The sequence below is a fragment of the Amborella trichopoda genome, chromosome 6, assembly GCF_054954075.1.
Source record: "Amborella trichopoda isolate Santa Cruz 75 chromosome 6, AtrichopodaSantaCruz75HAP2 v2.0, whole genome shotgun sequence".
In the NCBI taxonomy this organism is placed as follows: domain Eukaryota; kingdom Viridiplantae; phylum Streptophyta; class Magnoliopsida; order Amborellales; family Amborellaceae; genus Amborella; species Amborella trichopoda.
The window spans coordinates 3,179,533-3,250,069 of NC_142341.1; the positions used below are offsets into that span (position 1 = coordinate 3,179,533).

General features: G+C 31.9%; 1 protein-coding gene and 1 long non-coding RNA gene across 4 annotated transcripts in view; one reads left to right on the forward strand and one right to left on the reverse strand.

The window, feature by feature from the left end:
* Positions 1-49,477: 49,477 nt before the first annotated feature.
* On the forward strand, positions 49,478-50,885 carry LOC110007303 (uncharacterized). Its single transcript, XR_016058187.1, has 2 exons — positions 49,478-49,628; positions 50,365-50,885. It is a non-coding gene; the product is annotated as an uncharacterized LOC110007303 (long non-coding RNA).
* Positions 50,886-63,852: 12,967 nt separating this feature from the next.
* Positions 63,853-70,537, reverse strand: part of LOC18434481 (uncharacterized) — a 19,709-nt gene continuing 13,024 nt past the window's right edge. For 2 of the 3 annotated variants that reach the window (XR_016058189.1, XR_016058190.1), the window contains one exon: positions 65,044-65,342. Coding sequence is in view for 1 of the 3 variants with exons in the window: in XM_088870382.1 (XP_088726508.1) it covers positions 64,149-64,207 (59 nt within the window). In the remaining 2 variants the exon portion in view is untranslated. Of the gene's footprint in view, positions 64,208-65,043; positions 65,343-70,537 lie in introns of those variants that run through there. The other variant, XM_088870382.1, reaches the window with a different exon arrangement.

The window sequence follows — 70,537 nt, forward strand, 5'->3', positions numbered from 1 at the left end:
AGTGTTAGTGTTTTGTTGTGTTTCCAATCTAAAATCCCCGAAGATTGTCCATCCTTCATGCGCACCTGCACTGTCGTGCTCATCCCTACACTGTTGCTGTTGGGACTCGATATGTGAACAATATGGGTGGGATAGGGTGGCCTCAGAATCATCATCTCTCTCATTTTCTCGTTGAACAATATGGATTAAAAAAAAAAAAAACAAATTTTCAAAAAAATCGATCATGGATTTAAAAAAAAAATCACAAATTTTCAAAAAATTCTATCATGGATTACAAAAAAAAATTCGATCATGGATTAAAAAAAAAAAATCACAAATTTTCAAAAAATTCTATCATGGATTACAAAAAAAAATTCGATCATGGATTAAAAAAAAAAAATCACAAATTTTCAAAAAATTCAATCATGGATTGCAAAAAATCCGATCATGGATTACATAAAATTCGATCATGGATTACATAAAATTCGATCATGGATTACAAAAAAAAACAAAAAAAAAAAAAAACAAAAAATTCAATAGTGGATTACAAAAAAAGAAAAAAACAATTCGATCATGGATTACAAAAAATTCAATCATGGATTACAAAAAACTCTATCATGGGTTACAAAAAAAGAAAAAAACAAAAAATTCGATCATGGATTAAAAAAAAAAAAACAAACCTTTCGATCATGGATTACAAAAAAAAAACAAACATTTCGATCATGTATTACAAAACATTCGATCATGGATTACAAAAAATTCTATCATGGTTTACAAAAAAAAAACAAAAAACAAAAAATTCGATCATGGATTACAAGAAAAAAAAACAAACATTTCGATCATGGATTACAAAAAATTCGATCATGGATTACAAAAAATTCTATCATGGGTTACAAAAAAAAAAAAAAAACAAAAAATTTGATCATGGATTACAAAAAAAGACAAAACAATTTGATCATGGATTACAAAAAAATCGATCAAGTATTACAAAAAAATCTATCATGGATTATAAAATAAAATAAAAAAAAAAAAAAAAAAATTAATAATAATAATAATAATAATTTTGGTACGGGACTCGCAGATTCACTGTACGGACTCGCCGATTCCGTATAGTGAATCGGCGAGTCATTGTACAGAATTGTCCGGTTCTCTCTAGAACCGAACGATTCCCGTTTTTTTCGTCGATTCGATCCGTCCATGGCGATTCCGAGTCGAACCGGGCGAGTCCGATTCGACTCGGCGTTTTTTTAAACACTGTTTAGAACATATGTGTCCATTATTTGGATTGTATGCATGAAAAATATGCCTCTCATAAAATCAGAAACTTTATTGTATCCGAAAAGGGTTTGGGGTTTGGGGTCGTTTTTTTGGGCAGACCTCAACCTGCTCCATAAAATACAACTTCGCAAAACCTTTTTGGTCCTATGGTTCACTTTAAATCTCTATAAATATTAGTTCCACCTCTTTTTGGTGCAATTGACATTTCCACAGAAAAGGGTTTAAAATGTGGAAATTTATCTCCACATAGATATACAAAACCTGCCCCCTCCCTGTACAAAAAGCAAAGAGGCCGTTTCCATGGAAATAGCTCCTAGAGACCATTTTGTTGAATATGACGATATCCAAAATCACTCATATAAAGAAATCCCATATTATGTGGGATTGAAACTGACAGTATTAAGATTCTTAAAAGATCTAAAAATCCAAAGATATTACGACATTTCGATAGATCTCTTGGTTTCTTGAGAGCTCTATTTGAGTCATTATATGAGAAATATTACTTCATCTAGAGAGAGACTGACTTTTGTCAAAAGTTAAAAATGTAACTTTATTGCAAAATCTATGATGCTCAACTCGGTTTTGTCAAAGGTTAAAAATGTAACTCTATATTCTAAAATCTATGAGGTAACTTTCATTGGTATAGTGGATATTAGTTTATCATGTCAGTGGATGTAGCATTCATCGAGTGAACCATGTAAATCTTTGTGTTTTTGTAGTGATACGGATCTTTATGAAATCCAACTTTTGAGATTCTTGTTTTGGCATATAAGAGTGTTACATTCCAAAGAACCAAATGGGCCCTAAAACCAATGTTGACCCGGTGCATCTGCAAACACATAAAAACATATGATCCATAAAACATCTACAAGATAAACTATTCTAATATTGAAGATCTATGATTTTCAAAATGATCAATTTATAGTTTTTCTAGCAAGATGTGAGTTGGGTGTTTATAAAGCAACGGGCTTATGAAGTAATTTCCTTAAATATTTTTGCGTCTTTTAGCCAAGGATTATTAGGGAAGATTTTTTTTTTAGCTTTGGCGCACTTTTGAACTGCCCCAAATACCGAAAAATAATATTAAGTGTAGGGCAGTTTGAAATATGAGTCAAAATATGGAACATAAAGTAATACCACAAATTTTTTACTTATGTAGTCCGCTTGTAAATTTTATTTTCTTCACACGTAGGCTTGAGCATATCGATACAATATTATATTATTAAGCCAGAGTTAAAGGGTGGACTCGTATCGAGAAAATAACAAAGAATGGCTATAGTGATTGCATAATACATTTTCTATCTAAAGGACACTAATGCTATAGAGATTTTTTTTAAGAAAGAGTGGTTTAAGGAAAGAAAGAGAGAGGATGCATGTTATTGTTTTTGTTTATCAAATATCCCTTTTCTTTTTTTTTTAGGAACTTTTGGTAAAATCAAAATCATTTATATCAGCAGGTCTATATTAATTTAGGTGAGATTTAGAAAGAGGTTAAAAGCTTGAGATACGCAATCTCTCTCTCCTTAAATCTTGGAGAAATATTGGTCCTATAGTAGGAACCTTTTATTAACATACACTTTCTTTCTTTCTCCATAAATTCCTGATTTTATGGGAATTTGGATACTCTTACACAAACAAACTCTATATAAACCCATTACTGCTGGCTGTATAACTTGTCTCGAGCGTGCATTTTTGTCAGAACTGGAGAGAGAGATGGCGGCCTTCTTCCTCAAGCTTTTCTGTGCCGTTGTGGTGGTCCATTGCATTTTCACGCAAGGTTCTCTCTCCTCAAAAACGTTATTTTGTTAATAATGCTGATTCAACGAAGAGAACTCAAAATTAGGATGACTCTATAGGGTTTTTTTTTTTTTTGGGTAGGTGAAGCTTTTACCGAAGGACCATTTTGTTGTTCCTTTATTTTAAAGAGTTCCATTACATCAATTTCTTTAAGGTTTTTTAAAATGCCCATGAAATCTAAATAGTTTGCTTGTCTTTGATTCTATCTGTTGGCTTGAATCAGTTCCTTACTGACTTTACTAGAAGAAACTTTTGTTTTGATGTACATTGAACACTCGGAGTCTCTCTCGATGTATATTGAACTCTCTGTTATCTCTTGATGTATATTGAATTTTCTCTCTGTTTTTATTTATATCTATATACGTTATTAGGCATTAACTTTATATTGAATTTTGTCTATCTATATCTATATACATTATTAGGCCAAAGTTATTTATATTTATATACATTATTTACCTTATTAGGCCTTAACTGTACATTGAATTTTCTCTATCTATATCTATATACATTATTAGGCCAAAGTTATTTATATTTATATACATTATTTACCTTATTAGGCCTTAACTGTATATTGAATTCTCTCTCTTTATCTATATCTATATACATTATTAGGCCCCCTTGACTGTATATTTAAATCTCTCTCTTTATCTATATCTATTATACATTATTAGGCCGCATTAACTGTATATTAAATTCCCACTCTTTATCTATATAGCCAAAGTTGAGCGGTGAAAACTTGACCCTCATTAATAAAGGGCTATGATACATTGTTGACGAAAATAATAAAGGGTTAGGATACATTCTTGACGAAAATAATAAAAGGCCTAATTCTATAGAGATTGTAGAATACATTCTTTATAAAAATAATAAAAGGCCTAATTCCATAGAGACTGTAGGATACATTTTTCACTTTAGGGTAGAGAGAGACAAAATTTTCTATAAAAATTTATAAAAGGAAGAGAGAGAGAGATTTCCATATCTTATTTAGAAAGAGGATATTTTTTTTTATCCTAACTCTTTCCTAAAAATTTATCGGTGAAGAGTAGAGAAATAAGAATCTCCAATAGGAATCTCTACCGTTTTCTAATATTTTGTGCGTGAAGCGTATATATATTAAGAGGAGAGAGAGAGAGAGGAAGAGTAGATATTTTAGGGAAACAGAGATTGTTTCCATGTCTTCATTTGATAAATAAGAAATTTTTCTTTTTATTTTTTTCTCAAATTTCTTAAAATGGGTACCTATCCCCAACTCAAATTCAAGAGAGAGAAAGACATGCAAACATATCTAAGAGAGATAGTAGAGATTTTAGGAAGAGAGAGTAGAGATTTTTGGAAGAGAGATATTTGTTTTCATATTTTAATTTGAGAACTAGGAGATATTAAAGTAGAAGTTTTAGGAAGAGAGAGAGAAATAGAGAATCCATATTTTAATTTGAGAAATAGAAAATCTTTTCTTTCTCTATTTTTTGGTTCAAAATTAAAAGAGAAATATATATATATATATATATATATATATATATATATATATATATATATATATATATATATATATATATATATATAATTGTTTCCATATCTAAGAGGATTCTCATCCATGACCATGATAATCTCTCTCAATGCATACACGCCACTCTCTCTCTCTCATTAGTTAGGGTTTTGATATTATTGAAGTTAGAAAACGTGGACATGCCCAATCCATTTGCTCGTATAAATTATATTAGCTTCTACATATCTTTTGTTATCTTTCGCCCAAGCCATTTGCTCATATAAATTATATTAGCTTCTACCTATCTTTTGTTATCTTTCTCTCTCTTTACCACGCAGGTCTTCCTTACTCTCAATCTGGTACATGTTTTTTGTTTTTTCTTTGGTATCAATATTTATGGTAATTTAGTTATTAGTGTTTTATCCATGTTGCATGATTCATTAGTTTTAGTGCGATTTTATATTATATTTTTCAATAATTTTAGTTATGGATTGAAGCAAGTGAGAGTCTATATTTACAAAAATTTAAATATAAGTATTTATGACGATTTTTTAAAAATATTTTCCAAAAGGATAAAAAAATATAAAAAAAACATATTGCAAATAAATTTTTTATTTTTTGGGATTTTTTGTATTTTAATTTTTTTTAATATCCCTTGGTTGGGCCAAAATATTTTTCAATCTTAACCAAAATGATAGAAAACATAAAAAGAAAATACGAAAAATATATTTCTTATTTTTTTAAGGGATTTTTTATATTTTTAAAATTTTATTTAATATCCTCGAGTAGCTTTTCGATACAGGAATAAAAAATAATCATTTCTTAAATAAAACTATTGATAAAACTATTGACAAAAAATTGTCTTTTCTTTAGTAGTAATAAAATAATGAAAGAGAATTTTTATTTTTTTCATTGGTTGCCATAATATTTAATAAAACTATTGATAAAACCACTGGCCAATTAATTTATAATGGTCCATCATGCATCCATAAAATTATGCATGCATAGTATTTTATTTTATTTTGTTATTATAATGCATTTCCATAAAATCAAATAACCTATGTTCATTTTTATGTAATGCAATATTTATTGACTTGAGGGGAATTGGTGGCATGAATATATACTATTTTTTTTTTTTTTTATATTATCGTCATGCATGTTGCACTTCCATGAAATCAACTAATATATGTTCACGATTATTTGTGTAATGTTTATCTACGATAATAATTACTTTTCTCTATTGTCAAAAACTGTTAAAAGATTGTCTTAATATAAAAAATCACTATTCTGATAATTATATTTTTATATATTCATATAAATACCTGGCAAAATATGTTAGGCCTCAAGACATGTCATATTTGTCGCGTACATTCTACACATATTCAAAATTTGTAATGATATTATGTAATAGGAAATAGATCATAACTTTAGAAATCACTCATATCTTGATTTACTAAATTAGTGTTAAATTCATATTCAAAATTTATAGTACCTATGTAGTATAGGCGTAACCCTAGAAACCACTCATAGTTAGCAAGTCGCCGATTTAATCTGTGACTTTTTCAATAGATCGGTAATAATACACCGATCGTTTCAGGAAGAAGTTCAAAACTCGACTTTTTCTTTGAAAAAATCGTTTCAAAAAATATTTCCTATTAATATACTTTGCTTTTTATTTGTATTTGGAAAGATCAATATCTTTTTCCTTTGTTTATGAAATTTCTATTCTCCTGAAACTTTCTATGGTTCTCTGCTATGGATATGGTGCGTATTTTTTTGGGTGGTTATGGGTAGACCATAGTAAGCAAGTTTCTCTGGTTCTCCGCTATGGATATGGTGCGTATTTTTTTGGGTGGTTTGGTTAGACCATAGTAAGCAAGTTTCTCTGGTTCTCCGCTATGGATATGGTGCGAGTTTTTTTGGGTAGTTATGGGTAGACCATAGTAAGCAAGTATGGGGTAGACAATTTCTTTCTAGAAAGATGAAAATTGAATTCACTTACCCAATACTCATCTTGACGAATAGAATAGATAATCATCTTATGATTTAGAAATATATCACATTGACTATTTGAAATTTATATTTATAGGAAGGTCATTTTTATACTGAGTAATATATATAGAGTGAAAGCATTACTCCTCACTACTACTAATTTTTTCTAGATATATATATATATATATATATATATATATATATATATATATATATATATATATATATATATATATATATATATATATATATATATATATATATATATATATATATAAATTTTTTTTTGAGCCTAGTCCGATATATTCGCGATTTTTTTACCTGAAGTATTTTTGTCGATCCATATTTTTTACTCGATTTTTTATCCGACTTTTTAAAATAAAAACGATTAGTTCCCGATTTCATGGCCGAACCGATTTATTGATAATCCCCGACTTGCTAATGTATATTCAACTCTCTCTCTCAGGTGATGGTGAATATGGATTTAGACCTATTATAGTCTATGGTCCTTGGTTCTTTGGATTGTTTTTGAGCCTAGTCCGATATATTCGCGATTTTTTTACCTGAAGTATTTTTGTCGATCCATATTTTTTACTCGATTTTTTATCCGACTTTTTAAAATAAAAACGATTAGTTCCCGATTTCATGGCGAACCGATTTATTGATAATCCCCGACTTGCTAATGTATATTCAACTCTCTCTCTCAGGTGATGGTGAATATGGATTTAGACCTATTATAGTCTATGGTCCTTGGTTCTTTGGATTGGTAGTTTTTTCATTTAGACATTGTTTAAATATCGTGTCCGATCGGAAGATCGGTGTGTTGGATCAGAGAATCAGCCGAATCAGCAAATTTTGTCCAAAATTTTTTATTAAAAAAAATAACTATAAATTTCTAAAAATAGTTTTCATTGAGTTTCTAAAAAGAATTAAGGATGGTGCATTATAGTGTTGAGCATATATGCTCCACAAACGAAAAAGTTTAGAGATTGTAATTGAGAGTGTGTGTGTGTTTTTCAATATTTATGATCATAGTAACATTGTGCTCATAGGAGTATTCATCGGCCATTTGACTGATTAACGGTGATGGAGCAATTATATGAAACACGATTAAATCAGTGACATATTTGGTGGGACCCATTCACGGCCCAACCTAATGATGGGCTGCAGATGATCCGTCCATCACCTCCCAAATTGCAATGCAATAGTGATGACCATACTGTTACCATGATCATACGAGACATTATAATCTAGTGGTTTTATACTTTGCATCCTTTACGACTAAGTCCTTACCAAACCACAATATATTGACTCTCTAAATTGTCTCATTGATTACTTGTCCATAGGAGATGCTGGTCCGTATGATTCTCCATGCAAGACCACGGACATAGCGATCACCCAAAAGATAGATGGTGTGGTCGAGGGAGATATACTACGATTCGAGGCGACCATCAATAACACCTGCTACTGCCCGCAAGAGAAGGTGATGGTTTATTGTAAGGGTTTCAATACCAAGGACTACCCTGACCCAGTCGTCCTTGAAATGTTGGACCCAGGGACTTGCGTCATAAATCAAGGCTTACCCGTCTATTTTAATAAACCACTAAAGTTTACATATACATGGATGAGCCCCTCACATTTCCCTCTCATGAGTTCCCATGTACTTTGCCCTTAGGCCATTTATATTGTTGATGTATTTTTCTTTTGGCCTTGTATGCACGATCCAAATGGCCAATGGACAAATGAGGGTGCTGGTCCATTTAAAATCGGTCTGACTTCTAGTCAAGCCTCTTGGACAGTGATTTTAAATAATAAAGATAATAATTTTAAATATAAAAATATATTACAAGAAGTTCTCCTAATTTTGTTTGATTGGTTTGATGGTTCTCTTAATTTTATCTTATTGGTTTGATGGGTCAACACCAGCAGGTTTGAACCAGGCCAACAAGCCACTCCAACCCTTTTCTAATAGCACTAGCCCCATCTCTCCTTGATAACTATGGAAGAATTACATAGATTTGACGATTTACAAATCTACATCCAAGGCTGAATTCCTACCAAGGGTAGGGCTCTTTTCTTTTCCCCATTGACCGACCCAAAAAAAAAAACACAATTTTCAAAAGAAAATCTTTATATTTACAAATATATAGGTCAAAAGAAAATCTTTATTTTTACAAATATATAAGGAGGGAGAGTGAGAGGGAGTGCGCTTAAAGGAAAACAGAAGATATTTAGAAAAGATGATCCACAAGCATCTAGGCCTTTATGAGGCTGAGTTTTTCTTGTGACTACTTAGGGGTGGCAATGGACTCCGGACTTGACACCTAGAGGGACGGGTGCGGGTCCAATTATTAGAGCCCAACACTATTCCGGTCTAGGTCCAGCTCTATGTAGACCTGACATTAAAGTTTCAGGTCCACGTCAGGTCTAGGTCTATTTTTAAAGCTTTAAATTTATTTTCTTTTAAAATTGATGATCATGGTGATTGAGGTTATTCATGAGCAAATTTTTAGATCCAAAATCTAAGTCTTAAGTACGTCCCCTATCAAATTCACTTATGCATTTGCTACCCCTTCTGATTTGCCTGCGGTGAGGACTGAACCATCGTGTTCAGGCACTTGCAATGGAGGTGTGTTTCAGGTTTGGAGTTTCCTTGCAATGGAGGTGTTTTTATTTTTCTGATGCAGACTGTGCGGCTTAATGTTTTTTTTTGGATATTACGTGACTTAATGTTTTGGTTTGGCAATAAAGCATAACATGGTTGCTTTGGCAATAAATTTAGTTATAGCAATGGCCTTTATTTACTTGAGCCTTTTAATAATGTTAGGAACAATATTATCAGGACTGGACCGGTGCTTGAACAGGTTAAGAGGTTGGTAAAAAGGAAATTATCATGATTTTTAGGTGTAATTTTTTGCAATAAAATGTTCACATTCAATCAACATGAAGAAAATGGAAAGAACGAATAAAATCTTGAAAAATTTAGCAATAAATTTGAAAAACCCATAGAATTTAAGTTCAACTTGCCAAATTAGAAATTGTGAGTATATTAGTGAAATAGAAAGGCCATTGTCATTAGAGGTTCTTTTTTTTTTGGACAAATGTTTGGGATCGGTTACACAAATTCTGATCCATCATTATGCTCTATTAAAGATCATACATTGAGTTTGGCCATGAAGTCTTTATATCCTTTCTCACTACTTCGAACCATATCCTTTTGGGCGTACCCATTGCCATTTTTATAATTATAAAATTTGAATTTTCAAAAAAATATGAAACGGGTAGATCTAAACATTTGAAAATCCTGAAAATAGATGGTCTAGATTACTTATTACGAGATACACTATTTTTGTGATTTGAGTCCTTTTTTCTTTATAACCATACATCTCGAGGTCAAGATGATGAATTGGAGGATTTACCAACTTCAGAGCACTCTTTTTTTTTTTTATTGGATTTTTAAGTTGCAACTATGCGGTAGTGGGAGGCGGTGGCTCTACGATAAAGTCGCACCCGAAAACCCCACCCGAAGATGTAATTTCGGTGCTAAAAGATCTTGTGATGGCCTGAAAATTTACTTTTGCCATGACTACAGAATTTGAGGTTTGAAAAAGGTGTTGATTTGGTGAATGTCGTGAAGAGCAGAAATAAAAGGTTTATAAAACTTTTTATAAGACAATTTTTAAGGGTTGAAATTCATTTCGTTGAGTTTGAAAGAGTTTTTTACCGTTAGCCAAGGCTTACCAGAGGAAGTTCTTTTTTTTTTTAGCCCATTTTGAACCGCAAAAATAGAAAAGTATTCGGCCGTTCGAAAGATAGATATATGAAGTGAGATAAAATTCGAACATAAAAATTTTAAGAAAATCGGAGCTTTATATAATACGGCCTAAATTATAGATCGAGCAGTAATACCATCTCGTTTTGTGCCAATTATGTAGACGCACAAAAAGAGTAGGCAAAGTACAAAAGGAGTCTAATTGATTTAAAAATTACATAAAATGTTTGTATACTTTTAATTTTTTTTCTAAAATACACTTCGGTCCGAGGTCCGAGGATACCATCCCTAAATTGACTTTACTTTTATTACTTTTTTATTTTTCTTCATTGATTCCTATGTTTTTGGATAGTTGGCAAGAGCTTCGAGGTCTCCATATCTTGGACTGCTCAGTTAGGCTCAATCCAATTAGCAGTCTGAGGTCCTTATCCCCGGACCGCCTACACTATGGTGTTCGACCATATTATAGGCGAATACCTCTCTCTCACTCAAATAGTGTCAAAAATTGTGGTTTCAATATTGAAAATCTTTGTTATGGTCTTAAAATATATTTTCATCTATATTTATAAGGTTTAAAGCTTCAAAATATTGCAAATCGACAGATCTATGAAAACTTGAAAATCTTGAAAATTGAAGGTCCAAAAATACATTACAAAATTCATTGTTTACAAAACTTGAAATCATTTTTTTTCATATCTATGTATCTTGATGTCTAGATGAACAATTTGAGATTATTTAAACATTAAAACAACTTATTCTAATAAAATTTTTGAGGTAGTCTCTAATATGATTGTTTAGAGCCTAGGTTCTATAAAAACTTTTCCCCAATCTAAAACGTTTTATTTTATATAATTCAAATAATATATGAGAAATGATTATATAGGACCCTCCCACACCCATGTGTGTAGGACCCAAAGAATCACCATTAAATTTGGTACGGATCTATAGAAAAGTCATGTCTTACACCTATGTAATAACTTTTCTAGATATCCATGCCAACTTTAGTGGTGATCTTTTAGGTCCTACACACAAAGGTGATAAACGATCCTATAGGATCATTACTCTTCAAATATCCTCACAAACTTACTGAAACTAATCCCATGCATGAAAATTGACAAGTAAGGCCTCGAACCATTAATCATAATCTATAAGTCCTGCGAAAGATTTTCATTCAAAGGGAGAGAGAAAGAAAGATAGCCATTGATTTGATTATATAATGAGGCCTGCCAAAAAAATTTAGAGAGAGATAGCCATTGATCTGATTTTTATAATAAGGCCTGTCATTCTATAATAAGGCCTGCCAAAGCATTTCAGTTAGAGAGAGAGCCATTTACCTGGTTCTACAAGACCGGCAAAAGCACTTCAGTCAGAGAGAGATGGAAGCCATCTTCCTGAAGCTTTTATGCGCCTTTCTGGTGCTCCATTGCATCTTCACACAAGGTTCTTTCTCTTCCCTAATCGCATTTTTTTTTTGTGGTTTTTAATTGTTTGGTTCGCTCTTGTTCAATAAAAATGGAGGAACATAATTCATGTAGATACTCCCAAATTCATGTAGATGTCGGCTATAAATCTAGGACCATTTTGCATATTCCGTTAGTAGAAGTAGGCCCATATCTATTTCTTTAAGGTTGCCCAAAGTATCCAGGAAATCTAAATACTTTTTTTGCCCTTGATCCATCACAAGAGAAATAGAAATTTTGTTTGGTTCTTATATTTTGCATTAAGTGTACACTAACTTTATCTTCAATACCTTTATCTAAGTTAAGTGTTGGCATGAATGAGTTCCTTGTAGGAACTTTACTAGAAAAAACTTGTGTTTTGATGCATTTCTTTGTGTCATATTATTGGGTTTCATTAGTGGTTTAAAAAGCGGATTGGTGCCTCGGATTGGGCATCCAAAAATCCATTTGGATTGATGAATCGGTGTTTTCGATCGGGAATCAAACGAATCGGTTGGATTCAGTCTTAAAAAAATTCAAAAAAATGATTAAAAATCATTATAAATGTTATTTTATGAATAGAAATGAGGGTATTATATTAATAAAATTTTTGTTTTTTCATCAATAGGAGAATATCGAGATGTTCTTTCCACGTATGAAGATTCTCATCAAACATTTATTAAAACATAACTAAATATAATATTATACATTGAAATTAGAATTATTGGTTTGTATTTTATTATTTTATGATCATTTTACTATACAAATAAGAATAAATTTGAAATTTTTCTTATAATATCATCTAATTTAAAAATCTAATTTATAACTATAACAAAAAATAATACATTGCATACTTTATAATGTATATAAATTAATAAATAAAATATAAGATTTTTTTATCATTGTAATTAGTATAATTATTAACTAAAATATTATAATAAGCGTGATTCAACAAACAAGGGTATGACCATCACAAATAAATAAATCTAATATATAATAATGAGTGTTGATAGAAATATAGAATTTAGTAATATAAATTTGTAATTATATTTTAATAAAATTAAAAAATAAAAAATTCATATTTGCAATGTCAGATAATAGATAAAACAACTTAAAATAAAATCGAAATTGGTATGAATTAGTGTTATTTTTTTCTCTTAAAATATCACATAAACTAGTATTTTTTTTAGAAAAATGATCATATAGGACCCTCCCCCACCTATGTGTATAGGACCCAATGGATCACCATTAAGTTTGGTATGGATCTATAGAAAAGTCAAGTCCTACACCTTGTGATAACTTTTTTAGAGATCCGTGCCAACTTTAATGATGATCATTTGGGGTCCTACATGGTGGGGGAGAGTCCTATAGGATCATTACTCTTTTTTTAATGTTAAATAAACTAGCATTAATAGTATTTTTTGTTTTTTTAAATATCCTATGAGTTAATACAACAATTTTTTATAATTATGTTAATTTTTATAAATTATCATATGAAATTTTATTTTTGTAAATTAGTATATGAAATTTTATTTTTGTAATTATATGTAATTAAAGATTACTTTATGTTTGTATATATATTTATAATATATAATTAATCTTAAAAATAATTAAATATTAAAAAATTAAAAAAAATAAATATAATTAATCTCAACATGTAACATGTAACGTTCCTCCGCCATTCCTACAAGTAACATGTCAGAAAACAAAAAAACGATGAGCGAAGGAGAACCTCACGCTAGCGAATTATGTAATGGTTGGAGTTCCTTGTTTACGGTTTCATTGGTAGGTACGACATGTGGTATAAATGAAATTGTCTCAACCATTGATGATGCCAATCAGCGTTGTCCAGGGCCATGTGCATGCCTGTTCTTGATTGAGTTGTGGGTGGGTGCGGGGGGGATGGATTTTGTTAATAGAAAAACAACATGATCGTGTCGTGCGAAAATGAGGTGTAAGAGACTTCTGATCCTTTAAATCGGGTATCGTTTCTGGATCTATATGGAAAACAAGATTCAGATCGATTGATTTTTTATTGTGTAATGCGAAGGACCCCGTATGATCCATGATGTAAGCGGTCAAGAATCGGATCATGTTTTCTATACAGATCCAGAATGGTTTAACCGATACTTGATTTTGGATCGGATACTGATTTTTTATTGTGTCGTGCGAAAATGACATGTAAAGGACCCCATCTTATCCATGATGTCAGCTGTCGAGAATCGAAACTTGTTTTTTATACAGATCCGAAACGGTTCAACTGATACCTGGTTTCGAATCAGATCACTAATTTTTTATTGTGTCATGCAAAAATGATGTGTAAAGGACCCTGTCCGAACCATGATGTCAGCAGTCGAGAATCGGATCTTGTTTTCTATACAGATCTGGATTGGCCTAACTGATACCCAATAATTCGGATTAGATAGCCAATTTTTTAAACCGTGGGTTTCACAATCTCGTCATCACAGTCCAATCATTATTAAAAATTGGAAGTTCTTTTCAACAACCATGAGATTTTTTGAAAAAAAAAATGACGTTTTAATCATGGAAAAAGTTTATATAAGGTTGCAACCTTAAAATGTAGAAATACGGATGCACCTCAAATATCCATCGGAGAAAGTTGTTTTAATGTTGAAAAACCCTTTAGTTTATCATCTCGACATAGAGATGTATGAATATGACCGAAAAAAAAGATTTTGAGTCCGAGAAATAGTATATCTTGCAACACATTATCTAGACCGTCCGTTTTAAAGATTTTTATATGTTTATAGATGTGCTTGATTTTAACCATTTTTGGAGTTTAAAATTTTATAATTAGATATGAAAATAGATTTCAGATTTCTTACACGAAAATTGATAAAATTTGGAAATGCATCTTAATTGGATTGTTTAAGGCTAGTTGGTAACTATAATTGTTTTCTTTCATCAGGATATGCACAAACGTGTAAACCCGGTGATATAAGTGTGACAAGCTGCGACCGGCAAATTGATAAACGGAAAGCCTGAGTACATAGTCCCCGTTATTAACCACTGTCAGTGTCCTCAGGGCGTCATTCTTAACTGCCCAGATTTTAATAGTGAGGTGTGGCCGGAGCCATCGATCATGACACCATTGGATGAGACCCAATGCGCCATAAATAACAACTACGACCTCATAAAGGATATACCCTTCAACTTCAACTATGGTTGGAGGCCACCTATAACTTTCTCAGTGGCCTGGGCTTCTGAGGATTGTGTTTAGGGCATGCTCCTCTTCGAATAAAATGTTGTTCTTGAACAGCTAGACCACCCTTTTTTGGCCTACAAATAAGGATAGTGTTGGTAAATTATTTGATTCAAGTAATCAAAACTTAGATTTTAGATATTTGTTGTTTTCCTTTGGCAGGTCAATTGGGGCTACTGCTTTCGCTTTTTTTTTTTTTTACAAGATCAGGAAACTTCTATTGATAGAGACTGCATAAGCATAGTTATATAGAGGATATTAAATCATCAAAAACATACAATGAAGTCAAATTATATTGCTTTCACTTTCTTTTTGAGCAGATCAGCAGGGAAGGTCCAACTACCATAGTTGGAATGAAATTCAAAATGGTATGACATGATATCCCAACACCTTGATTACTCCCGTCTTGAAAGGAAAATGTTTGAACGAGGACCTGCACAAATGCCCTTTTTTTTTCCCAAAAACTCTATCTTAAAGATGGATTTCAGATTTGAAATATATTCTAAGTCAATTGAGATGAATTTTTCTTTAGATATATGATTTTGTAGCTCAAAAAATATCTTCAAATAATTTTTATTAATAGATCAAAAGCAAACATGAAATGGATATACAAAGAACTAATAGGAATGGCCCGTACATGGCAATAGTCTATTTTTAAAGTTTCAAATCCATTTTCTTTTAAAATTGATGATAATAGTGTGATTGAGGTTATTCACGTGCAAAATTTTAGATCCAAAAACCATCCCTAAAATAGAACTTTCGTGGATACTGCACTTGAATAGAAGCATTAGCAAAACCAGTGTTTAAAAAAACGCCGCGGTTCGACTCGGGAATCGCCATGGAGGGATCGAATTGCTGTAAAAAACGGGAATCGTCCGGTTCTAGAGAGAACCGGACGATTCTGCACAGTGACTCGCAGATTTACTGTACGGAATTGGTGAGTCCCGTAAAGAACAGTGTTCTTCACGGGATTCTTCGAAATTTGTCATTTTTTGATCATTTTTCTTGTTTTTTTTGGCATGTGATCTAATTTGCAGGCTGTAAACAGCTTTATTCAGCTTTTATACAGATTAAATGGTTGAAAATTTTGGCATTTTTTATCACGAAACTTGCATTTTTAAGGTTTCCGCCTTTCCTTGTGTTTCATGCCAAATAGGGCATGAATCTTTCAAAATTTGTAGGATTTTGATCATAAAGTTGTGCATCAAAACCTTTTGTTACTAATTTATAATAATCGTTGAGAAAAACAGAGTTTTTTGGAGATTGAAGGCTTCGGTTCACAAAATCAGGTAAGAAGTTTGGGTTTTTTTTTTTTTCCGCCATATGAATAATTTCACTGCATATTTTGAAGATAATGAGTTCAATTTGTAGGGTTTCTAATCTTTATTGTGTCTATTATGATTTAAAATTTTCAATTTTATGTAATTTGGTCAATTATAGCATGAAATTTGAGATGAACACAGAGATGTCTGCGGAACCAAAATTCCGCTGTTTTTTTTTTTTTTTTCCGCCTTTTGATTTTTTTTTCATAATATATTAGAAATAATGTGTTAAAAAATTTAGGGTTTTGATTCCTTATATTGCTGTTTATCAGAAAATGAACTCAATTGGATGTAATTTATTCACTTAGAGGTGGATTTTTGAGTTAAAATGGTTTATGCAAGATGGCTCTGTGAAGAACATAATTTTTTTTTTTCTTTTTTTTGTAATCCATGATCGAATTGTTTTTTTTTTTTTTTTGTAATCCATCATCGAATTTTTTGTTTTTTGTTTTTTTTGTAACCCATGATAGAATTTTTTGTAATCCATGATCGAATTTTTTGTAATCCATGATCGAAATGTTTGTTTTTTTTTCTTGTAATCCATGGTCGAATTTTTTCTTTTATTTTTATTTTTTGTAACCCATGATAGAACTTTTTGTAATCCATGATCGAATGTTTTGTAATCCATGATTGAAATGTTTGTTTTTTTTTTTGTAATCCATGATCGAAATGTTTGTTTTTTTTTTTGTAATCCACGATCGAATTTTTTGTTTTTTTTTTTTTTGTAACCCATGATAGAGTTTTTTGTAATCCATGATTGAATTTTTTGTAATCCATGATCGAATTGTTTTTTTTTTTTTTTGTATTCCACGATCGAATTTTTTGTTTTTTTTTGTTTTTTTTTTTTGTAATCCATGATCGAATTTTATGTAATCCATGATCGATTTTTTTGTAATCCATGATAAAATTTTCTTTAATCCATGATCGAATTTTTTGTAATCCATGATCGAAATGTTTGTTTTTTTTTCTTGTAATCCATGATCGAATTTTTTGTTTTTTTGTTTTGTTTGTAACCCATGATTGAATTTTTTGTAATCCATGATCGAACTGTTTTTTTCGTTTTTTGTAATCCACGATCGAATTTTTTGTTTTTTTTATGTTTTTTCTTTTTTTGTAATCTATGATCGAATTTTATGTAATCCATGATCGAATATTATATAATCCATGATCGAATTTTTTGTAATCCATGATCGAATTTTTTGTATTCCATGATCGAATTTTTTGAAAATTTGTGATTTTTTTTTTTTAATCCATGATCGAATTTTTTGAAAATTTGCTGTACTTTTTTTTTTTTTTTCTTTTTATCCATGATCGAATTTTTTTAAAAATGATGATTTTCTGAAAAGATGTGAAAATCGTGATAAGGTTTTGATTATCATGATGTATTAAACCCAATTTTTAATTTTTATTGTTTGAGTTTGCTGTACTTTTTTTTTTTTTTTTTTCATGATCGAATTTTTTGAAAAATGATGATTTTCCGAAAAGATGTGAAAATCGTGACAAGGTTTTAATTATCATGAGGTATTAAACCGTATTTTAAATTTTTATTATTAAAGTTTTTGTTGAAAAAATTGTATGTTGATAGATTATTTATGCAAAAAAATGCATGTTATTATATTTTTAATGCAAAATTGTATTTTTTTTATCTGTTGTTAATGGATTTTTTAGTTGGAATGACTGATGTTAGCTGGCTCTGTGAAGAATTGTTGTTATTATTAATTTTTTAATGCAAAAAATGTATGTTCTTGATAATTGAGTTGTAGCCATGTTTGGAGCTTGCATTTTGTATTATATTATCCTGAATGTTTGTAATTGATATGTACGAAAATATTATTGTCAATAAAGGTATTTTGCAATAACAAATAACAACAAATATGACTACATGAACTACCGCAACATATTATCACTACACATGGTGATTATTTTTCTTTTTGAACTGTCAGGTTAATTTTATACTTTTTACATCTTAAAACAGTTGAATCATGTCAAGATCTGCAGAAGACCCTGCATGGCAACATGGGGTCAGACTTGATCCCAACAAAAAAGATAAAATTATTTGTAATTACTGTCAAAGAGTGATAAGTAGTGGAGTACATAGGTTCAAGCAACACTTGGCAAGGGTTAAGGGAGAAGTTTCTGCATGCACTAGTGTCCCTAGTAATGTAAAAAAACAGATGGCGGTAATTCTTAATGCTAACAAAGGTAAAAAAATTGCCAAACATAGGATGAATGAGGAGATAGCTAGTTTATATACACCATCAAGCATGAATGATACAGAAAAGCAATATAATAATGACCTAGAAGAGCAATATAATAATGAGCTGGACATGGCCACAAGATTGAATTTCATGAATAATATCAGATGGAACATGAGTTTAAAATGCCCGGTGGTCTAGCTCAGACATGCATGGTGGGCCTAGCTCAGATATGCATGGTGGGCCTAGCTCAGATATGTATGGCGGGCCCAGCTCGAGCATGTATGGCGGGCCCAGCTCAAATATGTATCAAGGAGAATCAGATGTTGAAGAAATTGTTTCTAGGTTACCTAGGAGTGTCAGTATTGCAGGTCATGGTCATAAAGACCCATTTCTCTCAAAGCCTAAGTCACAACAGATGACCCTAAAAGGCATGGTTAAAGGTACAAGAAACATGTTAGGGAGATATGTTGGTAAATGGTTCTACGATAAAGGGATTCCCTTTGATGCAGCCAATCGCCCATATTTTTTACCTATGGTCAGTGCAATCTAGAGAGTCGGGCCCGGGGTAAAACCCCCGACGGCATATGAGCTCAGTGGGCCAATATTAGATGAAGAGGTGGAGGAAGTTAAAAAGTGGATTGAAGAATATAAACAGAGTTGGCCAAGGACATGCATTACTCTCATGAGTGATGGTTGGTTGAATAAGTTAGCAAAAAGGAGTTTTTAAACTTCTTAGCCTATTCTCCAAAAGGTACAGTTTTTTTTTCTAGCAAAAACGTATCAGAGACGAAGAATGATGCAAACTTCTACGTACGACTCTATGATCAGATAGTGGAGGAGGTAAGAGATAAGCATGCAGTCCAGTTTATTACGAATAATGCGCGTGCATGTGTTTCTGCGGGCAGCAAGTTGATGGATAAGCTGCACACAACATCGATCTTATGTTAGAGAAGATCGGTGAGATCAAAATTGTGAAGGAGACTCTAGAGGAAGCAAGGTTGGTGTCGAGATTTATATACAACCACTCTAAAATTTTATTTCTGTTTAGAGAACACTCTAAGAAAAAAGAGATAATCAAGCCCGCCATAACCCGCTTTGCGGCCGATTACTTAGCTGTGGACTCCATTCGAGAATTTGAAGGTGCATTAAAGAGATTGTTTACCTGTGAAGAGTGGTTAAATGACCGCCTCTCGAAGTCTAGTACCGGTATAAAAGTGGACAATATAGTCTGAAATAGGCAGTTCTGGTCTCGATGTTCAAGTGTTGTAGATGCCACTGCCCCTTTGGTCACGGTGTTAAGAATGGTGGATGCTGACAAGAAAGCTACCATGGGTATCCTTTATGAAGGTATTGAGAGGGCGAAATCAGCTATTTGGGAGAAGTGTAATTTTGCTAGCAAAGTGATCGAGATTATAGAAAGGAGGTGGAACACTAAATTTGGACGTCCAATTCATTACGCTGGTAAATATATATTTATATCATTACAATGTTTCAGTTTAAATCATTTTTTTATGAAATTGTAAATGACATTTTTCTACCTATATATTTTTTAGGTTACTACTTCAACCCAAAACTTTTCTATTTGACACCTGAACAACCCCACAAGATTATGGAAGGGGTCAGATATATTATTGCAAGGTTGGAGAGAAACCATCGAAACCAAGTAGTAGCAATACAAGAGGTATTATTTAATGTTTGGGTAAGAACTTCATTGAGTTATATTTGTGAGGAATAATGCATTAAAATGTAATATATTTGTTTTAGCTTGCTATGTATAGGGATGTTATAGGATCCTTCGGAACTAGACTTGCCAGGAATTCTTGAACTATGATGGATCCAGGTTATCCCCTCGCTAATATTTTGTTCATTCATATATTTAATCTTATGAATTGTTTTTGCCCTTACAATGCTTTTTGCATTTTAATCCAACTGAATGGTGGGAGATATATGGTACTGATGCACCTCACCTAAAGAAGATAGCAATCAAGGTGCTCTCCCAGACATGTTCTACTACTGGCTGTGAGCGCAACTAGAGTACGATCCAATGGTTACACACTACTAAGAGGAATCGACTCGCTTCTAAGAAGCTTCATAAACTAGTCTACGTTCATTATAATTTAAACCTCAGAGAGCGACAAATAAGAAAGAAGCTTGAAGACTATGGGCTGATAGACTTAGACACAATATTTGTCACAGACACAGCAGACTAATGGGTAGTAGAAGAGGAGGAGCCAGTGTTGCACAAGAGCACGTTCCTTGAGGCTATCGGTGATGAAGATCTTGAAGAAAGTGATGAGCAGCATGAAAGAGGAAGCAGTCAGCCAACGTATCCACAATTCGTCGAAGATGTCGGTGATATTGCACCTAATGAGGGAGAGTGGGAAGGGGGTCTAAGAGAAAATGAGAGAGATGATGATTCTGAGGCCACCCTATCCCAGCCATATTATTCACATATCGAGTCCCAACAGCAACAGTGTAGGGATGAGCACGACAGTGCAGGTGAGCATGAAGGATGGACAAGCTTCGGGGATTTTGGATTGGGAACACAACAAAACATTAATACTCAGGGATTTAGGAATAGTCAGACGCCTGCTAATATCGATGATTTGTTTTTAGATCGAATCAATGAATTGTCAAACGAATTCAATCAATGGCACCAACGTGACCAAGAAGAACAACAACGTCGTCTATCATTTTATTTTTAGATCGTATGTGTTACTAATTTTATGCTTTATTGTAGTCCATGTATGTTGATATACTTATTCCATGATAATTCTATGTTTATCCTTTTGTGTGATATAAATTAAATGCTGAATGGCGGTTCATGTAGAGAAAGAACATATCAATATTCGCATATTCATTCAAAAACATGAAAATTCTTAATGGAGTACTCTCATTTCTTATTGAATTCCTAACAAACAATATTTATAATGAATTTTAATAATTTTTTCGGATTTTTTTGAAGCTTTATTCTGACCGATTCACCCGATTCCCGATCCGGATCACCGATTCGCCGATCCGGATCGGTTTTTTGGGTGCCCGATCCGAGTCACCGATCTGTTTTTTAAACCATTGAGCAAAACTCATCTTAGAGACATTTCTTGCTCTCCTTTTTCGCTTGACTTCTCTACATACACAACAACTCAACAACTCTATCCTCAAATGTACTCCTACATTTTATGAAAGGAATTGTGAGGTCTCTTTGTATATTCTTTTTTTTTCTAAAACCTATAAGGAGGTCACAATTATTCTTGTCTTTTAAATTTTCAAATTAGGCGGTTTTGAGCATGTCATTGACTAGTTCAAGCAAAATTTCTCTTGTACTTCGTGATACACCTCAAGCTATCCAATTTCACATATACTAGCAATGAGTAATTGTGACCTCCTTGTAAGAACGATAAATGATCTCATAGTATACAATCCCTTCTGGAAAAACGTAACATACGTAGTAAGATGCCCGGCCATATGCAAGCCGCATCCTTGATTTTAAACCAAGGCCTAAAAATATAGTGGTTGTGATCGAAACTGGACGATCCTCATTAGGAACTGGTCATATTGTCTTGGTTCCCTCCATGAACTAACCAATGTTCTGCTATGGAACTAGTCAGAATTGGCCCTAAATTTGAATTTGTTTTTCTTTTTTTAATTTTTATTGGCTCGTTGACTCGGCCGAATTGTTGATCCGAACTGTCGTTCCTGAACCTGGTTTTTTGGATATGCGATACAAGTCACTGATATTATTTATTTATTTAATGTTTGTTCAACTAAGAATCTATCTAATGGTGCACACTGACCACTCATTCTAGTAATTCACCCACGGTCTTTTATTCATCAAAGAGGGTGCATTGTGTGAAAGCAATCTTGGGCTTGGATATTTCATGAATTGCTTGATTTAAGCTTCATCAAATTGAAAGATAGGGCAATCCAACGTGTATCATCGTTTGAAATTAATATTCTTTTAAAAATACAATTCATTGGGATTTGGAAGTACGCACTTCAAAATAGGGAGCAACGATTAAAATATTAAAATAATATTTGCAATAATTTATAATAATTTAATTTGATCAAGTTATGCCTAAAGTTTTTCGGGTTAAAATGGTCATTTTAAATAATAAAAATTTATTTTTGTATTTTATAAGATAAGACTGTTAAGAGTAGTCGACCTCAATTAATTAGGAAAAATTTTTGACGATGATGATGATAATGATGAAAACGGTTGAATGTGACTGAGAGAGAGATGTTAGATACATAAATCACCACCACAAATAAATCCCATATTAAAAAGGATTGAAGTGGTTAAAATTTTCAACGTCAGTCAGGAAATCCGAAATTTTTTCTCGTAGGGAAATGATTCCTTCGGAGATTTTAGGATGCATTTTCTTTTAGTAAGAGAAAATTACAGCTATAGTCGAGTTTTTTTACCATTGGTTTAGCTGTCGAATGGAGATAAGAAATTGATTAGTGATGTTGTTTAATAAAATTGATTTAAAATAGTTGTTCAACTAAATTTTGTTGAGGGTTAGATAGATTCATCTATGCCCAAAATCTAATATATGACGTGACTCTCATCACAACAATGGATTTTAGCTTCGCAGGCCCATAGATAGAGCGCCTTTTACCGTGTGTTATTAAAGTCATGTATTTTTATACTTTGTTTCTCAGGCTTATATTATGATTTGTACTTATTTTATTTATAGTCGGATGTTATCTTGATATTAAGAGTTTTAATTTTGCATACTAAAGGGTTCAATATAAGATAGAGAGAGAGTGTGTGAAAACAAGGCCATGGTGTTATGGTCATTGGAGAGAATCAAGGTATTTGGAACTTGATCACTTTACATATATGGAAAAGCCCTTACAAATTTGACCTATAGTAGTGAAATAGAGAGGCCAGTATCAATAGAGGCATGTTTTGTTTCTTTGAGAAAAGGGTTCTTTGCTTCTCCTCCTTTTATATGTTCTCTCATAGATCGTAATTTATTTTTTTGAGGAAATTTTGGATAATAATTTATTTTTGTCGTTCGTCATCATTTAAGCCTTATTCCAAATTACATGAATCTTTTTTTCACTATTTTTCTCTATCAATGGTCATACCCTAAGTGAGACAAAAAATCACTGTATTTTTTTATGTTACTTAATATCCATGTTTTTTTAGGCCTTTCCATCACCCTTTTTTATCCTTCTACTTGAATTAGATAGCACTTCTTGACCAGTGTTGTATTAGGTCTACATTGTATATAGCCGAATCATGTAAGTCTACTTTCTATCATCTTATCGCATATTAAAGCAATGCCCATGTTCTCTCGTATGTATTAATTTCAAACTCTATCTTTTCTTTTCTTTTTTTATCTTACCACTCATTCAACTCAACATCCTCATCTCAGCTACGTTCATCCTATAGATATGTTGTTTCTTGATCACCCAACATTCATTCTCATAAAGCATGGTTGATCAGATATGTTGTTTTTTGATCACCCAACGTTCATTCTCATAAAGCATGGCTGATCTTATAGCTGTCTTATAGAACTTATCTTTCAATCTTAATGGGATTAGGATCTAAAATTAAGTTGTTTTTTTTTTTTAGATCCGTGGGGAATACAGCCCCTTCCTATTTTTAGAAATAATTAGTAGTTTTTTCAATGCATAATTGGGAATGGAAATCGAGACCGATAATTAAGGCTTAAGTGGTGCTATCACCACAATTTCAATCCCATTCCCAATTAAATTGGTTTATCTAGCTAGAAGTTCTATTATTATATTAGGATGAGGATTGGATTACATGTAAATAGTGTCTTATTGGGTTTAGGATTATGATAATGATGAAGGTCTACCAAGCCCAACCAATTATAAAGGTGAGAGAGGCCTCCGTGCCTAACTATAGAGCAAAAGTAGTAGAGGGTGAAAGAAGTAAAGTATGTAACCAGCCCATTGAGACCGATTAATTTTTTGAGATAAAAGTTATCTTTCACACCAATTTTTTCGTGTGTAGATCATATCGCGCCCGTTAATACCATGGTTAGCAACTCGGGGCTTAATAATATATTGGTGAACCAACATCAGAAATAAATTGTTTTTATTTCTAAAACTTAGAGGGAAAAATCGGATAAAAAGTATGGATTGCCAAAAAATAATGTGAGTTATAGACTCATGAATATTTCAGATTTGGCTGAAAAATTTGAAGTAAAAAAGTTGGATATATAAAAATGACATATTATAGGATTATGATTTGTAATTACTGTATAGATACATTAAAGCTATTGAACATTAATTTTATAGCCTTACCTAATGTCGTTATAGTAATAAATAAATCCAATAACAATGCTAACTCAATTGCCACAACGCAAAACATATTATAGATTTATTATTGGGAGCATAAAATGAAACAACAAGAATAATATTAAACATTCAGACTACATTAGTAAATAACAAGAATTGTAAACCAAAATATAGGATTATTATTTAAAGAAAAAAAAACCCTCAATATAGGATTGCAGTTAACTAAAACAAAAAAAAAAAACCAAACACATAAAATAGTGGTCTATCTAAAATGCAATATTGTATATACCAATAAAATAAGAAAATAAAAAATATAGTATAAAATTAATCAAACTTCGCAATACATAAAGAAAGTAGTAAAATTCATAAGCAAATTAAAATCTCACACTAAATTCTTAGCTGCCTAAATCTTTAGTATCATTGAATCTCTCTCTTGCTATTTATAAAGACACTATGGATTTAAAGAAAAAAAGATATTTCATAGGGTTACTCTCTTTCTAACTCTACCTATAATTTTGAGATATATAATTGTTTTGATATCTTAATTTTTTAAGAATATATTGCTTATATTGTTTCCTACAATTTTTCTAGGGGAACTTATAGGTGAAATTTTTGATAACTTTTTTTTTTTTGGTTAAATGACGATTTCTTAATTTATTCCCATTATTAATGTGCTTATCTTTAAAACAAATGCAATAATATTAAGTTTATGAAGAGATAAAGTTATAGGGAAGAAATCTTTTTGAAAGGTATTTTTGAGAAAATATAAAATATGAATTTATATTGGTTTCATTAAAAAAAAACGCTATTTAAGATCTTTTGAAACTTCAAAGAATTTTTTTTGAAAAAATCATGTTTTAAACGGGAGACTTGCTATGATCAATACCTAAAGCTTCTGCGTGTACTTTCAATATCTAATGGCTGCTATGGAATCTTGTTCAATCTTAAGCATTGTTACTTAAAATGGAGGGCCATTCTTATTGCCATGTGTTTTAGCAGGATGTGACTTTGCGATATTTGGTACAATCAGTGCTTGAAACCCCGTAAGAAAATACAGCTCTGACGCCAAATCATATCTATTTTCCTCGTGACTGTGGAAATCTCTAAGGCTCTGTTTGGATTCCTAGAAATGGGTGTCATAGAGAGATGCCTGGTGTATTCTGGAATTGGGATCTCTTGGAATATGGGTATTAGCTGTTCGGATCGCTGCATATCCACTGTTTGGATTGCATAACAGATGTGCCTCTCATAAACTAAAATTTTTTATTATTTCTGATGAGATTTTGGGGTTTGGAGTCCTTTTTTGAGCAGACCTTAACCTGCTCTATAAAATACAAGTTACCAGAACTGGGCCCCGTGGTTCACCTACAATCTCAGTGAAAGGTTAATTCCACTTACTTTGGTGGAATTGACATTTCCACAGAAAGGTTTTAACACGTGGAAACCAGTCTCCACACATTAATACAAATCATTCCCCCCCACGCATCCAAACAGCAGAAATGGCTAACCAAATGGGCTCTGAAAACAGACAATCCAGAAAACATTACCAAGATAAACCATTGTAAGGCTTGAAATCTATTTCTTTTTTGGTGTATGATTTTCAAAATGACCAATTTATAGTTTTTCTAGCGAGATGTGAGTTGGGTGTTTATGGGCTTACGAAGTATTTTCTTTTTAAAAAAATGTTAAATATGTTTAAATAATTTTGTGTCTTTTAGCCAATGACTATTAGAGAAGCCTTTTTTTTTTTTTTTTAGCTTTGGCCAACTTTCGAACTGCCTCAAATACCAAGAAGAAATACCAAGTATTGGGCATTCCGAAATGGAAAATTGTTTCATGCGTGCTGGACCGCACTTCTACATATGCGGTCCGGAAAATGTAGATGTTCCGTCAAAAAAAATGGAAACTAATGATTAAAATGTTTTTTTACTAGAATTATTATTTTTAATTTTTAAATTTTATTTATTTTTTCATATTCATGATATCCATGTTAGAGACACATGTCCTTAAAAATTAAGTCCAAAAATCCATTTCAAAAACAGATTTATTAATAGGCACGCATTTTTATATATGCAAGCTTGACCGCATAGAAACCGGGTCTTTTTAGTTATGGTTGTGGTTTGTATAGGGTCTAGCCTCTAAACAATCAAATTAAAGCCTACATTCAAATAGTATCAAGAATTGTGGTTTCAATATTGGAAATCTTTGTGATAGCCTTAAAATATATTTTCATCTTTATTTATAAAATTTAAAGCTTCAAAAATAATGTAGATCAACAAACCTATGAAAACTTGAAAATCTTGAAAAGTGACGATCCAAAAATACGTTACAAAATACAGTATTCTCAAAACTTTATTTTTTTCTCATGTCTATGCATCTTGATGTTGACATGGTCAATTTGAGGATATTTAGACTTCAAAACAACCTTTTCTACTAAACTTTTTGAGGTACGCTCTAATTTGATTGTTTAGAGCTTGGCTCTATATAAACTTTTTCCTTTAGTTATTTAGGAGTAAATTTTATTTTGTTTTTTTAAGTAAGGTAGGAATCGATGGTAGGACGTAGCCTAAGACTACATTAAACTTTAGGTTTGAGCATATACCATCTAAAAGGTTGAATTCCATTTATTGCAACTATTTTCAAGACTTACTAAAAATATGGCATTCATCAAACCTGACAAATAGTGCCTGATGTATAACTTGCCTCGATCCTGCCATTTGCAATTTAGTCAGAGAGGAGAGAAAGTGAGAAGAGATGGGAGCCGTCTTCCTCAAGCTTGTCTGTGCGTTTTTTATGGTCTATTGCATCTTCACACAAGGTTCTCTCTCTTCCTTAATCACATTATTTTGTTAATAATGCTCTGGTTCAGCAAAGAGTAAATCAAAATTAGGATGATTTAGGAACTTTAAAAAAAAAAAAAAAAAAAAAAAAAAAAAATTAGGAGCATTTTGCTGTTCCAATATTGGAAATAGGTCCATTACATCCATTTCTTTAAGGTTATTTAAAATACCCATGAAATCTAAATACTATGTGTGTCCTTGATTCATCACAAGAGCAATCTAAATTTGTTCTGGTTCTTTGGTTTTGCATAAACAATACATGCATTATATCTTCAATTACTTTATCTAGGTTATCTGTTGGCTTGAATCAGTTCCTTACTGAAAGAAACTCTTGCTTTGATGTATATTGATCTCTCTCTCTTGATGTATATGGAACTCTCTCTCTCTCTAAAAGTTATGGGCTTTGGGGGCCACGCTCTCTTTCCATCACCGTCCAATCATATTTGAAGGTGATGCTGACCATGGATTTAGGCCTAATGTAGTCTATGGTTCCTTGGTTCTTTGGATTGGTAGTTCCTTCATTTTGACATGTCTTTTACTTGCTGTGTAAAATATATAAACTCATGCCATTATCATGCCCAAGACAGATTTCTTTTCTATTTTTGGGTACTTTTCAAAGGTTCAAATTTAAGGACTACACTTAAGTGGGGAACCACCACTCTAGTCCTAAGGGTCATTAATGTCCCTAGTTTCAGACGTTTATTATGAATTATGATTTTTCCATAGTCCTCAGGATTATAGGAGCACTTTCTCATGTTGAAACGGACTCTCATTTCAATGTTTCTTTTTGTGTTTTTGTATTGTGTGGCGCAGGTTTTGCTGCAGTAGTAATAATGTTTGGGATGATTTATTGATATAGAGGGAGAGGGATGACTTACTCTAGTCTCGAGCAGTGTTTCAAAAATCAGATTCGGGACTGAACTAGGTAGGGTTTAGGTTTCAGCTGATTTGAACGATTCTGAGTCGGATTGGGCTATGTTAACCAAAAAAAAAAAAAAAACAAGACCAAAATTCCCAGCCTCCCGCAAAAAATTGTGAGAGTTTGTATGGGGTTTTCAAACTCGACCAGATGGTTCTTTCATCACTAATCTTGAGCACATATGCTCCACACAAAAAATTTAGAGTTTGTATTTGTGTGTGTGTGAGAGAGAGTGTGTGTGTTTGTATTAATGACCATTGTAACATTGTGCTCATAGAAACATAATCACCGTCCATTGGAATGATGGAAGGTGATGGAGCAATTACATGAAACACAATTAAATCAAGGAATTGTATACTGTGAGTGCATTTATTTTTTCGTACTATTAGTGCATTTATTTTTGGTACTAGAAGGTCAACTTTGTTTAGCTATTAGATATAAAATCTAACATATCAAAATGTATCACAATTATCAATAAATTTTATTTTGGACTTTGTGCTCAAATAGTGATTTTGATCTTACAATCAATTTAACATCCAATAGCTGACTATGATTATGAGTTTTTTGTATCAAAAGTAAATGGTCGTATCATATACATTTTCTTAAAGAAAAAATTTATATTAGGATGCTACCTTATAATGTAGAACTAGGGATGCCCCTCAAAAATCCATCAGAAAAGGTAGTATTAATGTTGAAAAACCCTTTGATTGATCATCTCGACATCGAGATGTATGACTATGAAAAATAAAAAGAATTCAAGTCTCAGAAATAGTACATTTTACAACATATTATCTGCACCGTCCATTTTCAAGAATTATATCTTTATAGATCTACTTGATTTTAACCATTTTTAAAATTTAAAATTTTATAATTAGATATAAAAATAGATTTTGAGATAATCCTAAGAATATTTTACATCAAAATTATATACCATGATAAAATTTGAAGGTGCACCTTACATCTACACCTACAAATGCATCCGTATGCAAACTGCACCCTTTTCTTAAAGCGTTAGGTTTTTATAAGGTTGCAATTTTAAACAATCCAATTAAGGCTCGCCTCCAAAATTTATCATAACATGTAAGTTTGTTGTAAAATTTTTCTAGGTTTATCTTAAAAACTATTTTCATATCTAATTAGAAAATTTTAAATTCCAAAAATGGTTAAAATCAAGTAGATCTATAAACATATGAAAATCTTGAAAATAGGTGGCCTAGATAATATGTTGTAAGATACACTATTTTTGGGACTCAAATTTTTTTTTTTTTTTAATATTCATACATCTCGATGTCGAGATGATCAATTAGAGGGTTTTTCGACATTAAAACAGCATTTTCGATAGATTTTTGAGAAGTAAAACTTTAATTCTACATTTGAAGGTTGCAACCCTAAATAAATTTTTTCCTTTCTTAAATCTATGATATATTTAGTGGGACCCATTCATGGCTCAACCTAATGATGAGCTGGAAATGATCCGTGCATTACCTCCCAACCCACAATGCAATAGTGATGACCATACTGTTACCATGATCACATGAGTCAGTATAATATCGTGGTCATAGATTTTGCATCATTTACTACTAGGTCCTTACCAAACCACAATATATTGACTCTCTAAATTCTCTATTTGATTACTTGTCCATAGGAGATGCTGCTTCATGCAAGACCACCGACATAGTGATCACCCAAGAGATTGTTGGTGTGGTCCACGGAGATGTACTACAATTCGAGGTGACCATCAATAACACCTGCTACTGCATGCAAACCATGGTCATGGTTTATTGCGGGGTTTTCATACCATGGACTACCCTGATCCAGCGGTCTTTGAAATGTTGGACACATGGACTTGCATCATAAATCACGGCTTACCCGTCTATTGGAATACACCCCTAACGTTTAGATATACATGGATGAGGCCCTCACATTTCCCTATCATGGGTTCCGATGTACTTTGCCCTTAGATCATCTATAGAAAAAATTTTTGGCCATCTATGCACTTATGTAAATCACTATTATCAAAATCCAATCGGCTATTGGACAAGTGGGGACTTGGTCCAGTCAAAATGATACTTAGCAATTCACCGTTTAATCAACGATTTTGTCAAAAAATTGGCATTTTTATAGAAACAGTTTTAAACGGTGATTTTTTTAAAAGGTCGAGAAAAAATCATGTACTTTTTTTAAAAACGTTTAAAACGTGCTTTTTTAATAATACATTTTAAATCTGGCCAAAAATAGTATCTTTTTTTACCTATATTTTGTTTTTAAAAGATTTTTTTTTTTTTTTTCCTGTTTTGTGTATTGCAGCCATTACTACTTTCATGCTTTGAAAAAAAATATTATTTAAAAAAACCTAAAATAGGAATTTTTATCCCACTATATTTTTCAAAGCCACAGTTGCAAATTGAAAGTATGATTTTTTTTCTCTTTTTTTAAAAACTTAAACAAATAGATGCAGATATCAGTGTTATTATGGAAAATTATTGTGTAAATGAAATATTGTTTATAACAAATCATTTTGTAAAGTAAATCATTGTGTAAAGAAAATTATATACATACAGATTTATGTGATTATTTGTGATAATTGTTTTTATTGAAATACTGTTTGTGGCACAAAATAGAGCTCAAAACGTAGTCTTTTACTGATGAATGAAAAGAGAGAGTGTGACTACATGACAAAGTAAGCAATATTTTGCTTTTGATTATGTGATAACAAAGATAAACAATGTAGTGTAAATTGTAAACTTACAGGAGCAAGCAGTTGTACATATAAACAATATAGTGTAAATTGTAAATTTACATGAACAAGCAATTGTACATGGAGGATTAGTTCCCAAACTTAATCCTTTATCTCTGCTTGTTATTTCCCCAAAAAAATGGAAAACCCTCTTCTTTTTCTCTCTCTAAAAATCAGTTAAGACCTCTTGACAAATCAATATAATTTAGACGTTCTCTCAAACAAACTCTTGACAAATCAATATAGTTAGGACGTTCTCTCAAACAAAATCCCAAATCAGAGAGAAAAGCCCTCTTCAAACTATCCCAAATCAACATCCCATTTTTTTTTTCTCTTTCTAAAAATCAATGAGGCCTCTTCCATTAGGGTTTGTGAAGCCCATTACCTCTTCCTTCTTCTGTCTTTATAAACCCTGGCTATTTCGTCTCTTCCTTCTTCCTCCTCTCTCTAAACTGTAACCTTCTTCTCTCTCTCTTCCTTTTTCCTCCCCCTCTCTAAACCGTAAACACACAGCTACAAGATTCTTTTCAAGTAAAGAAATACATAAAACTTTAACCATAGTTATGGTGTGACCATAGTGACCATACTATAGTTAAATGCTTGTAATAGAAAAACAAAAATCGTATATTTTTTTTTGTACCTGCCAAGTAGGTGTGATGTTAACGTATTTAATGAATAAATTTATATAGTATATTTATTGTTGGTATGTAATGGGTAGATTTATATGATATAAATTTTTTTGATATATACTAGTTAATTATGTATTTAATATTGGAAGATTGCATCAAAGTCATGAGACATATAAATTAATTGACTTAATTATATAAGTCTAGTAAAGTTTTTATAGATGAATTAGTTATTGATGGCTTTAACATAATTTTTATTTTTTAGAATTTTAAATTTTCTAATATTATAAGTTTATCCGATTTTTTTAGCCTAATCTGATATATTAATAATATCTTTATATGAAGTATTTTTGCAGATCTGTATTTTATAGCTGATTTTTTCATCCGAATTTTTAAAATAAAAACGATTTGTTTTCGATTTTATGGTGAGTCGATTTATTGATAGGTCCCGACTTGCTAACTATGGTCAAAATCGCTCTGAGGCTAGTTAAACTAGATTGATAGTGATTTTAAAAAACAAAGAAAAAATAAAAATAATAGATTAAAATATACGATGAGTAATGATCATATATGACCTTCCCATACCTATGTGTGTAGAACCCCAAAGTATCACAATTAAATTTGGGCACAGATCTCTAGAAAAGTCAAGTCCCACACCCATGTGATAAATTTTCTAAAGATCTGTGTCAAATTTAATGGTGATCTTTTAAAGTCCTACACACATGGATGTGGGAGGGTCTCATAGGATCATTATTAGTGGGTTCACAAGGCAAAACCAATTACAAAATTGGTTCTGCGTAATTTTGACCAAACTTGAATTTTGTTTTAACTGGACCGACCATGACACAAGTTTGTAGTCCAATCAAGCTAGGTAGTCCGGCGCGATCTTAATGACTATTATGTAAGGTGCTCTACTATTATAAGAATCCGGCCTCCCGAGGAGTGAAAAATCATGCGTATATTTAAAGGATAATATTGAATGAATATTATACTCATATATATATATATATATATATATATATATATATATATATATATATATATATATATATATATATATATGGGTGTAGCTTGTATAGAACCGAAGTTCTAACAATCAAAGTAAAGGACACCTTCAAATATTGTCGACAAATGTGGTTTTAATATTAAAAATCTTTGTGATAGCCTTTAAATATATTTTCATCTTTAATTATAAAATCTAAGGTTTCAAAATATTGTAGATCGAGCAGATCTATGAAAACTTGAAAATCCTAAATATTAATGGTCTAAAAATGCGCTACAAGAAACACTATTTCAAAAACTTAATCTTTTTTTTTTTTTTCATGTCCATCTATCTTGATGTCGAGATGATCAATTTAAGGATATTTGGGCATCGAAACAACCTCTTCTAGTGAAATTTTTGAGGTGGGCTCTAATTTGATAGTTTAGAGCCTCAACTCTATATAAACTTTTTCCTTCATATAATATATTAAGAATCCTGCTAATTATCCGATCAAATCCCCATAAATTGATCAATATGATAATATCCCAATAAAACTCCCCACAGATAAAACGTCAATAATGATAATTATCACTAATCAAGAGAGATGGCAGCCTCCACTTCATCCTTGGGTTCCTTAATGTTTCTCATGGCTTCTCCCTCATCAACCAAGTTTCTCTGTCTGCTCATTTTATTCAAAGGGTTATTTTCTTGCACTGTGATTTCTTGTATTAATGGCTCGTCTTTGCTCCTAGGCATGCTTGGGTTTCATTTCATTTGAACATTTTGTTCTTTCTGTAGAGTTCTTTTTAGAGTGTGGTTTGTATAAGGCTGAGGCCCGAAACAATAAAAGTAAGGCGTGTTTTTAAATAGTGCAAAAGTATCTTTTTTCAGTATTAGAGATCTTTATAACAGCCTAAAAATTTATTTTAATCTCTAATTATAAAATTAAAAGATTAAAAAATAATGTAGATCGAACATATATATGAACACTTGAAAATCTTTAAAATTGACGGTCTAGATAATACATTATAATGTACACTATTTTCAATAGTTGAAATCTACTTATGAACATTTCTCTTGAAGTCACGATGATCGCATTAGGGTTATTATACATCAAAACAACCTCTTCTAGTGAGTTTTTGAGGTGTGCCTTAATTTGATTATTTAGGGCCTCACGCTTATATAAACCTTTTCCTTATTAATGATTTACTAATGCTCCATTAGGCCTAAGCTCGTGACAAAATGAGAAAAAAGAGAAATTCTTTTAGTGTGTAATTTCTCATCTCTAGTTTTTTAAATTTCCTTTTTATATTTTTGGTTATTAGGATTCGAGCTTGGGACGTTGTATCCCTTTGGCACCCTGGAAAAGGATTTCTTGAGAATTCAAAGCAAAGATGATTGTTGGTGAAGAGGATTAACTTTTAGAGAACAAATTTTCCTCCTAATATTTTTATTTGATAAATGAGGTGAAAATTGGTTTGATAGGAAAATTTCTCCCCCCCATTTTAGGTATCAATCATCATAGATATCTCGTTTCCAAAGAAAAATACCGTGGAAAATAACTTTTAAAGACCCAATAGAACCCTTAACGTCGTTAGCGAATTTTCGACAGAAAAAAACAAAGAAAGTTATCAAACGTGAATGGAGACCTCTACCACAGAAGCCCATGCTTAAATACTTCTAACCGCATCTCATCTTCTTTGGCTTGGTGGGATAAACTCGAGCTTGTAAACAACCCATTTTGTGAATTGGTAAATTCAATGGTTGTTTAAACTATAAACAGCTTTAGGACTACATTATCTAGTAAATCCTTGGACCATAAGCCACCATAGTCCATATTACATGTCCTGTGATCCAAAATCATGCAGAACACCCTATTTTAGTAAAAAAATTTTAAAACTAGCAAAACAACTCATTTTGATCCAAATTTTGGTATGCAGCATCACAAGAGCCCGTAGATCCCCCAGCATTGGAATTTACCGATTCTGGGTAGATTTGATCTGGGTGACACCACAGCCTAGACTGGTCCAAATCAGTTGATTTTTGGCATGCAGCATCCAACAGCCCCAAAAACAACCCAAACAATAATATGTCAATTCTAGGTAGATTTGGTCTGGGTGACACACCACTTAGACTGACCTAAATCAGCTGATTATTTGTAGCCAGCATCTCAACATCCCCAAAATTAGCCCAAACAAGAATCCGCCAATTCTGGCTAGATTTAGTTTGGGGACTGGTGTCACCCAACCTAGACTGACCCAAATTGGCTGAGTTTTGGTAGCCAGCATCCCAATAGCCCCAAAATCAGCCCAGACAAGAATCTGACAATTTTGGGCAGATTTGGTACGTTGCCCAGCCCAGACTGACCCAAATCAGCTGATTTTTTGCAAGCAACATCCCAAAGGCCCAAAAATCACCCTAGTACTAGAATATGTCATTTCTGAGCATATTTGGTATGGCCCGAAATGACATTTTGAGCTGTCAAATCGGTTGATTATTTGATATGTTCATTTTTGTACGATTTGAGCTTTTAAAAAGGTAATTTCATGATCATTTTGCGGGTTAGACCTTATTATGTGCCAAGAGAAAACTTTGAGATGGTGAAACCTGAGAAAAACCTAGATCTAAGAAAACCTTAGCTTTAAGCCACCTACAGCCCTTAGATTAAAAAATTCATCGAATCAAGTCAAGACCTGGTCGAAACCTAAAGAGAAACAAAGATGATGCACGGCATAAACTCAGTTGGTTCTGATACGGCGAGGCCTTGAATCCTCGAAAGTCTAGGGCCAATTGGCCCAGTCTGGTATATTTTTATTCTCGTATTTCCTTTCATTTTTATTCATTTTTATTATAATGAAATTAGTTTTATTACATTTTATATAGTGTTTCGTATTTCGGATCAATGCTGGCTTTGCCACTGATTTGAGAGCATATCTGCACTTCTAATTAAATCTGGTCTCATATCAGAATTTGATTGTCCCCATTCTCTACCAATCTTTAAAAAAAAAATCAGTTTGTGGTTCGGATCCAGTCGATTCACATTTTAAAATCGTCATGATCTGTAAATTGAGCTACAGGCTATCTTCAAGTTTTATAATCACTATTTTAAAACCGGGCGATTTCTGATCTTGGACCCTGATCTAGATAGAAATCAGTTGGATGGAATGGATTCTAAGATGGTATGGGTATAGCTTAGCTTCTCCCTACAACCCCCTTGCATATTTGTTTTTTTCATTTTTTAAAGATAATTATACAATGAGACAATCTATCTTTGGTATATGGTAGTTACAATTAATCTTGACCTTCTTTTCTCAAAGGAAAATGGTCTCATTATATGCAATCCCATTTTTCAAGCTTATTTTAATATTTCTTAAGTCCCTACTAAATCCCCACTCCATAGACCTCTTATTTAGTTTTTGTATTTTATTTATTTTTAATATTTTTCTCGATCACCAATTTGGACCGCCGCACTGCTCGTTTTAAAGTATTGTTCATAACTATATCATTTCACATTATCAAGGAATTTAATATATAACTTTTTCTTTTGGGGTAGAATAGTGGGGATTACAAGCCCCCTACCCATTTTAGAAATAATAAAATGATACACCTATAGAGTCTCAGAATTTCGGTAGAGAACTCTTAGTGTATCTCAAAGAATATATACAAGACAGCATAAATATATAATCAGTTATGATCATTATAAAAAAGATACCAATGACACCTACCAAACATATCAAGGAAACCTAAACTTATCTACACAATAAATACCTATCAATCACATCAACACAAGAGATACACTTTCTATAGGATAAAGACGCACCGTTCTATATGAATACAACACCAAGTAGCTTTGTCAAAAAAAAAAAAAAAAATACAGCATCCAGTAGCATCTAAACCAAATGCCCTCATGAGAGAGAGAGAGAAAGAGAGAGTTTTTAGGAAATATTTCCAAAACAATAAGCCATTCTCATGGGAAGTAAATAGTAGGAATGGCACTACAACGTAGTGCATGTGAATGAATTTAGTTTGGAAGGTTTCCACGTAAGGCCTCTATTCTCCTAATATAAGCCTATGGGAGGCTCACATCTTCTCCCTGGAGAAGCCCCATCGTTGAGAGAGAAACAAGAGAGAGAGAGAGAGAGGAAGATCATCACAAGAGAATTATTTTTGGGTAGTTCTTGGAAGCCAGCTTAACATGGCAGCCATGGTGCTGAGGCTTTTCACTGCAATGCTAAGCTTCTGCATCTTCAAACAAGGTCATTTTCTTTACTTCTTCCCCTTTTCCCCTTTTCCACTATAAATATATGATGTTTCCTATGTGGACTGATTCAAAATGGGTGAAAAATAATCCCTCATTATTATAGAATGCGCTAGCAGTGCATGGTATGGTACATTGACCTCTGGATATAGTTGCTAAAGTTTTAAATGATGGATACCAAAGATTAACCATAGTTTAGGTGAGTATAGACATTACACTAAAGATATAGACAGTGGTGCATTGTTGATTTCGAATAGTAAGCTACATGTCACCTTAAATACCTAATGCCTGTTGTATCCAATAGACGAACATGAAGCACTCCTCGCCCAAATAACTTCTTTTGTAGAGGAAAGTCTCTTTTTTTTCAAAAAAATAAAATAAAATAAAAATGGTCAAGGAATGCTCATCTTTATCGTCCATGATGTAAATCGACGGTTGAGGTGGCAAGTAGTTTTCGTTTGTGATTTACCCTCGTTACCTAAACAATGCCTTGTGCTTCCAACCCAATTTACTAATGAAAAGTGGGCCCTCACTTATGCACCCAATTTTTTAGTAACTCCTCTTAGATGTAAGGTTAAAAAACCAAAAAGAAATAAATAAATAAAAAATCAATTAAGTATAGGATGTGATCTATGTAAGGCAGCAAACTTTTGCCCAAAAATGCAGTCTCAAACTACATGGCAAAAAAAATTTATTTTGGCTTCTAATTATAAAATTTAAAGCTCCAAAAAGGTATAGATCAAGCAGTTTATAAACTCTTTAAAATTAATAGATGACCTAGACAATGTATTGAAAGGTGCACTATTTTACGTCTTAATTTTTTTTTTTTTTTTTGTCTATACATCTCTGAGGCGGATGATCAACTGGATGGTCCATCATTAGGAAACCTTTTCTGATGATTTTTTAATGTATTTCAAGCTTTTACAGTATAAGTTTGGTACTTTATATAGAACTTTTCCTTCAACTGTATCACTAAATGAGTAAGACTAATAACATTTGAGATCAATACCCTAATTTTTTATTTTTTTGGGTTTTCCTCAGGAGCTGCCCTTAACTGTCCCGAATCAGATAACCAATTAAATGTGACATATACTCAGACTGATACAAAGATTGAAGGCCAAGAGCAGTACGAAATGACCTTCATTAATGTATGCATGTGCAGCCTACATAGTGTGGTCCTCTCTTGCCCACCATTCAACTACGCTAAGAGCCCTGATCCAATGGTTATTAGCCATTTGGACGAATCCACTTGCACCTTCCATGACGGCCAATATGTGTACACACAAGATAGCATCAAATTTAAGTACGCAGGACCACAACCAGACAAGTTCGTAGTCCGTTGTTTCAATGTGGCTTGCTCTTGAGAAGCCCTGTGATGCTCAAGATCAGTGTTCGTAAAATTGAGCTGGAACGGATAACCGGACATAGGCCTGGAAGTGATTTAATCGGCCTAACCGGTAAACCGGTCGATTCAACCGTTTTAACTGGGCAAGTCCGGAACGATTAAAAAAATATTAAAAAAATATAAAAAAAAATTACTAAAATGTGAAAAACATATAAAGAATTTGATTAAAATAAAACACGCTCAAATAAAGTTGAAAATTAATGAAAGATGGATTTTAAGTCGATTTGTGACTAAGGATATTTTTAAAAATTTTTGAAAAGATAGGAAAATATAAAAGTATCAATGACCAAAATATTTTTTAATTTTTTACCATAATGTAAAGAATATAAAAATAGTGTTAAAAAAATCGACTTGCCAACTCTTTTTTTAAAAAGAAAATGATTTTTTTTTTAAGAAAATGATCTTTTCTTATAAAGAAAATGATCTTTGTTTAAAAAAAAATGATATTTTTCTCTTAAATAAGAAAATGAAGAAGAACTTATATTATATATATAATATGGGAAATGACCATGTAAGACCCTCCTACACCTATGTGTGGAGGACCCTAAAGAATGATTATTAAATTTAGGAACCCAAAGAATCATCATTAAATTTGGCATAGATCTCTAGAAAAGTCAAAGCCCACACCCATGTGATAATTTAAATTTGGCATAGATCTCTAGAAAAGTCAAGTCCCATACCCATGTGATAATTATTTTAGCGATCTGTGCCAAATTTCTCAACTAAGCAGTAAATGGCATAAGTGTATGTTTTTTGAACCAACGAAATGAATTTATAAACCAATGGCGGTGGCATAAGTATATGTTTTTTGAACCAACGAAATGAATTTATGAACCAATGGCAGTGGGATTCAAACCCTGTTTTATATAAAAACCAAGCATCAAAGCTAACCAATAAGCAATTGTAATGTATTTGACATGAATTAGAAGTAGTATTCAATTTACAATTTAAAATACTCGATGACCACCAAAACCGGCCAAAACCGGAACCGGTCTCTGCCCTGTTCTGATCTAACCGCTCAATTAGCGGTTAGATCGGCTAGCTTTGCGAACACTGCTCAAGAATTTACAATTTCACCCTTATCGTTTTCTATTTTTTTTGGATGAACGATAGGGTTAGCTAGGGCCCTTTCCCCAACCCACGACAGCTTTTTAGACCGATAATGGTTATAGAATTTCTATAGTGTTTGAGTAAATTTTGCTAATGAATTTATTATTTGCTCTTCTTTTCATAGTTCTAAGTGCTTTTGGGAAATTATTTGTTAATCCAATACTATTGTGGTTGTAATTTTTCTATTTTTTGGGTCCTAACAATGTTGATGTAATGGGATTGGCCAAAGACCGATAAGGAGTTTTTTCCTATCAAAATAGGTCTAACCGATGGTGGAACTGATTAGACCGGATTTTAAAAAAAAATTAAAAACATTTGTGTTTGTTTAAAAATATAATATATATTAAAATTTTGACTAATTTCATTTAGATGGCTGATCTAGTTAAATTGGCTGGTCCAGCCAACCAAAACTAATCAAATGTTGTTCGATCGAAATCTGGTTTTTATCTTAAACCAGACTGGGTAAGGTATAGATTGATGGTACGGTTGATTAAACCATCAGTTCAGTCCGATCATGATAACTGTGTCCAGATACCTCTTCATCATCGTCTATTATTCAAATTGATGGTGACAACCTGAAGGACTATAAAATTTTCAAGTGGAGCACTTAGTATTTTGCATGGATGTCCCAAAGGATTACCAAATTCTTTCGAGAACAACATATATTTTGGAAAGTTATTTGTATGGCTCCAATTTTATAAAACTCGACCTTAAATCTTGCGAGAAGTTATGATTTTAGTGTCACAAACCAATCATCTCAACCTCGTCACTCATGGATTAATAAAATTGTTAAGGAAATTGATATCAAGGCCCGTAAAAATGTAAAACACGTTCTCCAGGGTAGACATGTACCATTTCGAGTGTTATAGATCATTCATGTCTGCATGATTTTTTAAGCTTCAATTTCCATAAAGGTAGAAAATAATTTCTATAAGGGTATAAAATACAGTTGCAACCCATTTCAAGAATTTTCAGTATCCAAATTGCATTATTATTATTATTTTATTTTATTTTTCAAGAATTTCCAGTATCCAAATTGCATTATTATTATTATTTTATTTTATTTTATTTTATTTATGGTATACTAAGATACAATTTTACTATTCACACACACAAAAAAGATATAATTTTACCAAATACCAAAGATTTCTTACTCCTGCAGGAGTATGTTATCCATTTACTCCTTCATACAAAACTTATGCTAGGAATATTTTTTATCTCCCAAACTTTGGGGATATGATCTCTAAAATCCCACTTCTAATCTCAAATAACAGAAATTAATTCTTACTCTCTACATCATCATCGTCAAAGTTTTTCTTCAATTAATTAAGGTGGACTATACGAATTTTGGTTTATCGTACTACTCTATTAAGGGCCATACAAACAGTGTGGCGGTGGGTAAGATCCATCTCAAATACGGTGGGCATCCTTAATCGTATATGCGTTCGGTAACAAAGAAGCCCGAAGGTTGTTCCCTTACATATTAGGAGAGATGCCAACTGTCTCACGAACTGTCCATTTTTACAAGATAAAGGTCTAGATGTTCAGGAACTCAAAATTGAATTTTTTTTTGAAAATAATCAGATAGTTACACTTAGATAGATCCCAAATTTTCAAAGTAAAAAAAATCTCCTAGTAAGTCTTTGCCTGAGGGAGTCAATGCACAAATGCCTTCATGGAAGCATAGTATACGTTCTCTTACCAAATATAATACAACTACGTTCTTGAAAAATCCACACACATATATTTTATCTTTTTTTTTTTTGTTGAACTATAATTTCTCAAACCATTAAAATTTAGCCGTAAAACACATTAAAGGGCATTCTAGGTTATAGTCCCCAATGAGAATATTGTATATACTTTCTAAAAATACCATTATTTATAAGGAAAATTGTTTCATGCAGGTTGGACCGCATTTCTACATATGCGGTTAGAAAGTGTAAAGCATCCATCTTAAATATCGATGCAAGTAAGTGTCTTGTCTAAAAATAATGGTAAGTGTCTTGTCTAAAAATAATGGAAACTAATGGTCTAAATGTTTTCTTATTAAAATTATTATTTCTAATTTTTAAAATTATTTACTTTTTCATATTCATGATCTCCATATTAGAGATTATATGTCTTTAAAAATTACGTCTTAAAATCTATCTAAAAAATAGATTTATTAAGAGGTCCGTATTTCTACATATGTGGGCTTGGCCGCATAGAAATCGGGTCCTATTTATAAAAGGATTGTCTATAAAGAGACCATTTATCGTTGGGTGCGGTTTGTATAAAGCCTAGGCTTTAAACAATCAAATTAGAGCCTACCATGAAATAGTATCGAGAAATGTGGTTTCAATACTAAGAATATTTGTAATAGCCTTAATTTTATTTTCATCTTTATTTATAAAGTTTAAAGCTTAAAAAACAGTGTAGATTGATATATCTATGAAAACTTGAAAATCTTGAAAATTGACGGTCCAAAAATACGTTACAAAATACACTATTTCCAAAACTTGAAATCCATTTTTTTCTCGTGTCCATGCATCTTGATGTCGAGATGATCAATTTGAGGATATTTGGGCATCAAAACAACTTCTTCTAGTGAAATTTTTTAGGTAAGCTCAAATTTAATTGTTTAGAGCCTCGGCTCTATATTTCCTTTTATCTTTTATACAAGAAAGTCACAATCCATCTTATCATTTTAATTTCAAAATGGGTGGTTACAAGAGTGTCATTGAATAGACACAAAGTTCCAAAACAAATTTTTCGGATTTCGTGACTCACCCAAAGCCATCCAATTTGACATCTAATGAGTGAGAATAGTTATGACATTCTTGTACAAAAGGTAAATGGTCTCGTTATATACTATCTTATTTGATAAAGTTAAAGTCAAGACAGACCTCGTGGTCAAGGTATTTGGGTGCCTCAAAATAATGTCTAGAGCAGTACCTTATAGCATGGATCGGGAAAACCAGTAAAAAAGAGTAACAAAAAATAGTATTAATTATTCTAAGGACTTGGGAGCAGTGTTGTCAAATTCGTTGTAAAGACTTTTTTGGTTTGATCGGAAAACAAAGCAATTCGGTACTTCGGCCTATTCAAAGAAAGATTTCATAATTTAGAAAATAAATAAATAAATTATATATTTATATATAAATATATTAAATAAAAAATTAAAAATTAAAAATTAATAATAAAAAAAGACAATTCTATATATCTAGCCGACTGAATCAGAGCGGCATGAAGCACGCAATGCACTAGAGCTTCGTTCACTTCGGTCAAGGCTGAAATCTGAAAACTTCAGCCAAAGTGATGCAAATATGATAATATTGGTTGGGGGGACTGAATCATACACCCACTAAATTTGATCGGTATTGCATTTCCCAATTGTCTAGAATTACATTCTTGTTGAGTCCAAATTAACATCCCAAATTAACAGTCAAAAAATTGTTAGAAATTAAAAAGAGAGAAAAATGAAGCCTAGGTCTGAAAATATGATTATATTGGTTGTGTGGACTGAATCATACACCCACTAAATGTGATCCGTATTGCATATCCCAATTGTCTAGAATTACGTTCGTGTTGAGTCCAAATTAACATCCCAAATTAACAGTCATAAAAAATTGTTAGTAATTGAAAAGAGAGAAAAATGAAGCCTAGGTCTGAAAATAAGTCAGGCTCAAGCTTTCTATAATGAAAAGCATAGACCCAACTAAGTGCCACGATTCGCTTACTATTTATCAGTTGGTGTCCCTCATAGACCATCCAAGAACAAGCGTGAAACTACTACCCATTCATTCTTTTAATTATTCCCTCGAACATGGATTAAAATTGCAAAATATGGGAAAACGTTAAATGAAAAACACATTGTTATAAAGACAAACCAGGGGTAACCAGCCAAACAAAATTGGGTAAAAAATTTTTTGTAATATATATTTTATAAAAGTATACTTCATATTTTTAATTACTATTTTTATTTTTAGGAAAAAGACTCTGATGATGATTTTTTTTTTTTTTTTTAATAATATTAAGTCCAATTGGTTCTACTGGTGTTTAGTCAGGGTTTCACTAGACTAGATCATTTTCTTTCATTTTCTTACAATGAAAGTGGGATCGTTCTCTCTTAGTTTATGTACTCTAGATACGATCTTGAATCTTGAATGGGATCATAATATTTCAAAATACCCCTTGCGGTGACTGTGACTTTTTTATAACAAAGATAAATTATCTTACAATATACTTTCCTAAATTACTGTATCCAATAAGAGTGAGAGAAGAAAATTTTTGTAATATATATTTTATAAAAGTATACTTCATATTTTTAATTACTATTTTTATTTTTAGGAAAAAGACTCTGATGATGAATTTTTTTTTTTTTTTTAATAATATTAAGTCCAATTGGTTCTACTGGTGTTTAGTCAGGGTTTCACTAGACTAGATCATTTTCTTTCATTTTCTTACAATGAAAGTGTGATCGTACTCTCTTAGTTTATGTACTCTAGATACGATCTTGAATCTTGAATGGGATCATAATATTTCAAAATACCCCTTGCGGTGACTGTGACTTTTTAATAACAAAGATAAATTATCTTACAATATACTTTCCTAAATTACTGTATCCAATAAGAGTGAGAGAAGAACAAGATACCTAGGTTTTATATACATGTGAGGTTTGTATACAGTGCCCTCCTTATACTGTAGAAGTAAGACACATTCTAGACTTGACCGGAGAGTAGGTTTGGCATTATAAACCTCATGATCGCTTGAAAATCTAATTTTATCCCTAGTTATGACATTTAAATTCCAAAAATGGTATGAATCAAGCAGATCGATAAGTACTTTAAAATTTTAAAAATTGATGGTCTAGTAAACAGGTTACAATGTTGACTATTTTTTGGATTTGAAATCATCTTTTTCATCATATCTATACATCTCGAAGTTCATATGATCAATTTGAGGGTTTTCGGATATCAAATAACTCTCTTCTAGATGATTTTGGAGGTACACATTACTTCAATAGTATAAAGTTGGCACCAAAACCTTTTCCGTTATATAATATGAGCCCGTTATATAATATGAGCCACGTGTTCATTTTTAACCTAGTAATCACGAGGTCTTCCCAATCCTAAATGGATAGTGTTTTAAAAATTGGCAAGTCGAACCGGACCCGCCCGGTTCGACTCGAGAACCTGCACAGCCCGTGCCGGTTCCGATACAAAACCGGGAACCACCCGGTTCTAGAGAAGAACCGCCGATTCCAATCCGGTTCTGTCCGATTCTACCCGGTTCAGCCCGGTTCCCTCCCTGCACGCGTGCGACGTGCACGTCACGCGCACGTGCACGCATGCGACACGTGTGAGGTTACCCTAATATTTCTACACAAACATTTTAAGCTATATTACATAGGTATTTATATACCCAAGTGGAATACCCATCTTTCGATGTGGGATAATTTCCAAACATCATTAAATGAAAAGGGAATTTAAATATATTCTATTCATCATCAAATTATAATCACATATGGTGAGGTGGCGCGATGGTTAAGATCTTTGCTTCTTTATGTGACCTCTCAAGGTCGAGTCTCCCCGTGGGCGTTATTTTTTTATGTTATAGTTTTTGTTGTATATATTGTATAAATATTTTTATAAATAATATAAAAAGCATAAAAAAATGAAAAATAAAAAAAGTTAATTTTTTGTATAACAGTTAATTTTTGTTGTATATAGTGGTATAATTATTTTTTTAAATAATATGAAAGGCATAAAAAAATAAAACATAAAAAGTTTATTTTATTTGAAATCTCCATCTTTCTACTAACAATCTCTTTCACTAAATATATTATAGAAACCTAAAAAAATAAATTTTTGAAAAATTGAAATGTTATTTTCAAAATTTGTACGCATTTTATTAAGTTTTACATTGATAACCAAATCTTTTATTTTTTATTAATTTTTACATTATAAATCATGTAATGTACTATTTTTCTTACAGTTGTCAATAATATTTTAAATTAGATAATATTATAAAATATTTTTAATTTGTTATTATTTGTCTAATAAAATAATTATAAAATATAAACTAATAATTATAATTTCAGTATATAATATTATAGTTAGTTAGGTTTTAATAATTTTGGATTATAGTTTGTTAGACTGTAATAATTTGGATTTTTTAGCGGATTAGGGTTTTTCGCCAAAACGAGATTTTAATGGCCATTCTTTCATTGATTAGTCTACTCTTTATAATAGTCCTTATATAATTATATATTTTATCTATGATAATTCTATGATTTTTCTTTTATGTGATGCAAATTTAATGGTTAGCATAAGTTTATACAGGAAAAGAGCATCTCAATATTCACAACTTGATGAAAAAATTGAAAGTTAATAATGTAGTATCTCCATTTCTTATTGGATTCGTAAAAAACAATATTTATAATGAATTTTAATAATTTTTTCGGATTTTTTTGAAGCTTTAATCTGGCCGATTCAGTCGATTCCCGATCCGGATCTCCAATTCGCCGATCTGGATCGGTTTTTGAGATGCCCGATCCCAGTCACCGATCCGCTTTTTAAACCATTGGATAGGTGGATGATTTATGTCGTGGGATCCCATCAAGCACATCAATATTTGCATCATAAATCATTTTTCTCCCTACATCATCATCTATTTCATTGATTGGAATGAATTGAATGGTGATGAATGACATTGTCATTGTTGTTATTATGAACTAATGTATCATATTATATTTTTTTAAAACTTAAACAGGTATTATTTTTCTAAACCAAATTATAGTTAGCAAGTATTTTTATTAAAACAATGTTTTGAAAAATTTATATTTTTTGAAATCTATTAAACCTTTAAGTTTTCAATAGATTCATCAAACATTCACCCTTATAACTTATCCTCGAAAACATCGTATTCCAAAAATATATATCTAGAAAATTATCCTCCCAAAAACTGCATTTTTCAAAAAAGTTGTTGAGGCAAAGGAACGATTACCCAATCAGAATTCCTTTTTTTTTTTTGTCAAATGGAGCGCTATTGTATAGAGGAAGAGAGAGTGATTCAATCACAACCTTTGTTTTTTTATACCAATCATTTGCATTGGTTAGTTGTTCTTGTTATTTGTTAATGTTATTAGGACGCTGTTAGCATGCGGCCAGCCTGCATATTGTAGAAATGCGAGCTTCGCAACGAATATATTTTTTAATTATAATTTGATCCTAATTTTTTAAAGTATATACAATAACATGGAGATAATGAATATAAATTTTTTTAAAAAAAACTAGAACTAATAATTATGTTAAAAAAACATTTGAATCGTTAGTTACAATTGTTTTTAGATGGACCACCTATTTGCATCCATCTTTAAGATGGACGCTTTATACCTCTAGACCACGTATTATAGAAATACGATCCAGCCCGCATAAAACAATTGTTCATGTTATTATTGTGTTTAGTATTATTTTTACACTATATGCTCACAATATATCTTTTATGCCATGATAGGGGAGGAAGCCTACCATGTTGTTTGAAATGAAAATCTTGACATAACATATGCTAATTAGGATCCTAAATATATCCAAGTTCTCATATACAATAATTTTAGGGAAAATTTCGTATAGAACTCTAATTCCTCGTATTATTTCATAGTGGACACTTCATCTATTTTTCATTCTAAAGATTTCACTATTGACTTTTGATCATAAAAATTAGCCCCAACAAATTTTTTTATATCATTTCAACCTAAAAACTTTTTTAATCGGTGGAAATGGAAAAAGATGGTTAAAAAAGTTTCTGAGATGAAATGGTATAAAAAGATTTGTTGGGGCTAATTTTTATGGTCAAAAGTCAGGGAGATAAGAGATGAGGGGGTACGGTGAAATACTTAAAGATTTTCTTACGTAACTTGAAAGAAAAACGGAAAGAAGGTCTACGATAAAATAATATGAGAAATTAAGATTCTATATGAAAATTTCCCTTTTATTATATCTTCATGATAACTTTATTATATTCCATCTACACGTAAGGTTTCTTCACTCCATTCCTTTTTTTTTTCTTTATTTTGAGTCAAATAGAGCACATTCACGATTTCTTCAACTTACTAAATTTTTTATATTTAGCATTTTTTCCAAGTTTAATATTCGAACCAATTTATTATATATTTTAAGGGAAAAGTTTATATTGAGCCGAAGCTCTAAACAATCAAATTTGAGCTTAACTCAAAACTTTCACTAGAAGAGGTTGTTTTGATGCTCAAATATCTTCAAATTGATCATCTCGACATCAAGATGCATAGACATGAGAAAAATGGATTTCAAGTTTTGAAAATAGTGTATTTTATAACAAATTTTTGGACCGTCAATTTTCAAGATTTTCAAGTTTTCATAGATCTATCGATCTATAATATTTTTGAACGTTTAAACTTTATATATAAATATGAAAATATATTTTAAGGCTATCACAAATATTTTCAATATTGAAACCATATTTCTCGACACTATTTCAAGGTAGGCTCTAATTTGATTGTTTAGAGCCTAGGTTCTATACAAACTGCACCCATATTTTAAAGGAAATGTATACAAAGAGGTCATTTATTTTTAGGGTGCAGTTTGTATAGAACCTAGGCTCTAAACAATCAAATTAGAGCTTACCTTCAAATAGTATCGAGAAATGTTGTTTCAATACTGGAAATATTTGTGATAGCCTTAAAATATATTTGCATATTTATTTATAAAATTTTAAGCTTAAAAAATAGTGTACAAAATCTTGAAAATTGACAGTCCAAAAATACATTGCAAAATACACTATTTCTAAAACTTGAAATCTATTATTTTCTCATGTTCATGCATCTTGATGTCGAGATGATCACTTTGAAGATATTTGGGCATCAAAACAATCTCTTCTAAAGAAATTTTGAGATGGGCTCAAGTTTTATTGTTTAGAGCCTTGACTCCATATAAACTTTCCCTTCTTTTTATGAAGTCACAATTACTCTTGTCCGTCATATTTTAAATAGGGTAGTTGTAAGTGTGTTATTGACTAGATTCAAAGAGTAGGAAAAAAATCGAACTTCATTGCACATTCCAAGCCATCCGATTTGAAATCTAATGGCTATGAGTAATTGTGACTTACTTGTAACAATGGTAAATAGTCTCATAGTATATAAACCCTATTTTAAATATATTAATATATTTTTATGAGATTGTCTATAAAGAGATCATTTATCTCTAGTACGTGGAGGTCACTATTATTATCAATCATTAAATGTCAAATTGGATAGCTTGAAGTGAGTCACCAAACACAAAACTTTTCTTTTTTTGGACTTTGTGCCTAATTCATTCTTTGATTTCATTGGAGACCCACAAAAATCATAAAAAAAGTCGCCCAAGTATAAAGATTCTAGCTAACAATGCCCCCATTTAAGAGTACAAAGATTTTAGAGAATAATTCCTCATTTTAATATGAGAAACCAAGAGAGAGAAATATAATGCTTCTTTTGGAAAGATAATAAGGCCTTATTTAAGAACAAATCTAGACAAATCTAAAGAGAGAGAGAGAGAGTTTCAAGGAACCACTTTGGAAAGAAAGAGAGCTTGTGGAATTTGTTCCCTTTCAAACCAAAAAACCAGACCTAAAAAACAATGGGCACCTTGAATCAAATCTAGAGAGAATATCAAGTGAAAATTTAATGAATGTACCAAAGAGAAAGATCATGGATAAGAGGGGACTTCAAATAAGGCAGATGATAAGGGCATGCAGCGTGCGTATGCGAACATTAAACCTGTTCACCATTTCAAAAGGAACCCATGGTTTCCTCTCCCCTATAAATTCTCATCCTCATCGTCACATAGAGAGATAGAGAAAGCACATTAAAGAGAGAGAGAGAGAGAGAGAACCAGCTTAAGCATTTTGGAGAGAGAAAGAGACCCAGCGTAATATGGCAGCAGCCACAGTGAAGCTTTTGTCCACTCTCCTGCTCCTGTGCATCATCGGAAAAGGTCTTTCTTTTCTACTTCTTTTCTTTTTCTTTTTTTCTTTTTTCTTTTTCTTTTTATCGACAAGGTTTGTATAAGGTTTGCCTCACATGTTTAATGGGTCGTTTCTCCAAAATTTATTTCAAATGTGGATTTTAGATTTAAAATTTCAAAGATTGATAATCTAAACCATGAGTAGTATAAATCTATAAAAGAGATCATTTTAAAAGAAATGAGATTTTTTAATATAAGTTTTAACATCCTTAGTTTTGAATCTTGGCCAGGCTCTTGTCCCCATGGGGCCGACCTAGGCCGGGACCGGCCCTACAAGGTCAAGGCGAGGCTCAAAACAAATGAAAAAAAAAAAAAAAGAGGGCCGGGATAAACTGGCCCTAGCCCAACTCCTTGTGCCACAGGTTTGTGGCCCAAGCCCTACTTTTCTAGGGTGAGCTGATTGCGCCGGGTCGGGCCCATAACCAGCTGTTTCTAAATAGGCAATTACCCCATAATAACTATATCACTAGTGAAAATGGGATTGGGGTTGTGGTGGAAGCACTACTTGTGCTCCAGGTCTAGGCTTCCATTGCCACCTAACGCCTACAAAAACCACTAACGACTTAAAAAACTGGTAAAGACTCGTCATCCCCTTATCACTTAATTACCAAAAAAAAAAAAAAACTATACCACTAAATGAGCAAGACTAATACTATTAGAGATAGAAACCCTAATTTATCATTCTTTGTTTTTACATTTCCCTCAGGATATGCAGCCGCTGTGTGTCCACTTACAGTAGAACTGGAAATCGCCAAGGTCGGCGCAACAGATGAATACGCCATTACCTTTACAAACGTATGCATTTGCCCCCTAAACAATGTGGTGCTGGGCTGCCCTCCATTTGATGCTGCTCATATCCCTAATCCATCCATTATTCGCCATGTGACTGACACCACTTGCATTCTTAAAGATGGCCAAGAATTTAAACTTCACGAGAGTGTACAATTCTTATATACAGGGCCCAACCCAGACAAGTTCTATACGCACGATTACAAGTGGTCGTGCACTTAAGGACCCATATCAACCCCTTTTTTATTCAAATAACATTTCAACCCTCTTTTCCTTTTTTATCTAAATAATGAGCGTTTTATCTTAGTGTGTTTTTCTTACATGGGCCAAGTTATATGGTCCTCGAGTGCTTGAATGCCCTATCTTTTATTGTTATTTTTTTTGTTAGAATCAAGAGAATCTATGTGTCCATTAATGTATGAACATACAAACTTGTTTTATATAGACCAATGACACATGATAAGAACATAAAGAAAATCATCGACACTCATATTGCGTTTACACTTACTATAAAATACAGGATATTGCACTTACCTTTTTTATATACATATTGATCAGAATATACAACTTCTATACGAACCCTACGGAACTAATACACTTTCAATCAATGGTTTAAAAAACGGATCGGTGACTCGGATCGGGCTTCCAAAAAACCGATCCGGATCGGCAAATCGGCGATCCGGATCGGGAATCGGGTGAATCGGTCAGAATAAAGCTTAAAAAAAATTCGAAAAAATTATTAAAATTCATTATAAGTATTGTTTTTTAGGAATTCAATAAAAAATGAGGGTACTCCATTAAGAATTTTCATGTTTTTGAATGAATATGCGAATATTGATATGTTTTTTCCCTGCATGAACCGCCATTCAGCATTTAATTTACAGTATTTCGTGCTCATCCCTACACTGTTGCTGTTGGGACTCGATATGTGAATAATATGGCTGGGATAGGGTGGCTTCAGAATCATCATATCTCTCATTTTCTCTTTGAATAATATGGATTAAAAAAAAAAATAACAAATTTTCAAAAAAATCGATCATGGATTAAAAAAAAAATCACAAATTTTCAAAAAATTCTATCATGGATTACAAAAAAAAATTCGATCATGGATTAAAAAAAAAAAATCACAAATTTTCAAAAAATTCAATCATGGATTACATAAAATTTGATCATGAATTACATAAAATTCGATCATGGATTACATAAAATTCGATCATGGATTACATAAAATTCGATCATGGATTACAAAAAAAAACAAACAAAAAAAAACAAAAAATTCAATCGTGGATTACCAAAAAAAAAAAAAACAGTTCGATCATGGATTACAAAAAATTCAATCATGGATTACAAAAAACTCTATCATGGGTTACAAAAAAAGCAAAAAACAAAAAATTCAATCATGGATTACAAAAAAAAAAACAAACATTTCGATCATGGATTACAAAAAAAAAACAAACATTTCGATCATGTATTACAAAACATTCGATCATGGATTACAAAAAATTCTATCATGGGTTACAAAAAAAAAACAAAAAAACAAAAAAATCGATCATGGATTACAAGAAAAGAAAACAAACATTTCGATCATGGATTACAAAAAATTCTATTATGGGTTACAAAAAACCAAAAAAATCGATCATGGATTACAAAAAAAACAAAAAAAATTCGCTCATGGATTACAAAAAAATCGATCAAGTATTACAAAAAAATCTATCATGGATTACAAACAAAAAAAAAAAAATTCCGTACGGACTCGCCGATTCACTGTTCAGACTCGCCGATTCCGTACAGTGAATCGGCGATTCACTGTACAGAATCGTCCGGTTCTCTCTAAAACCGGACGATTTCCGATTTTTTAAGCGATCCGGTCCCCTTTTCACGATTTCCGAGTCGAACCGGGCGAGTCCGGTTTGACTCGACGTTTTTTAAAACACTGCTTTCAATTATTAATTTTCACATTTGTCTGATCTTCTTTTCTATCTGACACCTAGTTTCAAGGGGAATTAGACAATAATATTGAGCACCATTGCTAGTTGTGGTTCATTAGAAACTCATAATACTAAGTAGAACTCTCTCTTTATTGATTGATCATGAATATACAAGACCTCTACTCTCTCTTTATTGATTGATCATGAATATACAAGACCCCATATAAATATATAGCCAGCAACAATTAAAAATAAATACAAACGGTTATGAATAATTACTAACTAATCTTATCATAATCAAGAGATACCTAATTAAAAGATATATACCCATACAGATACATATCTATACTGATTTGTATTCATAATGATGTATATCAATACTAACAAGATATCCATACGCTAACACTCCACATGTTATCCTTCTCTATCGGTTATTTTGAGGAAGGTTGATAATAAAAACGACTATGCTATTAATTCATAGCTCTAGGGATACTTTTTCATAATTTATTTTGGGATTTTTTTTTTTTTTGTTCACTTAAGTGTGTTATTGATCATTAAAATCAATGAAGTATACAATAAGATCATTTAGCTTTAGCAAAAGAAAGTTACAATCACTTTTAGTTATTAGATGTGAAATTGGACGGTGTGTACCAATGGTTTAAAAAACGGATTGCTGACCCGGATCGGGTTTCCAAAAAACTGATCTGGATCGGCGAATCGACGATCCGGATCGGGAATCGGGTGAATCGGTCAGAATAAAGCTTAAAAAAAATTCGAAAAAATTATTAAAATTCATTATAAATATTTTTTTTTAGGAATTCAATAAAAAATGAGGGTACTCCATTAAGAATTTTCATGTTTTTGAATGAATATGCGAATATTTATATGTTCTTTCCCTGCATGAACCGCCATTCAGCATTTAATTTACAGTATTTCATGCTCATCCCTACACTGTTGCTGTTGGGACTCGATATGTGAATAATATGGCTGGGATAGGGTGGCCTCAGAATCATCATCTCTCTCATTTTCTCTTTGAATAATATGGATTAAAAAACAAAATAACAAATTTTCAAAAAAATCGATCATGGATTAAAAAAAAAATCACAAATTTTCAAAAAATTCTATCATGGATTACAAAAAAAAATTCGATCATGGATTAAAAAAAAAAAATCACAAATTTTCAAAAAATTCAATCATGGATTACATAAAATTCGATCATGGATTACATAAAATTCGATCATGGATTACATAAAATTCGATCATGGATTACAAAAAAAAACAAACAAAAAAAAATAAAAAATTCAATCGTGGATTACAAAAAAAGAAAAAAACAGTTCGATCATGGATTACAAAAAATTCAATCATGGATTACAAAAAACTCTATCATGGGTTACAAAAAAAGCAAAAAACAAAAAATTCAATCATGGATTACCAAAAAAAAAACAAACATTTCGATCATGGATTACAAAAAAAAAACAAACATTTCGATCATGTATTACAAAACATTCGATCATGGATTACAAAAAATTCTATCATGGGTTACAAAAAAAAAAAAAAAAACAAAAAAATCGATCATGGATTACAAGAAAAGAAAACAAACATTTCGATCATGGATTACAAAAAATTCTATTATGGGTTACAAAAAACCAAAAAAATCGATCATGGATTACAAAAAAAACAAAAACAATTCGCTCATGGATTACAAAAAAATCGATCAAGTATTACAAAAAAATCTATCATGGATTACAAACAAAAAAAAAAAAAAAAAAAAATTCCGTACGGACTCGCCGATTCACTGTTCGGACTCGCCGATTCCGTACAGTGAATCGGCGATTCACTGTACAGAATCGTCCGGTTCTCTCTAAAACCGGACGATTTCCGATTTTTTAAGCGATCCGGTCCCCTTTTCACGATTTCCGAGTCGAACCGGGCGAGTCCGGTTTGACTCGACGTTTTTTAAAACACTGCTTTCAATTATTAATTTTCACATTTGTCTGATCTTCTTTTCTATCTGACACCTAGTTTCAAGGGGAATTAGACAATAATATTGAGCACCATTGCTAGTTGTGGTTCATTAGAAACTCATAATACTAAGTAGAACTCTCTCTTTATTGATTGATCATGAATATACAAGACCTCTACTCTCTCTTTATTGATTGATCATGAATATACAAGACCCCATATAAATATATAGCCAGCAACAATTAAAAATAAATACAAACGGTTATGAATAATTACTAACTAATCTTATCATAATCAAGAGATACCTAATTAAAAGATATATACCCATACAGATACATATCTATACTGATTTGTATTCATAATGATGTATATCAATACTAACAAGATATCCATACGCTAACACTCCACATGTTATCCTTCTCTATCGGTTATTTTGAGGAAGGTTGATAATAAAAACGACTATGCTATTAATTCATAGCTCTAGGGATACTTTTTCATAATTTATTTTGGGATTTTTTTTTTTTTGGTCACTTAAGTGTGTTATTGATCATTAAAATCAATGAAGTATACAATAAGATCATTTAGCTTTAGCAAAAGAAAGTTACAATCACTTTTAGTTATTAGATGTGAAATTGGACGGTGTGTACCAATGGTTTAAAAAACGGATTGCTGACCCGGATCGGGTTTCCAAAAAACTGATCTGGATCGGCGAATCGACGATCCGGATCGGGAATCGGGTGAATCGGTCAGAATAAAGCTTAAAAAAAATTCGAAAAAATTATTAAAATTCATTATAAATATTTTTTTTTAGGAATTCAATAAAAAATGAGGGTACTCCATTAAGAATTTTCATGTTTTTGAATGAATATGCGAATATTTATATGTTCTTTCCCTGCATGAACCGCCATTCAGCATTTAATTTACAGTATTTCATGCTCATCCCTACACTGTTGCTGTTGGGACTCGATATGTGAATAATATGGCTGGGATAGGGTGGCCTCAGAATCATCATCTCTCTCATTTTCTCTTTGAATAATATGGATTAAAAAAAAAAATAACAAATTTTCAAAAAAATCGATCATGGATTAAAAAAAAAATCACAAATTTTCAAAAAATTCTATCATGGATTACAAAAAAAAATTCGATCATGGATTAAAAAAAAAAAATCACAAATTTTCAAAAAATTCAATCATGGATTACATAAAATTCGATCATGGATTACATAAAATTCGATCATGGATTACATAAAATTCGATCATGGATTACAAAAAAAAACAAACAAAAAAAAATAAAAAATTCAATCGTGGATTACAAAAAAAGAAAAAAACAGTTCGATCATGGATTACAAAAAATTCAATCATGGATTACAAAAAACTCTATCATGGGTTACAAAAAAAGCAAAAAACAAAAAATTCAATCATGGATTACCAAAAAAAAAACAAACATTTCGATCATGGATTACAAAAAAAAAACAAACATTTCGATCATGTATTACAAAACATTCGATCATGGATTACAAAAAATTCTATCATGGGTTACAAAAAAAAAAAAAAAAACAAAAAAATCGATCATGGATTACAAGAAAAGAAAACAAACATTTCGATCATGGATTACAAAAAATTCTATTATGGGTTACAAAAAACCAAAAAAATCGATCATGGATTACAAAAAAAACAAAAACAATTCGCTCATGGATTACAAAAAAATCGATCAAGTATTACAAAAAAATCTATCATGGATTACAAACAAAAAAAAAAAAAAAAAAAAATTCCGTACGGACTCGCCGATTCACTGTTCGGACTCGCCGATTCCGTACAGTGAATCGGCGATTCACTGTACAGAATCGTCCGGTTCTCTCTAAAACCGGACGATTTCCGATTTTTTAAGCGATCCGGTCCCCTTTTCACGATTTCCGAGTCGAACCGGGCGAGTCCGGTTCGACTCGACGTTTTTTAAAACACTGCTTTCAATTATTAATTTTCACATTTGTCTGATCTTCTTTTCTATCTGACACCTAGTTTCAAGGGGAATTAGACAATAATATTGAGCACCATTGCTAGTTGTGGTTCATTAGAAACTCATAATACTAAGTAGAACTCTCTCTTTATTGATTGATCATGAATATACAAGACCTCTACTCTCTCTTTATTGATTGATCATGAATATACAAGACCCCATATAAATATATAGCCAGCAACAATTAAAAATAAATACAAACGGTTATGAATAATTACTAACTAATCTTATCATAATCAAGAGATACCTAATTAAAAGATATATACCCATACAGATACATATCTATACTGATTTGTATTCATAATGATGTATATCAATACTAACAAGATATCCATACGCTAACACTCCACATGTTATCCTTCTCTATCGGTTATTTTGAGGAAGGTTGATAATAAAAACGACTATGCTATTAATTCATAGCTCTAGGGATACTTTTTCATAATTTATTTTGGGATTTTTTTTTTTTTTGTTCACTTAAGTGTGTTATTGATCATTAAAATCAATGAAGTATACAATAAGATCATTTAGCTTTAGCAAAAGAAAGTTACAATCACTTTTAGTTATTAGATGTGAAATTGGACGGTGTGTACCAATGGTTTAAAAAACGGATCGGTGACCCGGATCGGGTTTCCAAAAAACTGATCTGGATCGGCGAATCGACGATCCGGATCGGGAATCGGGTGAATCGGTCAGAATAAAGCTTAAAAAAAATTCGAAAAAATTATTAAAATTCATTATAAATATTTTTTTTTAGGAATTCAATAAAAAATGAGGGTACTCCATTAAGAATTTTCATGTTTTTGAATGAATATGCGAATATTTATATGTTCTTTCCCTGCATGAACCGCCATTCAGCATTTAATTTACAGTATTTCATGCTCATCCCTACACTGTTGCTGTTGGGACTCGATATGTGAATAATATGGCTGGGATAGGGTGGCCTCAGAATCATCATCTCTCTCATTTTCTCTTTGAATAATATGGATTAAAAAAAAAAATAACAAATTTTCAAAAAAATCGATCATGGATTAAAAAAAAAATCACAAATTTTCAAAAAATTCTATCATGGATTACAAAAAAAAATTCGATCATGGATTAAAAAAAAAAAATCACAAATTTTCAAAAAATTCAATCATGGATTACATAAAATTCGATCATGGATTACATAAAATTCGATCATGGATTACAAAAAAAAACAAACAAAAAAAAATAAAAAATTCAATCGTGGATTACAAAAAAAGAAAAAAACAGTTCGATCATGGATTACAAAAAATTCAATCATGGATTACAAAAAACTCTATCATGGGTTACAAAAAAAGCAAAAAACAAAAAATTCAATCATGGATTACAAAAAAAAAAACAAACATTTCGATCATGGATTACAAAAAAAAAACAAACATTTCGATCATGTATTACAAAACATTCGATCATGGATTACAAAAAATTCTATCATGGGTTACCAAAAAAAAAAACAAAAACAAAAAAATCGATCATGGATTACAAGAAAAGAAAACAAACATTTCGATCATGGATTACAAAAAATTCTATTATGGGTTACAAAAAACCAAAAAATTCGATCATGGATTACAAAAAAACAAAAAAAATTCAATCATGGATTACAAAAAAGTCGATCAAGTATTACAAAAAAATCTATCATGGATTACAAAAAAAAAAAAAAAAAAAAAAAAAAATCCATACGGACTTGCCGATTCTTTGTTCGGACTCGCCGATTCCGTACAGTGAATCGGCGATTCACTGTACAGAATCGTCCGGTTCTCTCTAGAACCGGACGATTTCCGATTTTTTAAGCGATCCGGTCCCCTTTTCACGATTTTCGACTCGACGTTTTTTAAAACACTGGTGTGTACATATAACTCGTTCAACGTTCCACAAATTATTTCTTCAAACTTTGTGACATACCCCTTAACTGAAATCAGATTAGGGATGTGTCACAAAGTTTGAGAAAATAATTTCACCAGTGACAACTACAGTGTAACAATCTATATTATATAATCCCTTAAAACCAAAGGGATAGTATATCTTGCAAATGATGTGCCTTCAACAACTTAGATTGAACCCAGCTTTTCCAACATCCACAAATTGATTTTATTTTTTATTTTTTATTTTTTGTTCGAAATGTTCGTAATGTGAAAATTGGGGCGTCCATACGTCTAAAAATGGTGTACCCATTTAAGAAAAATTAATAAACAATAAACCAAAATGCCTTGAAACGTCCAGGGATATTTTGCACAATTATTTATTCAATTTTTTTTTTGTTTTTGTGTGTGTGCCCTGTTAAAAACTGTCTATGGCCCAATAATCAGGTACAGAGAATTTGTCAAAATAAAAAAAATCAATATATATCCCCCCTAATCCTACCACTTTTAAGATGGATTTTGAACTTAATATTTTTAGGAATATCTAATCTTTAATATGAGGGGCATTAGTACGTGAAATAAATTAAAATTAAAATATAAAAATGGTAGTTTTATTCCTAAGAAAGTACTTTGCCAAAGATAAAAAGACTATTATTCCTCTTACTGACTTCCCTCCATGTTCATCGCGTTATATTGGAAATATATTAAAAGTTAAAATGAACAAAATATTCCTAGAGCTTTTAGGGCTATTTTTGTCATTCTATGCTTTTAGAATTAAGTTATAATATAATCTTTTTTGCAGGTACACCCTATTAATGAGCACATAATTGAAGCATTTATTACTGCCAGTTGGTTGCTTTTCATATATATGTATCAGAATTTTATTTTCATTATTTTTTCTAAACATTACAGTGAGCTTAAATTCCGCACTTATAATACTTCTCAACCTCATATATCTATAAAAAAAAGGCGATTATTCCTTTCACCGACTTTCCTCTATGTTCATTGCCAAATATTGGAAAGGGGTGGTATACAATAATATCATTTGCTTTTAATATAAGAAAGTCACAATTATTTATAATCATTCGATATAAAATTTAATAGCATGAATGTATCATAAAGTTTAAAAAAAAAAATTTTGAACTTTAAACATGATTACCCACTTTTACATCGGTCAAAATTAATTGTGACGACTTTGTACTAAAAAAAAAATAGTCTCATTGTATATACTTTTTCTATTAAAAATACTATACATAAATACGGCTCCAATATATGCATTTCCTACGTGCCATGCATTATGTCAAAACAGCAAGAAGAAAAGAAAAGCGTCGTATCATGTCCTTAGATAGCTATTAGATTCCTAAATGAATAAAATAATGTAATCCCATTAACATACTTTCCAAAACAAGCTTATTCCACTGTGTATGTGGGTTTTATGTGTGTGTGACTAGAGAGAAGGAGACATTCACTAGAGAGAGAGAGAGAAATGAAATGAGAAGTTAGTGAATACCCCGGAGAGAGAGAGAAGGAGAGAGAAAGAGAGCTGGAAAACCATGGCTGGTATCCAAGGAAGCTCCCAAATTTAGGAGAAGATGAGCAAAGGAAGAAGATGGGTGAAGTAAATTTAGTATAAATCTAAAAATACAAATGAAAAAGAGGTTGGTAAATAACGATTAACAAGCACTAAACATAATTAAAGCATATCATCTTGATAATAACAATTAACCTCTTTATCATCTTTAAAAAAGAAAAAAGCACGTTGATACCTTAAAATGCAGAATTAAAGTGCACTGTAAAAATCCCTCATAAAAGGCTGTTCGGATATGTGAAAAATATCTAATTGATTATCTCGACACCAGGATGTATGGATATGGAGAAAAGAAAGATTTCAAAGCTTAAAAGAAATACATCTTGCAATATATTATATGGACTGACCATTTATTAGATTTTAATGCGTTTATAAATATACTTGATTTGAACTATTTTTAAAGTTTAAAACTTTATAATTAGATATGAAAATAGATTATCGGATGATCATAAGAATTTTCAACACCAAAATTACATCTTATGAAAAAATTTGGATGCGCGTCTTACTTTGATTGTTCACGATTGCAACATTATCTTAATTATCTTGATTAGTCGAAATAGGGCATGCCGGAAATAGGGATTATAAACGGGTGGGAGCCATGTACTCAAGACAGGGTTCGGTCCAGGGCAAATGTGACCAGGTCGAGTTCCTCTGGCCCAGGTTGTGCATGAGTGAAAAAGCTATCAAACAGATGTCACCTAAATGCTACAAAAATTTCAGAGACGCTTTAAGTTTTCTAGTGTTGATCGGATGGTTGAAAGGATCTATCAGTATTTTATTTTTTAATATTTTTCTACACATCACAAATCAAATTTTCCGGCATATATACTTCTCACCTTCACACCATGAAATATATGAGGAAACTATTTTAAAATTTTGAAATGATAAAAATATCCCTAATACTGTTAAGCCCATTTTTGGGTTATTTTATGCGTTTAGAATTATGTTTTTATATAATTTTACAGTTACACCCTATTAATGAGAACAATCCTTTAAAAAAAAAATTGTACATGTAGTTACTGCCAGTTGGTAGCTTTTTCATATATATGTCTCAATATTTTGTTTTTTTTTTTTCTTCACATTATATTGAGGTTAAGCTTTAGAGTTTTATACTATCCTCATATACCTATAAAAATTTGTTTCTAAAGAGTGATAATAGCCTACCTATCTCTAAAGGAAAAAGTTTATAGAAGGTTGCAACTTTAAAATGTAGAAATACAGATGCACATCAAAAATCCATCGAAAAAGGTTGTTTTAAGGTTGAAAAACCTCTAATTGATCATCTCAACATTAAGATGTATGAATATGGGAAAAAAAAGAAATAATTGAGTCATAGAAATAATACATCTTACAACACATTATCCAAACATTCAATTTTCAAGATTTTCATATGTTTATAGATCTACTTGATTCAACCATTTTTTTTTATTTTAAAATTTTATAATTAGAAATAAAAATGGATTGTCAGATAATCCTAAGAAATTTTTACACCAATGCTCCATGTTATGATAAAATTTGGCGATGTACTTTAATTGAATTGTTTAAGGTTGGAACCTTATAAAAACTGCAACCATCTCTAAAATTTTCACGACTATCTTATGTTTCTAAGATTAATTTTTTATATAGTTTTCAGAGGTATACTCCAATAAAGAGCATGAATCTTCAAAATTATTGTAGCATTCCAGTGACTACCAGTTGGTAGCGTTTTCTTGTGTATTGTATATAAAATAAGGTCATTTGCTTGTGGCACAAGGAAGTCACTATCTTTCCCACACCTCTTAAAATATTTCTTTTTATTTGGCTTTTGCTACCCAATTTTATTTTTTTTTATTTTTGGAGGGAAAAGATACAAAATTTTATTAAATCACCGAAAGATTGCTGCAAGCAAGTCAAATCAAAAAACAAGATACAACCAAATCTATGCAATTTCACTTATATAACTATAAAAAATAACTCGAGTATATAATAAAACTATCTACCGTTGATACAAGGTGACAGTCATCGTTAGCCATCAGAAATGAAATGGGGAAGCTAGAGGTATGCAATTAATCAATTGAAATTTCAAAATCTTGAACTTTGTGACAAGCTCCACTAAGAATTATAATACGAGAGAGATGAGATGAACCTACAATAGACATGTTAGGTCTGTTTAATAAACCGCCACGGACATAACAAATCTGTGGCGATAGCGAAACATTGTAGCATTCCGCCTATAGGCTTTTTTAGGTTTTTCCTATATATATGTGGCGATAGCGAAACATTTAGCATTCCGTCTATAGGCTTTTTTAGGTTTTTCCTATATATATATATATATATATATATATATATATATATATATATATATATATATATATATATATATATATAAGTCTTCCCAACTCCTATAGGTGAAAATGAACAGTGATTTTGCCTACCCTCGTCACCGTCCAATGTTCATCGCACAGTCACGAATGTCTGGTAGTGTTTTATTTTTCATATATTTTTCTACAAATCAAAATGATTTGAAATTTTGCACTTGTGTACATCTTAGTGAGACGCACCAAATAAAAATATATAAATAATAATAATTCGTGAAAAAATATTGACCAAAATACCCCTAGAAATTTTTGGGGGTATTTTCATCCATTTATTTCATATAAAATATTTTTTTGATATTTTTTAAAGATTCGCCTATTTTTTATGAACATGCGCTCAAAATTTCAGATCATTTTGATTTGTAAAAAACAAATGAAAAATAAAACACTACCAAACAATTGTGACCTTGCGATGAACTTTGGACGGTGATGAGGGTAGGCGAAATCACTGTTCATTTTTTCCTATAGGCATTATATATATATATATATATATATATATCCAAATTATCCAAATTAGAACTCAAAGAACCCAAGAGAACAATCATTGAAACAAGTCCTGGAGCCACATCAGAAGATAGAGGAAAAGCTAAAATTCCAGTCCATGATAATATGGCTCTTCAAGAAGAAGACCCTGAACCTCAAATTAAAAATACTCTGTCAATTATGCAAAAAGCATTCACAGAACATTTTATTTCTTCAGACAATATTTATCGAATCAATTATAGCAAAAATTGGCAGCCAATAAATGCTAAACCATACTATAAGAAACCAACTCCTGTTGATATACAATTAAAAGAAGATCTAGTTAGCCATACATCAACTTATACTGGTAGGACCATCAATAATTGGAGTATTGATGGAATTTCAGATCACCAAATATTAGATACTATGCGACATATGACAATGTACGCATCAGCATGTAAGATGACTGGAAGCCATGACCAGGAAATAGCAAAAGCCATCGTGTCTAGATTTACTAGTTGGCTTAGAGGATGGTGGGATTTCCACCTCAATGATCAAACAAAACAACAGATTTTGACAAATACCCGAAATTGGACAGCAAAGAATAAACACAACCAAGATGTGTTATACACTGAAAGTGATGCTGTTAATACTTTAATATATACCATCGCCCTACATTTTATAGGCAATACTGCTATCTTAGTAGCAAGATCCGCTGATCTTTTATCAAACCTTAGATGTCCTACATTATCCCATTATAAATGGTATAAAGACGTTTTCTTTTCTCGTTTACTTATACGAGAAGATAGCCATTTAGATCATTGGAAAGAAAAATTCGTAGCCGGCTTACCCTATTTATTTGCTGAAAAAGTGAAAGAACACTTAAAACGTAAGCATGGTGGTACAATCATCTATTCCCAATACACCTTAGGAGAATTATCAGCAGAAATATGTGTCGAAGGATTAGCCTTATGCACAGATATGAAATTAAAGAAACAAATCGATAAACAAAATATAAGTGGTAAAAAAGAATTAGGAGATTTCTGTGAACAGTTTGGTTATCACATTGATAAAAATAAACCTCATGACTTACATAAATTCCATAAACGCAAACATAAATTTAAATCTAAACAAAAGCAAGATAAACCTCCAAATGTTTCCAAAAAGAAAAAGAAATTTAAAAAAAGATTTATCTCTAATAAATCAGCCCAAAGAAAGGATAAAAAATTACCTGTCTGTTATAAATGTGGAAAAGTTGTCTATTACAAAAGCCAATGTAAAGTCAAAAAAAAAATTGTTGCTGTAATCTTAGATGAACAAATAAGAAATAAAATCTATGATATTATCCAAATCTACGATTCTCTATCTAGTTCAGATTCAGATACTACTTCCTCCAGTAGTAATACATCTTTTCTTGGTAATATCCGTGATGAAGACCTTTATTGCTCAAATACATCCAGTAGTTCCGAAAATGATGATGACATATACAAATGTCCTATTCCTACTTCTAATATTCATACTTTGACAAAAGAAGATAACCTCATATTAGATCTAATAGAGAAAATTTCTGACCCTGATGAAAAACGAGAAGTAATTACTCAGTTTATCAATCTTGCTAAAACAAAATCAAAACATGTTCCATTAATCAAACCTCCAGATGAATATAATTTTCTGATATAATGCAACGTATAAGTCAGCATGAAGCCTATCAAAAAGAACCAACCATTGCTGATCTCAAGCAAGAAGTAAATATTGTAAAAACAGAAGTTGCTCAATTAAAAAATCGGATACAAATTCTAGAACTCCAAAATGAAACCCCAGGAATAGATACTGATACCGATTCTATTGAATTTGATCACCTAATCAGAACATCTCATCCACAACATAGAGAAACATCAACAAGTAAATCTGTAAATGTTTTGAATAAAGTCATTACACAAAAATAGTTTATCTTAGTAACAATAGTCATAAGTGATGAATATGAATTTCAATCTTTAGCATTAGTAGATTCAGGAGCAGATCTCAACTGCCTCAATGAAGGACTAGTTCCTACAAAATATTTTGATAAAACAACCCAAATCCTGAATACTGCTGATGGAAGCAGATTGCTTATCAAATACAAACTGTCAAAGGCAAAAATTTGTAATGAAGGCCACTGCTTCCCAACTACTTTCATAATGGTCAAAGGACTCAACCAAGTTGTAATCCTTGGAGTACATTTTCTCACTCTTTTATATCCAATGAAAATTACTCAATCAAAAATTGAAACAAGTGTTCATGACACTCATATTAAATTCGATTTTCTTGATAAACCAAAAATCAAAGAGATCAATACAGTTAAAAATCATATCAAACAAAAAGAGGATTATCTAGGATCATTACAACTTGAAATCAAACATAAGGTTGTTACGGAAAAACTCCAAACTAAAGATATGATACAAAAAATACAACAACTTTAAAGTATTATTGAGCAAAAAATATGTCATGAATCACCAACTGCTTTCTGGAATAGAAAACAGCATATTGTCGGATTACCATATGAACCCGATTTTAATGAAACAAAAATCCCAACTAAAGCTCGTCATATTCAAATGAACACTGAATTACTTCAAACATGTCATATGGAAATCAAAGATCTCCTTCAAAAGAAACTTATTCGTCCAAGCCTATCTCCATGGAGCTGCTCTGCTTTTTATGTCGATAAAATGCTGAGCAAGAACGAGGAGTTCCACGATTAGTCATCAACTATAAACCTCTAAATAAAGTCTTACAATGGATTCGATATCCTATTCCCAATAAAAAAGATTTATTAGATCGATTAGTACATGCTGTTATCTTCTCAAAATTTGATTTAAAATCAAGATTCTGGCAGATTCAGATAAAAGAAGAATACAAATATAAAACTGCTTTTAATGTACCATTCGGACAATATGAATGGAATGTAATGCCTTTTGGTCTTAAAAATGCTCCATCTGAATTTCAGAAAATTATGAATGATGTCTTCAATCCTTATTATAAATTTATGATTGTTTACATATATGATGTACTGGTCTATTCTGACTCCTTAGATCAGCATTTCAAACATCTTCATACTTTCATCAATACTATCAAATATGCTGGTTTAGTTGTTTCTGCTAAAAAACTTAATTTGTTCCACATCAAAATCTAATTTCTAGGACATAATATTAATCAAGGTACAATTATCCCCATTGATAGATCAATTTTATTTGCTGATAAATTCCCTGATAAAATTTTAGACAAAACAGAATTACAACGATTTCTAGGGTGTCTTAATTATATTAGAAATTTCTATCAAAATCTTGCCGTAGAAGCCAAACCTTTATATGATAGGTTAAAAAAGAATCCTCCCCCATGGACTGAGCTCCATACTTTGGCTGTTCAACGACTTAAGCAAAAAGCCAAAGAATTACCTTGCTTAACACTTCCCAATCCTACTGCATTTAAAATCATTGAATGCGATGCCTCTGACTTAGGCCTCGGCGGTATACTAAAACAAAGGTGTAATTCTACTAAGCAATTAATTCGCTTTACTTCTAAAGCATGGAATCTTACACAAAAGAATTATTCTACTATTTACTTTCCATTATACACTGTGTTACTAAGTTTCAAAGTGATATTTTAAATCAACATTTCTTGATACGTACTGATTGTAAAGCTGCTAAGGAGATTCTGCAAAAGGATGTTCAAAATCTTGTTTCAAAACAAATATTTGCCCGTTGGCAAGCGATCTTATCTGCTTTTGATTTTTCTATTGAACATCTTCCCGGCTCTACTAATTCGTTACCTGACTTTCTTACCCGTGAATTTTTGCAGGGGGTTATATTACCACCACTACCTTATATATTACCACCACTACCTGAGCCAGATAGTATTCCTTATGGTTTACAGTTATTTTTACAAAATACTCATACAAATATGAATACATCTCAAGGTAACAATCATGGCAAACAAAAAATGGACTTGGTACCCTGTCCCATATCTGGGCCTCTTATGCCCAGTTCTTCTTTACCAAGAACACCTATGTCACTCATGCGGTCGACAAATGTACCAGAATATTTCATCCAGACTCCTCCTCAAAGTCCAATACAAACTCCTAATTCTGCATTTACTCCAGCTGCTTATCCAAATAGACAAACTCCCTCTGCTTTTAAGTCAGTTTATGTTGAAACCGCATTTTTGGCTGATATACCCATATGCGACAAGCATATAAACATTGACTCAAATAAATTAGCTCCCTTATATCTCACTAATCACTTGAACCCTACCAATGGCGCCAAGACTCGTGAATGGTACGAGGCTGTACTCATGGAAACTGGTTCAGTATCCATCGTACATTTCTATCAAGGTAATACTAAGCTATATGCATATTCTAAACTACAAATTAAAAAATTATTATCTTATGAAGATTGGGGTAATAACCCTATGCAAGGCAAAAAGTTAGCCAATCCTGAATTCCAATACAAATATTATAAGTATGCTAAGTATATTGAGGCCTGGCATAAAGTCTTTGCATATCAAAATCCAAATAATACTCATTCTTGGTATATCCAATTTAAATTCCCTATCTTGGAACGGTTCCCTAGCTGGTTCCGACATTGGTTTCTGATATGGGGATCACACACGCAAATATTACCAGATGAATTTCAAGCCTTTCAAGAAAAATTTGCCATTCATAATACATGCACTCCCCAAGATGATTATCACCTATACTTTATGGCTATCTATCAAATCCCATGGATTCTAAAATGGGATTACACTCTTTCTGAAAATAATACCAATAATTTTGAATATGTCCCTCTCCTTGGTAAAAGCATCAAAATCAAATGGTGGGATATTTACAGTATTAAACCCTCCTCTTTGACACTCAAACGCATACCTCCTCAATTCGATATACTGCAACCTCAAGAAAATAATACTGTTAGTCTTCCCACTTTTTCTGCGTATCTCAAAAAGATGAGACTATCACATCCAAATGCTACATTAGAAGAACTGGAAGATCAACTTCTTCATATTTTCGTAGCACCAAATCCAGGACCAACCACTTGAGAAGAAACTATACAGTCAGGCAACTCGCTTCTCGAAGATTTCAATCAAAGACCCGATGAGTAGCCCGGCCCGGTAGTTTCTGCAGTTGATATAACCCCTAAAAAGTTGATATGACTCCACTATAAACATCGATATGACCTAACAAGCATAAAGCCATCCACTATAAAAGTTGATATGACCCTCCACAGTGAAGATGCTCTGTTTCCTCCGATGTGACTAATTTTGAGTCACATCAAGGCCATACCTTTGCATACGTGGCCTCTCTTGATTCCCCGACGCCCGCACATACGACTGTCATCTCGCACAAACGATTCGCTATCACCATCACCAATGTACGACCACCTCCTGCGTCCTCCATGTGTCCGCTTTCACCATCCATGTGACTCCACTCAGTTTCCTTCTCCATTGCGGCATCCTCCTCAGCCACTCAGCTTCCATCTTCTTTACGGCATCCTTCTCAGCCACTCAGCTTCCTTCGCCATTACGACATCCTTCCTCAGCCACACAGTTTCCTTCGACACGAAGGCATCCAACTTCGTCATGTGCCTATAAATACCTCCTCCCTTCTCCCAGGAAAGATAGACTTCATCAAGGATACCATTGAAGCATCAGAAGCTCTGAATAGTCACTCCTATTTAGCTCTGAATATTAGCTCATATTTTCTTCTCATCTTCTTCTTCTCTCTTCTACTTTGCTTTCCTCTATTTCTGTAGACAGTAGGTTAGTTTATACTGTTGCTACCCAACCGTCTGTACATCAGCTAAAGTCGGTAACATCTGTATTTCTTTATGCTTTTATAATGTATGATTGTAATATTTCTTCCTTACCTTCCTATTATCCCTCTGAATGGAAACAATTTGCGAGTCTGTGTATATGCAATCAGTAAGTTATACTATTCCTTTGTCTTTCTTTAATGCAGTTCAAATTTGTCTTTACATTTAAAATTCGTAATTATACTCATACCTCGTGGATTATAATTGATGTATCTTGGCTTTCTGCGTGTATTATCATATGTGCTTTTCTTTATTATGTTACAATTCTACAACAATTATTAACTTATAACTCTATCATATTTACTTATTTAAGGTAAATTAAAGTAAAGTAGTTAGGGTAGATCTTGTTAGGTCATATAGATGTTTATAGTGGAGTCATATCAACTTTTTAGGGGTTATATCAACTGCAGAAACTACCGGGCCGAGCTACTCATCGGGTCTTTGATTGAAATCTTCGAGAAGCGGGTTGCCTGACTGTATAGTTTCTTCTGAAGTGGTTGGTCCTGGATTTGGTGCTGCAAAAATATGAAGAAGCTGTTCTTCCAGTTCTTCTAATGTAACATTTGGATGTGACAGTCTCATCTTTTTGAGATACACAAAAAAAGTGGGAAGACTGATAATATTATTTTCTTGATGTTGCAGTATATCGAATTGAGGAGGTATGCGTTTGAGTATCAAAGAGGAGGGTTTAGTACTGTAAATATTCCACCATTTGATTTTGATGATTTTACCAAGGCGAGGGACATATTCAAAATTATTGGTATTATTTTCAGAAAGAGTGTAATCCCATTTTAGAATCCATGGGATTTGATAGATAGCTATAAAGTATAAGTGATAATTATCTTGGGGAGTGCATGTATTATGAATGGCAAATTTTTCTTGAAAGGCTCGAAATTCATCTGGTAATATTTGAGTGTGTGATCCCCATATCAGGAACCAATGTCGGAACCAGCTAGGGAACCATTTCAAGATAGGGAATTTAAACTGGACATACCAAGAATGAATATTATTTGGATTTTTATTGCAAAGACTTTTTGTCAGGCCTCAATATACTTAGCATACTTATAATATTTGTATTGGAATTCAGGATTGGCTAACTTTTTGCTTTGCATAGGGTTATTACCCCAATCTTCATAAGATAATAATTTTTTAATTTGTAGCTTAGAATATGCATATAGCTTAGTATTACCTTGATAGAAATGTACAATGGATACTGAACCAGTTTCCATGAGTACAGCCTCGTACCATTCACGAGTCTTGGCGTCATTGGTAGGGTTCAAGTGATTAGTGAGATATAAGGGAGCTAATTTATTTGGGTCAATATTTATATACTTGTCGCATATGAGTATATCAGCAAAAAATGCGGTTTCAACATAAACTGGCTTAAAAGCGAAGGGAGTTTGTCTATTTGGGTAAGTAGCTAGAGTAAATGCAGGATTAGGAGTTTGTATTAGACTTTGAGGAAGAGTCTGGATGAAATATTCTGATACATTTGTCGAACGCATGGGTGACATAGGTGTTATTGGTAAAGAAGAACTGGGCATAAGAGACCCAGATATGGGACAAGGTACCAAGTCCATTTTTTGTTTGCCATGATTGTTACCTTGAGATGTATTCATATTTGTATGAGTATTTTGTAAAATAACTGTAAACCGTAAGGAATACTATCTGGCTCAGGTAGTGGTGGTAATATACAAGGTAGTAGTGGTAATATACAGCCCTCTTGCAAAAATTCACGGGTAAGAAAGTCAGGTAACGAATTAATAGAGCTGGGAAGATGTTCAATAGAAAAATCAAAAGCAGATAAGATCGCTTGCCAACGGGCAAATATTTGTTTTGAAACAAGATTTTGAACATCCTTTTGCAGAATGTCCTTAGTATATATATATAGGAAAAAACTAACAATAGCTAGACAGCTATAATGAATAATAATATAGGTGGAATCCCAGCCGTCAGATTTTCATCATGTCATTCAAAATGTATATCATCATATGAATTTTCATTTTTTTCCGTAAATAAAATTAAGGTAAAATTTTGGATGTATATACCTAACACTATTGTGC